We start from the raw sequence: 71055 nt of genomic DNA on the forward strand, positions 1-71055 counted from the left end.
GTGTGAACTCTATGACCATATGAGTAAGATTTGTCTCACATTACATTTATTTGTTGTTCTGCATATCTCATCCGCTCACCAGACCCTGTGCCCTGTCCATGCTAACCCTGACCTCTACTTACACATCTGCTGCCTGAGTAAATCCTCTCTGCAAGTCACTTCAGTTACCCTGCCGTGCTCCAGCCCTCTGCAACACACTCACAAAATCATCTGACAAGTAAAAAGGGCTTTTATGTGGGCTGGAAACACGCTCACTTTGCAACAAGAATACAGACTGTGTACTAATTTTTTACAATATTTCCCCAAATTCTTTCTTTGTGGAAGGATTCCTATTCATTGGTAAGGGTTTTTCCTGTCAAGCCTTTCTTGGATTTCAAGAACAGTAAGGGCTGCACAGCACAGAGGCACTTCTACAGCTCCATCTTAGGCTCCCAAAGTTAATAAAGTCAGCAATATGGAGCACATTCTTTCCAAAGTAGTCCACAAATATGAAATAATTACTCATTGCAAGTCTGCTGCATGGCAGAGAAATATTGCTATTGTCTTTCAGCTCGGAAACTAGAGCAGAGGTTAAGACCTAAATCCTTCAGTATCTAAATCTCCATGAAATCAAATGTAAGGATCTGGTCTGAAGAGTTTTATCTGATGCCCCAAAAGTTGTCAGTGAGCTGGGATAAACAATTATTGTCTTTCAGCTATGATTTCAGTCTGGCAAAAACTGTCCTGTGTTTGACCAAGTCCATGAAGTCTAATGCAGGACTAACAGTCCAGCGTCAAACTCTCTTCTTTCCCTCCATGACACAAATTTACCCTTCGTCGTAGCTACCAAGCAGTGTATGAAGGAACTTAATTTGGGGTACCATGCAGTAATGTCTGCAGGTGATAGAAACAGCTACTCCTGCCGAGCAGTGAGGGCTGACAACAGCATTTTATCAGTTGCCTCAATTTGAAACAAGCACAAAACTACCTCTCTTTAGAAAAAAAAAATAATTCATTTCTATCCTCTTTTTTTGCCCAAATTCCCCAGACTTTCTGACCAATTCTATCCATGTCACAGTCTGAATGCATGCCCCAGCCACGGTGCATGCTTCCAAGAGAGGGAATTCACCCTGGCTGCCTCGGGTGACAGCACTGAGCTGTCGCCATCTGCTATCTGGAAACACTGCCATGAGAGCTGGCCATGTCATAGCAGCCTCCTCACAAATCTGATGGAGAGACACAAATGTTCACGTGGTGCAGGAGCTAATGATGGCAGCCCTTGGAACCGAGACGGAAAATATTAGTGTAACAGCATGACGGGAATGGGAAACAAAAGAGAAAAAGCAGGACAAAAGAGAGACACAAAATTGGAAAATGAACCTCACCAAACATGGAGATATTTTAGCCAGTGATGCTATTATTAGCAACATGGAGTCTTGTGATTGTCCAGGAGTTAACCCCAGCAGGTTCCCATGAAAAACGTTATTATGAACACCATGGAAAGTGGGGCAGATCAGTGGCTACAGTTCAGCTGGTCTGACATTTCCCCCATGTAAATCTGCATGTATCTTTGCCAGCCTTTACCCATTTGAGATGAAACATCCCATGATGCCTGTCTGCCTCAAGATGAATTATCTTGCTACATTTCAGAAGGGAGAAAAAAGAAAAAAGATTTACATCTTCCTTAAAACAAGGGCAAGGCCAAATATTATATTTGCCCACATTAAAAGGAATCTCACAACCATCTCATTGAGGAGATTTCACTTCCATGTGCTTTGTACTTAAAATTTGTCTGGAAGGCTTCCATTATTTTTGGGAATGAACTCTTGACTCTTGTCTGAACAAAAAAAAAAAAAAAATCAGTAGAGGTTTTAGAATTTGTCAACTACATCCTCTGAAGATCCTAGCTTCTGTGCATAACATATTGCTTCTCCTCGCAGCTCCCATCAACCATGCAAGTAGGATTCCATCACAACAAGCAAGAGAAGCTCAAACCACAGCTTGGGCACTTCAGCAGGACTTTCTAGGCTCCCTCCTGCTTCAGGCCACTTTCCCCACTGCACTTATCAGCTCTTCCCCCACAACATCCCAACAGCACAGACCAGGGAATGTAACCCTGGTGCAGCAGAGACAAGAGTCAGACCTGGCAGTAAGGAGACAAATGTAGGAAGCTGGAATAAGAGGGCTGATGTCAGGGGCTAGGACTGGAAAAGAAGGGGATTTTCTGTGGGGAAAGAGAGCTACAGCTAGAGAAGGCAGAGAGGCGCTCCAGACACTTGGAAATGAGCAGACCATTTATACATGTTCACATGGGCTTCAGAAGCAATCACACACAGTTAGTGTACTGCATCAATTGGTTGTTGTCTCTTAAGTTTTTACTTCTTTTGTTGCAGAAGCTGGAATCGTACAGTTGAAGACTCTCTCTCTGTTCGGGCATGTGACAGAGACAAATTAAAGTGACAAGAATAGCCTTAAATCAGGCTTTTTCTAACTTTGGCATGCTTGGATTGGCACCTCAGTACTTTCCTCAAGTAATTTTTGGTGCATTCATCTAGTGCTGTAAAGTGAGCTCAGTATTTCTCTGGTCTCAGAATACCACGAGTCCTCGCTAAGAGAAGCCCACGTCAAACAAGCATGGTGGGAAAGACAGGACTTAGCCAGGAGAAAGTGCCTGTTTATGGAGACATTGAAAGTCTTTGCAAAACCAGAAAGAGCATATATGAGTTTTAGTGTGAGAAAGTCACACTACAGCTCCCCATGTGCACCTTGGGTCGGTATATCAGGTATATATTCCTTGCACCCCACCCTATCTCTTAGGTTTGTCTCCAGCTAGAAATACCTGATTAGTGGTGCCGGTGTTTGCCAGCACTGAGCAAAACTTCCAACAGGATATTTGATTCTTGACTGGTTGAGCCTCAGACCTGGGAGGACGTTCACTGGTTCACACATGTGGGTACATTTGTGTCATCTACTACAGGGCTCAGAGCTGTGCCACATCTGGATGTGGCAGATGAGGAGGAGGAAGGAAGGTCCTTGCACCCTAGGGAGACCTCTCTGCCCTCTAAAGCCAGTTGTTGTGAGGGAACACATCTGGGTGCACATTACAGCCTCACAAGAAAGGTCTCTGAGTTTCCTTTTGTGATCTGGCCCAGCATAGCTTTTACAGTACTATAAGGGTGCTTTTATGAGATTCACTCCTTGCAATGTGAAGGTTTTTATTAGAAACACACCTTCCTCTCTGTCATTTATGATAAATAATGTTTATTGATGTTCACTTCCTTCAGTGAAATAAAGTGTCAAACAGCACGTTGGTATTTGCCAATTTTCTTTTCACATTTTGTGTTATGTGCTTTTTATGTTACATGCCTGATTAAAAATTTAAACATTGTCACCATCAGTGCTAAAATACGTTGCCAGAGCATCTCTAATTATGCTTCCTTGTCTGCTCTGAGCAGGGACTGACATTTCTGGGTCAAGATCTGGTTGTTGATATGCAGCACAGAAAGTATCCAATAGCCACTTGCTGAAAAATAGCTGCTTCTCTCTCGCACAATTATGGTATACAATGCAGAGCAGGTACCCAGGGGAGACTGCTCATGCCGTGGTAATTCCTGGCTCAAGAGGCATTATCCACTTTGTGCACATCATTTTGGTTTGCAATTGATTAACTCAAAACAAAAACAGTGGCGACAAAGCGCCAGGGAAGGAGCCCCTCTCATGAGGCTGTGCCGGCAGGTGAGGTGGGCAGGGGTCCCAGCTTGCTCCCAGCACCACCTTGGCTCAACTTGAGCCTTCCAGGAAGGTGATGACCCGAGCTTCACCTGAGGCCCAGATTTTGTTCATCCTCCTGGACACAACAACTACTTGTTCAAGCTTCCAGCAGCAGGAGATGCCAGGGGAACCCATTTTAAACAGGCCTTGGGAAGTATTAGCCCCTTTTACAGAAGGCCTTGCTGGTTGTACACTGTGCAGGGTTTCTTCAGCAGATCTTTCTGTTTATTTATTCAAGAAAAAGTAAAAATATTAAGTTGTCTTCAAGTTTTTCTTCCTCTGTAGGCACATCCAAACTGACAGACCTTCTTCCACTTGGTTAGCAAACATTTAGGAACAGGTGTTTCAGCAAGTGTTAAGCACATTGCATGTGCCTGATCTTATATCCTTGACAGTTTGGTTTTCAAGTACATTTTCTGTCACAAGTAGGAACCCAAGCTGGTCTGCAAAAATCCACCTGAGTATGCTAAGCTGTGGAGCAGGGCATCTAACAACACAACTGACCTCCAGGAGGAGCCTTTGTACATATAAAAATGCCAACAGTGATAAATGCTGGTGGAAATACGGCTATTAAAAAACCCCTTACGATATTTGCTGCATTTGTTTGCAGCGATAGCACGCCAAATATAGTTAAAATCAGACAGGTTTTCCAAAGGAATCGATATTCAAAAAACTCAGCTCTTGTCCTTGGGAGCTGATGGTTGATGAAGAGTTATGAAATCTAGCCATAATTTACAGCAAATGTTCAAATTAGTTCAAAGTTGGCATTACATATGGCTCAATGTTCCATCAGTACTTTAAAGGGTGTCCTTATTTGACCCATTAAATGCAAGTTACATGAAGACTGATATATTCCAAGATATTTTAAAAATCCTTGCCTGCTGTTGCCAGAATTTTCTTGCATTGTTATTTGCTCTCAGAAAGTATTGCCTTTTTCCTTTTGGAAAGAAGCAGAGAATAAGAAAAATCTGAAATGAGGCTCCAAATTTAAAAGCAGCCATTCAAATTCTAGAGACTTTACTCCTCTTCCCGTCATTTTCTGAAAGCAGAAGCGTTGTTTTCATATATCATTTTTTTTCACAGAACATCCTGAGTTTGTGACCACCAGCTGCGTGGCCCTGACAAACACAGAAGAATTAACGGCAAAAAAATATATATGGCTAAAGGGAGTTTGCAAATGATTGCAGGACTAGCTACATCTGTTGGATTTTGGTCTGTGAACCTGGCTTTCAGTGCAAAAAATAACAATACCAGCAGAGGCAAACTTATGGCCTCCGGTATCAAAAAGATCTGTTTAGGTAGCCCTTTCCCTTTAAACCTCACGATCATATGTAACACTTCTAGTGTTCATAGCACCAACTTGCCAGGGAACCTGTGGGATTTCTAGACTTAGATGATTCATCCATCTCCTAGAAAAGAACATGCACCCTGCCAGTGTGCTGCTGTAGTTGGGTGCATGTACAGTTTGTTTAAATTTGTAATCAAACGTTACATATTTTCTTGTAAGTCATCTAGTTAGCTAAAGAAATGAGCTCCTGACATTTCCAATTGCTATTAATTTGCATGATTTTGCTGCCATCAGGATTTTGTCTTTTAGTAGCAGCATCCCGTCTAATTAGTATCACGTATTAAGCCTTACTCTGGACACTGATCACTGATATATCTGAAAGTAAGGTTCAAATATAGGGTTAGGACTGTAACAAGCTGACAAGGGTAACTACTTGGGGTTTATCATTTGATTCACAGCTGATAGTATGCTCTATCAAAAGAGCAGAGCATTTTTGCCATCTCATCACTGAGCTGCAAAAGGGGCACTGGAATATGGAGTCATTAGAGAGAAGTGTCTGTGCAGGAGCACAGGTTTCAGAGCTTCTGCGGAAGATGAGGTCGGATCTCCAGAAGAGTCAGAGATTGTCTCCACGCAGAGCTTACTGTGGTACTGGTGACCTGGCAAGGCTGCAAGGTTATTGGTCTTGGGGACACTGTGAGGCAGATGGCAGAAGATGGGGAAAAGGCAGTCTCACAGCCCAGTTCTCTACCACACAACAATGCAGTGACAAACAGAAACCACAGGGCCAGCAAATACCAGTTCTAGTGGTGCAGTTCAATATAAAAAAAACAGTGTAAACATAGAAATTCAAACAAAGTGCTTCAGCAACAGCTCCTTTGAGGAGGATAACACACATCGCATCGCATGGCTGGACATAGGCATTGGCTGTCACTGCGGCATCGGGCTCGGACACGTGTGGAAATCGTGTCCAAGAACCTGAGACCCAGCTCTGAACTCAGAAACATGTTATCACTAATGAGGATGGGAGTCATTTTGCAATAGCTGCAATAAACATTTGTTCAAACAAAAAGAAAAGTGCGATTAGAAAACATGCAATATGTCCCAGCATTAATGGAAAAGCTCTTTGTGCCGTCTATTTTGGAAAAAATTACTGAAGAACAATTCATCCATGTGAAAATATTAGCACTGTAATTCTGTCAAGGTCAGTGAGACCTAGAGATTTTCTGAGAAATCACCTTCATTTCACCAGGTAAATAAAGAACTCGTTTTTCAAAGAAGCCTATTGAAGAAGGCACTCCATAGCAACAGTTAAATTATGAATACAGCACATATGTTCCATATCATATCATTTACAGCACACTTTACCATAGACATAATGCTTAGTAACAAACTACAATACCATTCACAAAATGCATTTAAATAGCATAATTTAGTTCATTAAATTCAGTCATTTACAGTAAATCAAAATTATCACAGGAATTGAGGAGAGTACACAGTTGTTTGTTTGAATAGTTAAGCTAGGGAAGTCAATTCCTTTTTGAAGGTCAAGGACACAGTTGTTTCCATTTTCTGTTGTAAAAAAGATACAGCCTGTGTCATAAGATAATTTAGTATCATCTGAATGTGAGCAAGTCCTTTCCTCCTGCTTGTTCTATATTATATAACTTGCAGGCCTAGAATCTATCTAAGTCAAGGAAACGCTTTATGTATAATGTTATCAAATTAGACTTCTTTTTCTTTTACGGACTGAATGGATGTGATTCTGGGTTTTTAAAAGGATTTAGTCTCACAAATCTGCAGCCTATTACTTGGAAGCAAAGATGTATGTTTTCCCCTAGTCCAGCCATCAATTCCTTGGCCTGTGGAAATATTATTATAAAAGAAAAGTGGATTTTTTGAAGCCTTGCTAAGAGATACATTCTGGCTTTTGCCACTGGAGGTGCAGCGTGTGTCTGTGTGTGTATGTGTGTGGTGCTGGCAAGGAGGTCTATGCAGAAATTACTTTACAGCAAAGATTGACTGCACAGGGAGCTCAATCAGCAAATCCCTCTGGGGAAATCCTGAGGTTTAAACCTCCCTGAAATTTCTTAGGCATCAAAGGGAGGAAGGCGACAGAGCAAGGCATGGTGCATCCATGCACTCTTCCTCACAGGAGAAGAGACAAGCCTTGCCACACTTTGTACCACCCAAAATCCTCCCAGGGAAAGCCAGGCCAGGCAGCTCTGATTATTTGTCAGCAATGAGAGATATAACTCCTTCCTAACAAGTCTGCTGCAGGGATGGAAGTAAGGGCAGGAACAGGAATTTGGTCTCTGCAGAATATAAACTCAGGGAGAACTGTGAGGATACATCAGTTTCTTCTCATATCACAGGCACAGATTGTCCAGCCTTCACTCATGGTTAAACTCCAGCATGACTTCCAGAGAAAGAAGCAATCCTAGTTTTAAAATGACAGCAAATCAAAACCCATGCCACCAGGCCTCTTGCTGATTTTCCCCCCACACTTCAAAAACACACACTGCTTTTCACTCTGGATTTGCCTATCATCTTCTTGCACCTCACTGTTTTCTTGCCTGATTGTTTGAAAAGACCATCATGAGGGTTCTGTGGTTCTTGTAGAAAATTCTGGGTTACCACCAGGTCTTCCTAATCAGCTCTAGATTGAGCTCAGTGGAGTCCTATCAAAGAGCATGGTGTTCTCTCCCTTTAAACAATTCCTATCATCAGAATCTCTTTCAGGAAGCGAGAGCCTGCTGCTATGTCTTCTCTCTCTTGCAAAGTTTTGGGGGCAGTGGAGATGTCTCCATTGCATCCTTGAGAGCAAAATGCCAGCTCCTTTCTGACCACCTAGAAAGGAAAATGGATGAATAAGTTGTGGTTGCCCACCAACAGGCTATCTAAGCTAAAGTGCTAATTAATTAAGCCTCATGTCATCCCGATGAAAGAGAGAAGGGTTTGAGTTGTTTATAAGGGTTTTCTTTAATGACTGTGCAGTGCAGTGTATGAGTTTAGCTTTAATTGAACTTCTTTGGGTACTGCTGTCAGCTGCAGCTTAGAAGACAGGTGCCTTTCCCCCTTCTCTGCTTCTTAGCTCAGCCCAGTCTGAGGTCCCTCTGCCACAACCAGGCTCCTGACAGGACCCAGATGGGCACTGAGCAGCAGTGCTACAGGAGGAGCAAAGATCCATATCCCTACTCCCAGTCTCCTTCTCTGCCCCAGCAGATGTGCACCAGCTGCCATCCACAGGCACGTCTGAGGATGGAGAGAACTGGTAGAAGGAAGCAATCATCTACAGATGGGTCCATTTTGGAGTCCCAGGGAGCACACACTGCCCTGCCTGCCAGCACCACACGGGCCACACAAACCAGAGCCAGGTTACATATGCTGATCATTCAGTCCTGAAACGTCTCCTTTCCTCACTGCTACACAAACATCCAATAAGCTATTTGCAAGACTTCAAATGAGACATCTCAAGCAAGAAGCTGAGAAAGAGTTTGGTTTCTTGTCCAGATGAGTAGATAGCATCAATCCCTTATGTTGTCTCAGAGCTGCCCTTTTTTAAACAAGGGTCCACGGGAGGTCTGGGAATTAGACAGTAGCAGCCTCCCAGCATAACAAATATCTCGGAGGCACTAAGATCTTAAACTGCCCCAAAGTGTTTACTTGGGGCTTTCCCCATCCCCACTTGCACCAAGCACCGTGGGACCTTTTGCAGCAGTCCCTGCTCTGAGTGGAGGACACGAGCAGCACAGCAGCCATCACTTGGCAGCCAAGGGCTGACCCTGCTTCCATTGAACGCTGCAAAACACCCCTGGGAGAGCCTGGGAATAGCTAGGCAAACAGCCAGCTACATATAGGGAGGGACAATTAGGGTCCAAACAGAAGTGAATTATGCTAGAGAGAGCAAATTGCTTGTTGACACTGGTGCACAACAAAGAGGAAGAAGGAGAAAATGTTCTTAAGACAAATAACCTTCTCTATCTAGCCGGGCACAGGGGGAGAAGCCATGAGCAGGCACAAAGGACACAGATGGCAGCTCAGATCCTTTGTAACACACACTGCCACCACAGCTGTCCTGGGACTTCGAGGGAACAGACCTGTAACAGATTACCCTGGGCACTGAGGAGGCACCAAGAGGGTTCACCAGAGTAAAAGTGCCAAAGTTTTCAAAGGACAGAGATGTGAACTGAGGGACAGTGCTGCAGAAATGTGTCTGGGCTCAGCTGGAGCCCTCTCTCTTCCAGAGTCCCGGAGCAGTGTGAGGACCAATCTTGTGGGGCTGCTTCTCAGGGAACAGGATACTGGGTGCCAGCAGCTCCAGTGAATATCCAGGAGACATGGACTGTGGAGTCACGGAGGCTCTTTCCCAACTTTTTCTCTTTTCAGGCAGCATCTGGAAAAGCAGACTGTCAGCAGCTTGTTACAGACTGGGAAACTAAACTTCAGCCCTCTGCAAACCAACTTGATGGAAACTGGGAAGGAGACTGAGCTTCTGCCAGAGTTGCTGTCATTTGTAATGACCACCACCAAGGAAGCCCACAGCAGAGCAGAGCTCACTTGGAAAGGTGCAAGATTTGCTCACATGCATGAAAACCACACATGCAACAGCAGACCCCAGATAGTACAAAAGGAGTTTCCAATATTTCCCACCTCCACCTGCAGAAGAGGACAGTAAATTTGCCCGACTTCAATCCTACGTAAGTCATTTCCCCATTGAAACAGTGTATATGATCGTATCATGTGCACAAACTAGGCCAGTGCTCACAAACCACCTCATTTTACAGCATCGATACCTTGGATTACTGGGCATATCTCATCTGAATACCAAAAACGAGTTTTAGCTATTGCCTACACTGCGGGGACCAGGGCTGAGTTATGAAGATGTGTAATGGGATGCTTGAAATGTAAACATCCCTATATCCTCTTGGGCACAGGTATCAGACACAGAAGTCGCTACAAAAGAAAGGCACATTATCTCATACTTGCCTTCTTCAGCTGAAAAGCTGGGTTGATTATAAGCCCCCTTTCCCTCTCTGAGGTATTTCCTATGCAGCACGTTCTCAGAGATAGAACCATAGAATCATTTCACACAAAAGGAGGGATCTTTACCCATTTGATAGATGTGGAAACTGAGGCATGAGGGAGAAAGCAGTTACTTGTTACTGGAGAGCTGCAGCCAAGGGCTTCCAGGCTCCCAGTCTTCTGCTAACTGGTCTGGAAATTGCACAAAATCATTAACTCATCCTTGAAAATTTTTCATGATAGATTGCAACTATTCAGTCTGTCATGTCCAGAGCCTGCCTCCCTCAGGAATTATAACTACGTACCTGAGGGCTGCCACTACAGAACAGCAGAGGGATACATCACATCTGCTGCCAGGCAATCCTGAATGTGGCCGTGTTTGATTGCTGCCGGGTGTTATTGCTGCTGGTACTTGTACTACTCTTACTTTAATGCTACAATGTTAATTTGGCACCAAATCTGCATTTAAGAATTCACAGTGGGATTGGAGAGCAATGAGCTCCAGAGGAAAATTCCAGCCTCACTTTGAGGTAATTATCAATCTTTTCTCTCCCATTCAGACACTATATTAAGGCTGCTGCATTGGCCCAGAATTTTATCTTCAGTTTCCACTTTTCTTCTTTGGATGGGCTTCATCCAGCCTTTAAGAGAGAAGGAGTCATAGCTGAGCACTGACAAAGGTCCTTATTCACAAACAAGCTGCAGCCTCATTTGCAACTTCCCCCAGCACCCCGGAAGCAACTATGTGTTGACAGGAGAAACTTGCACATCAGACAAACTCCAGATTTCCCCTGCAGCGACCATTTCCTGACTGGGGCACATCTGCACTTCCAGGCACCGTGCTGCCTCTGACAAGGACCCACACGGGCTACTGGTCAAGCTCAGAGACCTTAGACAGAAGCTATCATAAGCTGGCTGGCAGCACTGTGCTGGCCAGGGCATGTCATTTATTGAAAAGATTTTGCTTCCTTCCAAAAAAAAAGTATCCCAGGTGAAGATAAAGGTCTCTGAGCCAACCTCACCAGCATTTCTTGGTCTACATCGTTAACTCAACTTGAATGTTGAGCTCAGCCTGGGAGCTGAACACGAGAACGCATTGTGTGTGCCTGACACGCAGGAGTGCTACACCCCAGCAGCTGGGGAAGGCTTGGGAGCTAGCAACAGTGGGTGGATGCCCTTGCCCATACAGCCCTGCCCTTATAGCCTTGCCCCTACAGTCCCCACACTATCAGAGGCAGTACAAGCTCACCTTTGCTGCAAGTCCCATCTTCCCATGTGGTAAGCCCCAGGAAGGACCATCATGGCCAACTGACCCAGTGTGTGTGTTTGCAAAGCACACAACCATTTGGCATGTTGCATGGAGCCAGAGGAGTTTCAATCAGATAGCACAAGGGCAGTTTTCAACAGGCAACAAGATTCCCTAGGGCAAACTAAATCCTTCCAGGCAGAGAGGAGGCACCAGTGACAGTGAAACAAATGTTACCATCCTCATTTAGGTGCATAACACTCCCTTCTGTTCCTCTGGAGCTTCTTTCCCAGTTGACTGGGATTTGTTAGGTAGACACCAGCCTGGGGGTGTCCAACCAACCACAGCACCCCATGCAGAGATCAACAGCAGCATGAGCAAATTGAGAACTCATCTCCTGGTCAAAGACCACCCAAAATCTAGCCTGCAGCAAACATCACTGCCTTCCCAGTGGGTGCTGCAGGGTGGAGTACCCACAACTTAGACCTTACAGCAACAGCAGAAGCTCCTTAAATCCTGACTGAAGTCAGGCTCCTGCTTTTAATGTCTCTCTGGTAGTGTTTCTCCTTCTCTCCATTGAGCAGACAGAAACTCTGAGCCCTGAAAAGAGGAGCCAGGAAATGGAAAGCCAGGAACAAGAATGATGTGGGCAAAGCACATGGCCACCCACAGCAGTGTCTCCACCAAAACATAGGGACAAGGTGGCCACACATGGCACAAGCCATCTTTCAGGCCATGTGGCATGGCAGCCTTGCTTGAGCAGGGACAGGCAGGCTGGCAGCAAAGCTCCCTGCTCTCAGCCTGCGACAAATCAGCACCCAAACAAACGTTTCACTTGGCAATAAACCTGTTGAAGGAATAAATTAGCTGTACAGCAAGGTTATGCTTTGGGAATGTCTCCACCATGGCAAAAGTATCCTCTGTACCTAGTGATTAGCTTTATATTACAATGTGGCTTTTAAGGCTCGCTGTGCTGAATAAAAATTTAGGCAATTAGTGATCTTATTTCTTAGGAAGAACTGCTTGCTATCGTATATTAATACAGATTTTGCTCAATTAAAATTGTTCACAGTCAGCAAAAACAATTTCTGCACTGTAATGAAATAATGAAATAATTATATGCAAGGGAGGACTTCTGATCTTTTTAATTATTCTATTCTTCATTTTTAAAAGGGCTATTTGAAAACGCACTCTTATAATTGATTGCTATAAATCAGTCAGAAGCATTCTAAGGATCATAAATATTCTAACTTTTAAAAGACAAAGAAATGCTAAATATTCAATGAAATCCTTCAATATTCAGAAAATTTAATCTAGGGTAAAAGGATAGAGTGCTCTTTTGAAAATAAAAAGTAAATTTGTTGTCCTGTGAAAAATGAAATATCCTGAATGTCAGTAACAGAAATGGAATTAACAAGAGATCTTTTTATTGTTTTTTAAGGTCATTAGGCTGTGAATTCTATAATTATGGAAATTGTCAGTCCAGTTCTGTGGAGTGTTTGCTCCCATCCATAAGGTATTGGAATGTTCAATCAGTCTCTCTCGTGGGAAAGTTAGGTCATAACTGTAAGTGTACCAGCAAAATTGAATTAAGCAAAGAGATTTCATTAGTATTTATAGCCAGAAGGCATCTGTAAAAGTACAGGGCAAAGAAGTTATGTGGAAGTCAAAGGAGAAAAAAAAATGGGTTTCTGGTGACAAAGGCGAATCTGAAAGAGATATAAGTGTGTAATGAATAAGAGCTATTGAGCGCTGCTCCAAAGAGGGAGTTGCAAAGATGTCAAATATTGATTTTCTTGTGTATGCCTTTGGACTACATATGTAATTGTTTGGATTTGCTGTCTTCATGATACAACAATATTTGTTGTTGAAGGTTAAAAAGCAGAGTGCGAAACAACCCAAAAAGTCTGAAACGTGTTGGAGAATTATTCTAGCAGGAGGATTGCAGGAGCAGAAGCCTGTGCTTCCCAGGAAACAAATGTGTTTATGGCAATGGAGAGCACCCAGCTATCAAAAGTGTTGCTCCTGGTACTGCAGAAACACACATCGTACTCTGGGCCATTGAACCGTATTGCATTTATTGATTGAAAATATACAATTTGCTTCTAATGAGTTGCTCCAACATTTTATACTGTGAAAACAGTCTGTGATGGAGGATGCATCTTCTGGAGAGAGTGCAGCACAGGGCCACCAAGATGATCAGGGGACTGGAACATCTTTCATATGAGGAAAGGCTGCAGGAACTGGGGCTGTTTAGCCTGGAGAAGAGGAGATTGAGGGGAGATCTTATTAACGTTTACAAATATCTAAAGGGTGGGTGTCAGGAGGCTGGGACATCCCTTTTTTCTACTGTAGCTGGCAACAGGACAAGGGGTAATGGGATGAAGCTGGAACACAAAAAGTTCCATTTAAATATAAGAAAAAAACTCTTTTAGTGTGAGGTGAGGGAGCCCTGGCACAGGCTGCCCAGAGGGGTTGTGGAGACTCCTTCCTCGGAGGTCTTCAAGATCCACCTGAACATGTTCCTATGCGACCTGATCTAGGTGAACCTGCTTCTGCAGGGAGGTTGAACTGGATGATCTCTAAAGGTCCCTTCCAACCCCTACCATTCTATGATTCTATGACTCTATGCAGGTGCCAAGCACTATATATGCTTCTGGATGTCCTCTTTGCATGTGTACATTGATAGATGAATGTAATCCTCATACGTGAATGGCAGTGCCTCTCTGGGTCTTAATGCAGAATGGAGAGTGTGTTTCCTGATGCCAATGAATCTCTGAATGAAATGAACCTCCTTAAAGATATTCATTCTGTAGAAACAAACACATAAATCTCCTTAAAAATGATTCTCAATAGCTGCATGATGCTCACCTGGTAGTCCTTTATATTTCTGCACAGAAGTGGCATTTGCCACATGTGATCCTTAGGTTGAGCGTGCACAGCAGCCAGATCTTTACCAGCACTTTGTCCCTGACTCCAGCAGGATGTGGACTTCAATTAGAAAGTCTCTTGGAGACCTTAGTAGAGATAGAAGCAAAGGATAACCCTGGAAAGTTGGAGAAAACCCAACTGTCAGAGCCCACCTAGTTAGGAGGTGAGGTCTTCATTTGCAGAAGCAGTGGACTCAGCAGAACCCGACAGAGTCTGACCATCAGGTCTTAACTAAAAAGTCCCAAGGAGAAGCAGTTTGGAAAAAGCCCAAGACCCAGTTGTAAATAAGAATAAGAACGGAATGAAAGTGCCAGTGCACCCTGGCACTGCTAAAATCAATATCAGAGTTTCCATCGCTCTCTGTGGGGCTGCAAGTTCACCTGCAACCCGTATGAGCTGGGAAGGAGCAAAATCAGGGAAGGGTGCAATTCTCCTGAACTAGTCTATCTGTAAAAATCTCTCAGGGGTGAAAAGAACAGTCCTGATCTTTCACTAATCCAGCGATGCGACTTGCTTGTTACATCCTTGCTTCTGTGTTGTTAAGAGTATCGAAGCATCTCAGCTTTCATCCAAGTCACTGTTGCAGAGAAGCTTGCAGCAACAACACCACCGCATGCTGGAAGCATGGCAGAATCAGTAACTCGACTTCCAAACCTTCCTGTGCAGTGAGTATTATTATTACTCCCATTCAATAGAGAAAAATGGGAATGTTTTGCCCCAGCTCTTCTCTCATCTGGAGCAGTTTTATTCTGCCACTCACACAGTGTGACTCTATTTACTCTGTTACTCATGACCATCAGTGAGACTGGGTTACAGCACAAAGAGATGAAGTGATTACCCGGGGCCATATGATAGGAAAACCAAGCATTAGAAGTCAAAGTCTCTGCTATCCAAATCTATACAAACTTCTCTAGGCTGTGCTATAGCATTTTTTTCCTTAAGTTCAGCGAATCGTCCTTTAGAATTCATCTTTAGAACATCTATTTCCTCTCTAGGGTAAGACTAATTACAAATGAAATGGACATTTAAGTAAAAATACCTTGTAATAAGTCACGTTGAACACCAGCATCTGTGAAAATAAAAGCTGCTAAACTGGGAAACTCCTTGATTTCGCTGAGAATGCAGGGCAGGATAGTGCTGTCCCTTTCCCAGCCCCCAAGTCTCACTGCTAGATCTAGCAAGTAGTGAAGGGGCTGGAAGTTTTTGGAGCCCTGCTGTCAGAGTACAATGTTGCCTAAGCAAGCATTAAGAGATTATGGTAATAATAGGTGTGCTTACTTCAAATAAAAGGTTTCATTAATCACGCCATGTTGAGATAAACCTGTCAGTGGACAGAGGAAACCAGAAATCAAACGCTGTGAAAGTTCTGACAGATTGTTAAATAGAAACCCTTTAAAACTGAATTTAATTTACTGTGATATTACAGATATTTATGCATCAATAGGCAAGTGCAGATTGAGTTCAGAGGTCAGCTCTGGTGCTTGAAAAATAAACGCGCAGAATGAAACAAAAGGTGACAGTTACCTTTGTCAGAAATTATGCTTTATTAAACTAAATGTGGGGCTCTCATCTGACTCCCATTCAACAGAAAGGCACGAGGCTGGGGCATAATTTACTTCTGTAAGTTGCTTATTTTAAAGTCTCATCTGTAAACTTTACCAGAAGAAACCAGGAATAAATATTACACCATGGACACACAGTAAGGTACCAAGGGGCAGCAAGAACAGAGACCTTTCAGAAAGATTGCTCCCTAATTATGCCATTAAAGCACTGCTCTCCCATCAGGCAGTGTGTATTTGACTTCTACATCTAGCAGTCATTTCTTTAGTTTCTCCTCTTGAATTTGTTTTAAAGCTCTGCATTTTCAGGTTCATAGCTTCTACAGAACCAGGACATTCCTCTTCCTGCTTCTTCCCCCTCCTTAGCTTCATGAATTCAAGTAAGTAATGTGGGAGAAAGGTGCATTTAAGAAGAGATTTTTGACCTGGTAATTCTGCCAGCAAGTTGCACAAAGTTGTTTGCAAAGGGAAGTGCCATTCACCTGGGCAAGAGCTGCAGTTCAGCCTGTTTCACATCATGCCTTGGAGGAGTAAGACCCCAGAGACCAATCACTGAACTGTCATGGGCAGATGGAGAATGAAACATCGTTCTTGTTTCAAGGGATTCTCTAGTCTGGTACAGATAGACATAAATCTTTTTGCCATTGACAGAATGGGTCCATATCCAACTTAAACATAACAGTTGCTTTGCATACAGTGTTTGTCTTTCAGACAGATGGATGCAATTTGAATGGAAAATTTGGACCTAATTATGATCCATTTAAGCCAATAACAAGTCTCCTACTGACTCTACCAAGCATGGAAAGAAGTCCTTGAATACAAGCGGTCCTAGATGAAAATAAGTATGTCAGTGCTATATGATATGAACATGTTTATCTGCCAAACTTATATGAGATCATATCTAAATACATGACTCCAAAACATATAAGTATATTACATTTCACACACATAAGAGACACGTAAAACATGCAGGACATGTTAGCTAAAGCTATGCTAGACATATGTCCTTCCCAGAATGGCAGCCTGAGAAATCCTTACCAACTCAAGGATTCATGCGAATAATCACTGCAACAGAAGCAACCACATGAACAAAGTTGTTGAGGACCTGGGGCAGCTTTCTGAGAAAATGTCCTTTTTTATTTTCCATGGGGGTTGCGGGACTGGGACATTAGTTAGTGGTTCACAGAAGCCAAATCTTCAGGTTGCTACAACAAAGTCCCAGCTGTGTGCCTTCTCCGGTCATCCCCTCTCTGTGAGAAATGTGCGTTAACACAAAGTAGCCCCACGGGACCCTTCCAGCTGCCACTGAAGTTCTCAGGAGCTGTGTTGGCTGTGGCTTCAATACAGGAATGACCATTGCTCCAGGTTGAGGTTCACTAAGAATTGAATATAAAATGGAAAAAGTCTATCAGGAGAAAGCAAGGAAGGAAGATATTTCATATCTATGAAGATGAACATTTACCTTACAAATTTTAACATGACTTAGCTGGAAAATGAAACTCTAGTTCAGCTTTAGAATACAGTTAACTTGAAGCTCATATTTAAATCCCATTAATTTACACAGTTTAAATGCTTTACTGAGTTACTCTGGAAACATAGGCTGCAAGGCTGGAAGAATGTTCAGGAAGTTCATGTCTTTGCTTCCAGAAAGACCCTGACAGATCTAACAAAGCCAGACCTGTAACTGTGTGCTGCAGGGGTAGACGGAGTCAGTGGTACTTCTGAAACAAGCAAAATACTCAAAAGAGGAGCCACCTCCTCACCTGCCAAGCTCATGAAAGCTTTACCTAATCTGGGGGCCCAATGTTCTTAGGGCAAAATGTGCCATGTCCTCGTGACCTGAGAAATTACCTCCTTTGGATTTTGAAGATAAAAGCTATCTCACCACTGATTTGGAGTAGGGCTGGGGATAAGGAAGACTTGCCTGCGGATGGGTGCAATCCCATGAGGACAGACGTGAGAGTTGGGCACTAACTGGGACGGCTCCCTGTGAACATCAGTATCTCCCCTTGCAGCAGTGGGGACCAGTAACACTTTTCCATAGTCAAATGGGTTGCATGAGTTCAACATGTTCATTTCCATTCCGTGTTTTGAAGTCACTGGCTTGAAAGCTTTATGTCAGCACAAATGTCTTCTTTTTATGAATGACCATTAACTCTGCATTGGTGCTAAGAGGTGTAACAAGCAGTAATGAGGTACAATTAATAAATGGCCTATGCAGACCAGTTACAAGGAGAAGTATCTCGTAGGCAGAGGAACATTTTCCCAAGGGAAGTAGGGAAAAACCCCACAAATTGGAAAGTTTTAGATAAACCAAAGGAAATGGATGGAGTCCTCTTCCCCTGTGGGAGTCTGCAAGTTAAATCATCTCCAAGTATCGTACAGCACCGTTTTCACCAGCAAAACTTACAAGCAGCAGTGAAAAAACATGGAGTAAAACAGAGCCAGGATGGCTGTGAGAGTCTCCAGCAGGGACAAAAGTCACTCGAGAGGTTTCTGTGCATGGCCAAGGGCTGGTGCAGGGGATTGCTCCCTGCATGAGCAGCCCCTACAAATCCCCATGACCCCCCTCCCCAAGCCCTGTGAAACCTTCCTATCCCCCAGAACTGACAGCAGGCACTCACAGCTACAATAAACCCCAGCACAGCCCCGAGACAGGAGGGAGCCCAGCCCTGGGCAAGATTAGGTCTTTTATCCCCAAGCAATCCTCTCTGCCACACAGACCACGCTCTTCCTTAGCACAGAGCTGCTACAGCTCTCCACGTTTTATTTATTTAGATGAGTTTACAAAGCAATTAAGACATTTTGGCAAATGCTGAGGTGCAGATTTCCTCCCTTATGATGGATCATTCCTGGCTTTTTTTTCCCCTCTCCTTCTGGACAGATAAATGTTTCATGGTCCTACAGACATATTTTCTCTCTGCCCAGTTGCTTAGAATCCATTTAAACATGCCTGTTGAACTCCTCCATCGTGTAATATTTTAACAAGAGCCCCTAAATAAGCTTTACTTACAGACTGTAAATACTGCCTGATGAGCTCAATACACTGTTTCATCACCTCATTTGCTGGAATTCCTCTTGGAAACCTTTTTTACCCAGGCAAAAGCAGGAAATCTGACCAAAGAATAATACTGAAGTGTTTTAAGGAATAAACATTGATTCTTCATGTCCTTTGAATTGGAAATACCCCCATTTCATGATTTTTAACAAAATTGAAACCCTGGTTTTATCTTTCCTGTCCCAGACCTGATCTAAATTGCCAACGTGCACTCCCACCACAGAAGTGCTGGAAACGCTCCTCGGAGCCCTGTGTTGCCTGTGATCCCTCCAAGAAGCTTCTGAAATCAGAAGGGTTTTACAACATGCCCTGCAAGGCATTAAAATGCTTTAATAAAATGTTTAATAAAGATGCCTCTAATAAGGTGAAGGATCTAAATTGAATTCACAGAGTACCATAATGGTCAAACCGACAAAGAAGCTCTGTGGGCAATAGTAGGAAGTTTCTGTGCTGGAAATGATCTGTGTTACCCCCCCAAAAAAATGTCTTCACAAAATTATTGTGGCACAAAACATGGATTTTGGGAAAAAAAAAACACACCAGAATTTTTCCTTCCTGAAGCTATTGGTTCTGTTCCCAAGAAGTTTGCAGAGGTCACTCGCTTTCATAGAAAAGCCGTGATAACTCAATTCTGTATTTGGAAGGTGGAGGAGGAAAATATTGGGCCAGTGCACACGTGTAGCAAGTCAGAACTGGCGTTGGGCAGCTCTCTGTGCTCTGCCACCAATCCAGGGCTTGGAGGGCTTTAGCAATGCTTATTTTCTTTACAGGAAGAGATGCAGAGAGTCCTCTAAAATGCGTTACAGCACTCTCCAGATAAGGAGCTACCTGGTTTAGCAGGTGAAGAGGTGCTTGGGGAGTTTTTGATAGAGAGATTATGGACCTGATTACATTAATACCTAGCATGGGTTTTAACCTGCATTTTGGGTAAAATTCACCATTCTGCAGAAGGCCCATAAAAGGCCTGTGCACCACTTACGCTCCACCAAGGCCCCATTTGGCTGGTGTACGTGGAGCTGCGGTGATGCATTGGCCCTGCGCTGGCCGCCGGCGTCAGGAGGGGCTTCAGCCGTTATCTATCAATAATATTCAAGGTATTGGGGAAAAATATTAGCAGAGTAATTTTATTAACAACAGCGATAACTCACCCCTTGTTTTTGTGTGCTTAATAAAGGGAATCGAGGGTGTTGTAGGGGAGCCAGAGGAACGGCTTACAAAACTATCCTGGAAAAAACAAACAAACGAAGCCCTGGGAAGCGTGAGAGCACGTGGAGGGGGAGCTGACTCCTGCCGATGGCCTGGCTCTGCTGGGTCATAAAAGGAGCTCCTGAATCAGCTCATGGCGTTCCTTGGGCACACTCAGGGTGTGCAAAACCTCAAGAGAATGTGTCTGGGTTAAGTACCCGTTAGCTTCACGCTGGGAAGAGGACTGGGCCAGCCCACCCTAGCAATGCCCCAGCTTTCTGCAAAGGGATTTCCTCACACTCCTGGAAATCCTCTTAGCTGCTTCTCAGCCATTTGCATCTCACTGGCAAGGGGAATAACTGAGGAAAACAAAACTGCTGTGCTTTCCTCACACCTCCTGCCTACCTGCCAAGTCAGGGTAAAAACACACACAGACACAGACACACACAGCAGTTTGAAATGAGCTTCCACCACTGCCTCCCTGCAGACCCTCATTTTGAGTTGTGTCCCTTATTTTTGGGTCACCTTCTCTCTTTTTGAGGCATATCACTGGGTTTGCTGCCAAATGGGCACCATCTCTTTGGGCCACATATAGAAAAAGGAAACATATTTTACCCAAAATTCTGATTTGCTCCCCTTCCCCAGAGAAATAACTTCATATAAAATCCACCTTCCCTCCCAAGCCTATCAAGCCTGCGTGGAGAAATCTGTGGGTTTTGAAGGAGCAAGGATGGCCTGAGCACATCCCTTCACTGATGGGAGCATCAGCTGGAGGGTGACAATGTTGCACCTCAGCATTGCTGGAGCTGCCATGTGTTTCCCCCACATCACCCTAGGAGCTGGGCCAGGGTGATCCCTTCCCACCCATTCCTTCCCTCAGTAAAGTCAAATAGAGCACATATAAAGGATTTTTTGGGACTTGCTTCTGCTTCTAGGGGTTTTTTTTATATGTATTTATTATGCCTCACGGGAGTCTCCTCCAGGGACAAGGATTTTACAGGGTGTTTAGAGGATGAGTTTCAGCCCTTTGTTGAGATGGACTGAGACATGAGCAGGGCCCTTCCAGGGACCAGCACTGGTGAACACCCAGGGCTGTGAGGGCAGAACAGGCACAGGGCACTTGCATACTGCAAATCAGGAACATCTAGCTCTTTGTTTAGAGCAGGCATTCACAAAATGAAGCCTAAATGAATTCTCATTGAACAACTACCAACAGATTTTGGTGGTGTTCTTTTTTTAAACAAATCAGCTCTCAGCTAACTTTGCAGCCCCCTTGCACATCAGGCAGCAGAGTTCATCTCCTCACACAGCCCAGTTTGACCAATATTAATACTGTATTTTAACTTATTTGGTTACTTTTGCTCTCTCCTTCCCTTGTAAAGCACCCTTATCTCTAAGCTGCACTGGGCTCCACTCCTGCTATGATTCTGTGTTTAGTTTGTGGCTCCCAAGGAGATACATTACGTGAACACCTGAGCACTACTGCCTGCTTTTGCCAGATCCCCAGGATGCTCCTGGCTGTGCCCAATACAGGGATATAGAAATCACATCCCTCTGTCTGTGTGTGTGAGCAGTGTGGGACTCCCCACACCTGCCTGTGGACCCTCGCAACTGGCTGGGCAGGGAGGGGGCCAGGACCACAGGGTAACCCGATTAAGAGAGGCAGGGGGTGAGGGGAGGAGAGGGTGGGAGTTGTCTCCCCCTGGGAAAAGGCCGCAGAACATGGAAAATCCGCCCCTCCGTGAAACCCGACCTGCGCTCCTCAGCGCAAACAGCGCGGGCTGCCGCTCCGCCCCTGCGCGGGGCCCTGCCGGGGAGGGCGCAGGTTCCGCGGCTTCCTCTCCCCGGCGCAGCCCCGAGGGCGCGGGTTCCGCGGTGCCTCGCTCCTGCTCAGCCCCGAGGGAGCGGGGGTGGTCCCACAGTCGCCTTCCCCTAAGCCGCCACGCACCCGCGCAGCGGGGAGAGTCCCGCGGGTGCGGAGCGCCGGCCGCCCCCAGCTTGGGTTTCCCTAAAGGAGAACTGGAGCTAAATAATGGATCGATCTAAAATTAACCGGAGGAATGGAAATGCTCTAAAAATAAGCCAGCAGCTGCCGTGGTCGCAGCCCCTCGCTCCTGTGGGGAAGGGGGAGTAGAGCCGGCCGGAGGAGGGGGCTCGCCACGGCGCGGAGAGAGCCGGCCAGGCTGCGCGGGGCTGCGCGGGGCTGCGCGGGGCGGTCGAGTCACGGGAAGAGCCGTGAGATCAGTCCTGATTGACGCACCTCGGCGCGGACGGAGCCCCCCCCGCCTCCCCAAACTTCACCGCCCGCCCCGCTGCCGGCTGCTCTCAGACTGGGATTTTTTTCTTTTAATTATTTGTATTTTATTTTTTAAGAGACGGGCCGAAAGCGTTTGGGGAACGTCCCCGCCAACAGCAGCACCCTGGGGCTGAGGATCGTGTGCGGGAGCACCCCTTCCCTCCCCCCCGCACACTCACACTCACGCACACCTCCTCCTCTTTCCCCTTTTTTTGATCCTATACTCTCCCGACTCGTCTCCTTTCTCCTTTTGTGCTCAGGCGGGTTGTCCTGGCCAGCCGTGTGAACGGGGGCTTTGTAAAACGGGACAGATAAAAATGAGCAACATCATATTGTTTGACAGAATGATCCAAAATGATAAAGTGCCTTCTCCGGAGGGGGCGAAAATGGTGAATTCCTAAAAAACAAGAGCCTTGCTTCTCTCCTTTGCTTCCCTGAGCTGCTCGCAGTAGCCTAAAGGGATGTGCCGCCTGCAGCAGCCCGCATCACGTCCAGCCACTCTTTGCGATGGGAAATCCTCCTTTTTAAAAGCCTCCATTTATTTATTTTTAAATAAATAAAGAAGAGTAGGGGAGGCTTCGGTTCGGGACCCCCCGTTCTCCTCGCGGCGAATGAAAAGCACAATTTTCGAGAGAAAGGCTCGTTTTGATTAAATCTGACATGCTGCTGATAACTCCATGCTAATGTGAAATAATTAACATAATAGCCATAATTAAAAGCACGCTAACAATGCCATAAATTTATCACACAATTTTACTAGCTTTCTGCCCCTAACTGCTCTCTCATCGTTAATTAAACGTGTTGCCTTTTACAGAATGGATGTTTATACATTTCCAATACAAATAAATCCGAAACCGTTTTGGAAACAGCACCGATTTCGTTTTGCACTGAGGTCTGTCGGCATTACAGACCATTTATCGCAATTAAACAAAATAAAGAGAGGAAAATAAAAAAAAAAAAGAAAAAAAAGAAAGAAAAGAAAGAAAAGAAAGAAAGAAGGGGTGGGGAGAATTAAAAGGGAATTAAAAAACCCCCACAAACACGTCAAAAAGAGGCCTTTTAAAAATTAAATTAAAGCAGGTATAATTGGAAATCTGCTTCTTTAGGGCAAAGCCCGGCCGGGGGGGGGGGAATGGGGGTCAGGCCCAGGGCCCGGCAATGTGCTCGGCTCGGTCCCGCATTCCGGCTCCGCTGCTCACCCCGCTCCGGCCCCGGCCGGGGGATGTGTGTGTGCGTCCCCCCCCGGCCAGGGAATGTCTGTGTGTCGTGTGTGTGTGTGTGTGTCCTTCAGATGTGTTTATTTCACAGCGAATTCTCACCCGCAGCCCCTCTCCTGCGAGCCCCTTATCGTCGCACGTTTATAACGAACCGCTGGTTTAATCCAGGTCAGGTCAACGATTTATATAACTCATTAGTGAAAGTAATAGGCTTAAGGAGAGGAAAGGGGACACCTTTGGTTTCTCCTTCCTTTAAAACGATTACAGAAGCAGAAATTGCCCCAGCCCTGCCTTTCCTGCTCCATCCCCCCCACCCCCGAGGCTCAGCCTCCGGACTTATTTTTAACTCGCTTCGCAGACAGGACCTCGCTTTGCCATATTAGAATCAAATTGAGCTGTAATTAATTTCTCCCTCTCTATCATAACTCCTTCCATCCTCCCTTTCTCCCGTGCTTGCCGCGTCTCTATTTGACTCCGTATCGATCTGGACGATACAGTTTGTTTTTCTCCTGTTGCTAAATCCATCTGTCTATATGGGCGCCCGCTTTCTGTTTCTGGCGGTGTCATTATTGGGGGTTTCCACCTCTGCATTGAGCTGCTTTAATTATTTCCTTGCTTTGCAAGGCGCAGCCCTTGCTCCCACTCACCTTCAGCCCTTGAACTTGGGTGACTTTGGGGGCTCCTGGGACATTTGGGGGAAAGTTTCCTGATTTTTAGAAAAGCTTTTCTCCCTCCCCACCCTGCCGGGGTGAGTTCCGAAATAATCGCCTGAACTTGGCCACCTGAAGCCCTGGGAGCCACAGCAGCGGCCCTGGCCCGCGGAGGAGCGCGGAGCGGGGCCGCCCCGCTCAGCTGGCAGCCCTACTTGAACAGGGGGTTAGCACAATAGAGCCCTAATCGAGGGGAAACGTTTCTTTTCACGCTAAGCACCGTAATTAATGGTATGAATCAATTAATTTGACTTTTATTGTGTCGGAGAAAAGCGCAACAAATGAAGCAGGGGGCCGCGGAGTTGGTCTTTTCTCCCCTTTTCCTTGGGAGAGCCCTCGCCGTGCAACGAAGGGATGCAACGTGCGTGTGTGAGTGTGCGTGTAGGTATGGCAGCGTGTGTTGGCCTACGCGAGTGCGGAGATCCGCCGGGAAGCGCGTAGAAACGGAGTGTGGAGGGTGAGACGGAGACGAGAACCCGCGAGGGGCCGGGCCCGCGCCCGCGCAGCGCAGGAAAGGAGTCGGCCCCGCTGCCCCCCAGAATATGCCCCCATCCTCCCCGCAACCCGTCCCGTCGGGGCTGGGCAGAGGCATCTCGGGGAGGCCGGGGGCGCAGGCATTGCCGAGGCTCCGATGGACTCTGGGACGGCACGCACGCACACATACACAAGCACACACGCAATCTGTCTCTCCTAAACCAGCACCGCTCCTGGGAAATTGCTCGCTCCTGGGGCATTTTCCTAGCTTCATTATATTTACCGAAATCCGACAACCCGTGCGAGAACATCAACAAGGCGCTACGAATTCAAAGCAAAAGCCCCGTGAGCCACTCGCGGCCGAGGTCCCGGACGCTGGTGATTCCTTCTCCGGAGCAGGGGTGGGCGGCCGGGCCCCCTCCCGCCCCGCCGGGCGCCTCTCCCCGGGCCGGGGCTTACCTGGGGCCGCGTCAATACGGTCCTCACATTCACACACACTCCCTCATTTCCTACTTTTTCATATGCTAACGCCCGCAATGATTAAGTCGTTAACACCTCTGGAAAAAGAAAGGGAAAAAAACAAAGGAAAAAAAAGGAAAGAAAAGAAAAAGAAAAAAACAGGGGAAAAAAGTCTCAAAGCTTCTTTATTTATAGTTTCCCTCTGCTATTTTACGTCTTTTTTATTTCTCCCCTCAACTAAGCTGATAGATTAATCAATAGCCATTCTCTGATCTTCCGCTCCCAGCCGCTGCTGCTGCTGGAAAAAAAAAATCATCAAAAATAGAAAACCACGGAAAAGTTATTTCAGAGCCCAAACTTAGTGGTTTTAAGCGTTAATACGGCGACGCATCCGCTGAGCCTGCGCTCGGCCGGGGCGGCCGCTGCCGAGGGCACGGCGGCGACCTCCGGGCCCGGCGCACCGGGAGCAGCGCCGAGCCCCGGCGCGGCAACTTTTCCGCGGTGGGCGGCGCGGGGTGGGGAAGCGGCTGCCGGGGCCGGCGGGTCCCCGTGCCCGCGGGTGGCGGGTGGCGGCCGGCGGGGGCCCGGCGGGGCGGGCGGCCCGACGGGGCGGGCGGGCCGAGCGGAGCCGCCGCTGCTCTTTGTTGACAGTCCATGAAACAACTCGAGTTTTGCATGACTTCACAGCGGGGCGCCTGACGTCACGCGGTCACGTGGCGCCGCCTCCGAGTATATCTTTAACGGGAAAGTAATCTATCAGGCAGTCCGGACCGCCGCGCTTCCAAAGTGGCGAGCGAGGCCCCGCGACGCCTCGGCCTCCTGCCCCCGCCCCGCCCGGCCGCCGGGAGCTCCGTCCCCTCCCTCCGGCAAAGGGGGGTGAAAAAAACAAACCCAAACCAACAGGAGAGAGGAGAGAAAAAAAAACAAACCCCAAAGAGCCCAGGCCGAGGGCGGCGGAGCGGTGCGCGGCGGGGCCGCGGCCGCGGAGAGGAGCGGTGGAGCGGCGAGCGCCCGCGGAGCCGCGGCGGCGGCGGCCCCATGCCCGGCGCCCGCGGGCGCCCATCGCGGCGGCGGCCGGGAGCCAGCGTCGCCGCCTGACCCCCGATGCCCGGCGGCGGGAGCGGGGCGCGCAGCCGGAGGTGACCGGGCAGCCCCGCGCCGCGGGACGCCGCGGACGGGAGAGGAGCGGGCGCGGCCGCCCCATGCCCCGCGGGGACGGCGCCGCGGGGGGCAGCCGGGCCGCTCGGGTCTAGCCCCAGGCGCCGGTCGGAGGAGCGGCGGGAGGGGGGCGCGGGGGGAGCCCGCCTTGCCGCCGGGTGCGGGCGGGAGGCCCCGCCGCCGCGCCCCGTCCGCCGAGCGGGGATGACCCTGTCGGGCGGAGGCAGCGCCAGCGACATGTCCGGCCCCACCGTCCCGGCGGCCGAGGATGTGGATATCGACGTGGTGGGCGAGGGCGACGACGGGCTGTGCAAGGACAGCGACGGCGAGGCCGGCAGCCCCGTCCCCCTGCCGCGCCTGCCGCTGGACGAGGCGACGGAGCTGGCGCTGCCCTCGGAGGCGGGCGCGGGCGCGGAGAGCGGCGGCAGCAGCGGCAGCGGCAGCCCGGCCGAGGTGGTCCCCGGCGGCGCGGCCGAAGGCGGCAAGGGGGGCGGTGAGGAGGGGGCGAGCGGCGGAGGGGCGGCGGCGGCGGGGCAGAGCAAGCCCAAGAGCAGTCTGGTGAAGCCGCCCTACTCCTACATCGCCCTGATCACCATGGCCATCCTGCAGAGCCCGCAGAAGAAGCTGACGCTCAGCGGCATCTGCGAGTTCATCAGCAACCGCTTCCCCTACTACCGGGAGAAGTTCCCCGCCTGGCAGAACAGCATCCGCCACAACCTCTCCCTCAACGACTGCTTCGTCAAGATCCCCCGGGAGCCCGGCAACCCGGGCAAGGGCAACTACTGGACGCTGGACCCGCAGTCCGAGGACATGTTCGACAACGGCAGCTTCCTCCGCCGCAGGAAGCGCTTCAAGCGGCACCAGCAGGAGCACCTGCGGGACCAGACGGCGCTGATGATGCAGGGCTTCGGCGCCTACGGCCTCGCCGGCCCCTACGGCCGCCCCTACGGGCTGCATCCCGGCGCCTACACGCACCCCGCCGCCGCCGCCGCCGCGCTGCAGTACCCCTACATCCCCCCGGTGGGGCCCATGCTGCCGCCGGCCGTGCCGCTGCTGCCGTCCAGCGAGCTCAGCCGCAAAGCCTTCAACTCCCAGCTCAGCCCCAGCCTCCAACTGCAGCTCAACAGCCTGGGCGCCGCCGGCTCCATCGTCAAGTCGGAGCCCAGCAGCCGCCCATCCTTCAGCATCGAGAACATCATCGGCGTCCCGGCCGCCAGCTCGGCCGCCAGCGCCCAGACTTTCCTGCGGCCGCCCGTCACCGTGCAGTCGGCCCTGATGGCCCACCAGCCGCTGGCGCTGGCCAGGACCACCGCCGCCATAGCCCCCATCCTCAGCGTGCCTACCAACATCATCGCGGGGCAGTTCCTGCAGCCCGCCGCGCCTGCCGCCGCCGTGCAGGCCAAGTGGCCGGCGCAGTAGCCCCGGGCAGTAGCCCCCGGGGGGGGTTCCGCAGCCCTGCCGCCGCCGGCCGCCCCCTCGGTGTGGGGGATCCCGGGCTGCAGCGGGCAGCGCCGCTTGTACATATTTGTATCAAAAATCACTGACGTTGCTTTCGGGGGTTTTTATTTTTCTAAAGAGGCGAAATGACGGTCGTGATTAGGAGCTGCGAACTTTCACTTTTTTTGAAGGTTCCGGCGCTCCGAGCGGTTTTATCCGAAATAAACGAACAAATGAGGAAAAAGAAAAGAGTATTTAAAAATTCCCAAAATAAGCGGGGGGAGATTTTAAATATTAAACGAACGAACAAAAGAGAAAAAAAAAAAAAAACAAAAAAGAATTTTGGAGAAAAAAAAACAAAGGAGGAAAACGCTGTCGCTCTATTATAGAAGTCTGTTTATATATGAATGGATATATGTATTCTAAATGTTATCCCTTCGTGTTGTACACAACTTTGTAAATAAATTTTTAAAACGCTCTGCCCGTCTGTGTGTGAGCCGCGTATCTTTGCGCACCCACCCGAGGGCCGCGGAGGCTGGGAAACCGCGCGGCTGGCGGGACGTGCGGCCGGTCTCGGCGCTGTGCGGTGCAATGCAGACGCCATCCCCGCGGTCCCGCACGTCCCTTACCCGCCGCTTCGGGCTGCGCCGTCCGCGGCCGCGCAACGCCAGCCACCGGCTCTGCTCATTTAGCCGGCACGGCAGGGACGGTGTCACATGGATGCCTTAGAAATGAAAGGTTTCCCGGCAGATCCGACGCTCTCTCAACCATGCCGTGGTTTTTCCCTAAATATATTCATTTTTCTCCGCCTGATTTCGGCTCCGCATCCCGGCGCTGCCGGATCCCGCCGCTTCCCGGCCGCAGTAGGTACGCTCTGCGTTGGCTTTCGTGGCTGGGTAGAAGGCAAAGGGTTTAAAATAAAACAATTTGGGACGATCTAAGCAACGTTTACGATTTATTTTGCAGGGAGGGGGGTGGAAAAAATCACATCGATGTCAGAGAGCAAATCTCGCGTTTAGATAAGGGAAATAATCGGTGTTAAAGAAGCGGCTCTGCCTTCCCGTGGAACGTTAACGGCCTTTCCCAGCTCGTTCTAATAACTAAGTTTTAAGGGTAGATGAGAAAAAAAATAGAAAAGCGTATTTGTGTGCATTTTCGGAGATAAAATAGACACTGACAAGACGGAAAAAAATCTGTAGCGCGTTATAGTATTTCAAACACGCTTTGGGGGTTTAGTGTGGCGAAAGAGAGGAGAGATGGCGAGCACTCGGTCCCTCCGGTGCCCGTGGTTGGGGTTTAATTATTCACCCTAGCAAAAAAAAACCAAAAAACAAAACAAAACAACCCCCCCAAAAAAGCAAACAAAAAACCAATCTCGACGCCTTTGGAAATCTTTGTGGATTTTGCTTTTTCCGACCAAAGTCTCTGCTTTGTTCGGAAAAATCGGTGGCGTGAAACGCAGGAGGGAAACGGGTGCTGCATTTCGCTGCAGGAGGAGCTGCCGAAGTGCTTCTTTTCTCTCTGACACCGCCGGCAGCCGCGGATTTAAAAATCATCATTATCATCATCATAAATATCTACAGGCGTCCTTGCTTTCCGGGGAAGCTGTAAATATTATTTCTTCTTAAGTAAATATTTAGACCTCTGGATCCATAGACTAAAATAAAACAAGCAGCCCGGGGATGAGCCGTTTTGAACTTTGTAAAGAAGGGCTGGCTGCTCACCGGGCACCGGAGCCGGCGGGGCCGGGACGCGCAGGGCCCCACACCAGCACCCGCGGCCCCGCTCCTCGCCGACACCCGACGGGGCTCGATCTGTTTGTACGCGGCGGCTGTAAAAGCCACAAGTTGTTTCACAGTTGTGTCTGGCTAATCGGTTTTACACAAACAGCAAATGGCAGGGGATGCGGGCACCGCGCGCGGAGCGTTGCCCAAATATTTCTATATTTAGCGGATACCCCTGGGAAAAGAGAAAGAAGCCGCTTCTTGGATTCACTGTCGGGCTCAAGAAGCTGCTGATCCAGGGCTTCCAGAGGACACCGGATAACAGGGGCTCATTCCATTCCCCGGCCTTTGTTACTTATAAAATTACTCGCTCATATTTCCCCACATAGCAGCAATACCTCAGCTCGGCATCTGCGCGCCCGCGGCACCGGCAACTTTCCTCCCTGCCGCCTCCCTGGGACGCGCTTCTCCGTTACCTCCCTCCTCTCTTCCTCTCTCCCGTCCCGGTTTGCGGTGCCGAAGAAGCCTTTCCCGGGGAAGGGGCGGCGGCGGCTGCCGAGCCGGGCTGCACCGGGAGGGTGCGGGGCTAGGGAGGGACCGGGGAGGTGGTGGCGAACCGCGCGTCCGACGGCCGCTTCCCCGCGGGAGCCACCGCGTCCCCGCAGCCGCGGGCCCGGGCCGGGAGGGGCAGCGGGGGCCGTGCGGGCAGGTGAGGGCTCCCGGGGGCTGCAGTGGCGCACCGGGGCCTGCAGGGGGCGCGGCGGCTCCCGCTGTACCCGCGGGAGAACGGGTGCGTCCCCCGCAGAGCCGGCAGCACCCCCGGGGCAGCGGCAGCAGCCCCCGTGTCCGGGGTTGCCCGGGACGGGATAAGGCTGGACGAGCTCTCGCTGTGCGAATTCCCGGCACGGTTGCACTCGGGCGTCCCCGGGGGTTGCGAGAAGTCGGTCCCCAAACGGGAGGAGGGTTCGCAGCCGGGACGCCGAGCGCGATGCTGTCCAGTGGACAAGGGAGTGGCGGCGGCGGGCCGGGGACAGCCGGGGACAACATGTCCCGGCAAAGTTTCCCCAGCCACTTTCTTCAGGTGGACAACAAAACGTCTTTTTCTTGTTCTTTACCTTCTTTTTCCTTCCCCAAATCTGTCGGGTGCCTATGGCAAAACTTGACAGGGCCGGTGACAGATGCCTATCGGTACCAGACGTGTCATGTCGGTCCCTGGGGTGTATTGGGGTGTAACTGGATCCTAAGCACCGGGGAAATGACCATCCTCGCAGCCCGGAGAGTTTACCCACAGCCACCCCCGCCCCGACACCCGCCCCTCCCCCCCTTCCCCTCATTATTTATGACAATTGCGGACCCGCCGTTCTCTGCTCCCGAGGAAAGTGCAATAGGCTGGAGATCAGAGCTGTTCCTAATCCTCTAAACTTCCACCATGTTGCTTGAAAAACGGACAGGACAGGCTCATCGGGGCTACTTCCTCGGCTGATGCGGGTCTCCCGGGAAACTCGCTTTCGCAGCCGGTGCATCCGAGCGCTGCGCGGCCGCAGAAGTTACGCTGCTCCCTCCCCCCACCCCCCGCCTCCGCGCAACCTGCTCTCCATGCCGCCTATTTACAGCATAATTGATCTCTCCCTAGACACAGAGCGGGGCGGAAAGTTGCAGGCTAACGGGTGTTGAAAGGTTGTGGTGAGCATTTGAAAAGGCAGGGAAAGATCTTTGGCGGTTATTTAAAAACGTCTATTTATGGCGCGTGGACGTTATTTCCCAGGCAGGAGCCCCAGCGTTCGGGCCGTCCCCCCGCGCCCCTCAGCCCCCCGGCCGGCATCAGTCAGGGCTGTGTGGCGGCCACAGTCCAGCCCCGGCGACAGCAGCGGAGCCAGAGGCCCTGTCCCGGCGGGATGACGCGCGGGGAGCCCCGGGGCAGCGGGCGAGCAGCCGGGTCCGGCCAGTGGCCTCCTGCCTGGGAGAGATCGGAGCTGCAGGAGGGCAGAGCCGAGTCCAGGATCGACGGGGACACCGCCGGGAGGGTCGGGAAGGGGAGATACCCGTCAGAGAGCTTTCCTTCTCGATCTCTCCCACGGAGAGGTGGCCGGAGGAAATCATGCACTCGGGACATCAGAAACCTCTGGGACACGGGCAGCGTTGGGGATGGCTCTCTACTTCCCTAGCGAGTTACAGGCTTGGGTCCACTTCGGCAGTACCTCGGGAGAATTTTGCCCGGGTAACCGCGCAGCATTCCGCAAATCCCCAACGCTGCCTGAACCGGGCTGCCCGCAGCCGGGCCGCTCCAGTTACCCGGCTTGTCCCGGTGTCCACCGCACCGGCCCGAGCTTCGTGTCCCGGGCCAGAAATAAAGGCAGGAGGGCATGGGTTTCGCTTTGGGAAGAGCCATCCCTCGGCCTTCTTCGGGCTCTCGGGGATTTTGTGCACCGGGAAAAAAATGTCACAGAGATTTGCTTTAGGGAGGTGGGGAGTTTTTCTCTCCCTCTGCGAGTCCGGGGCAGGGGAGCAGCTCCCGAGGGACCAGGGAATTTACTGAGGTTTTTCCTCTTGGGACTCCTCGAGGAGTTTTGCAGAAGCTCAGATCCCCGGTGTTCTTGGGGGCCCGGCCTCAACAGCTTCTGAGGTGGTGAGCTTCTTCGGAGGGTCCGGGAAGGTGGAAAACCAGCCTCACCGTTTTGGGGTGTACTCGCAAGAGAATTGTAAACAGCGGCGGTCGAGGGAACATGACGAGAATCGCGCGGAAGTTACGCCGCCCAATCCCTCGAGTCCGCGGCTGCGGACGAGGCTCGGGCACGCCGCTGTCGTTTAGAGCATCCTCGGGATCGCGTTTGATACGCGCCCGCTTAAACCTCTGCGGAGCTTAAGTTCCGAACCGGGACCTGGCCAAAAACTGGCAATTCAGTTTTCTCGAGAGCAAACACTTCTCTTTCAGGGTCTTTTGTTGAATTTTACTAGTCCTAAAACATTAAGCGTTATGTACTTAAAAGATACAGAGCATAGGTATTACATCCACAGGAAGTATTTTAGTCAGTGGATGTTCAATGTAGCAGGTAGAGATGAACTTAGCTCGTCTTCCAGCCTGAACCGGGAACAGACTCTTCAGCCATAAAATGCACTTAACAGTCTATTTAATAGTGGTGAGGTCCTTGAAAATGCAATATCCATGCTAATCTTGCCTTTTTTCTAAATCAGAAATGAAAAATAGGTCAGTAAGGTAGAACCTTCCCCTTCCATTTAAAATGTGACATTTAATCTATTTAAATAACTAAGTAAACTTTATTAATTCGGGATTTGGTAAGCAAGCTGACAAAATAGGCACTTTGTAACTTTATTAAGACCAGCAAAACGTGAGAGAATCCTTGAACCCCAGACTCAGTAAAATCTCGCTTTCCTTGAGCTTCAGCAAAGCGGGAAAAGCCGGGACAGGAGAAAACCACTCAACCTCTCCTCCTCATTCAGGGCCGAAGCGCCTTGTCCTGTCCTGCGGAAAGCTCGGAGCATCCCTCGGCACGTACACAGGAACCTGCCCGACGGGGCGGCCCGGGGCAGGCGGGCGCAGCTCCGCCGTTCCAGCACCCCCACCCCCCCGCACCGCCTGTCCCGAGAACCGCAGGAATCAAATGCCAAACCCCAAACCTCAAGCTTTTCTGATGATTTGATTAACTGCTGGTATCTTCTTTTTTTTTTTTTTTTTTGGGGGGGGGGGGAAGAGGGGATTGAAAGGGGAAAAATTGGGAAAATATTTCCCTTGCTAGGGAAGTGAAGATGCAGCAGGACCGTGGGCACAGCCCTCTGTTAGGAGGGCTTTCACAGCCCGCCGGGCTCTCCGCACAGCCTCTCCCAGCCTGGCAAACGTACCCGCTAAATAATGGGCGATTTTCTAGGGTAGGGAAGATGGGAAAGGGTCCGATGGCTAATCTACCACTGAGAACGTCTCTTTCCCTCTCGCTCCTGCATCACGGCTCAGCTCACAAAGAAATTCTAGGTGAGTTGGAAAGCAACTTTTTGTAGCCGTAGCCTCTCCCAGCACTTCCCGCCCCAGGATAGTCTTTCTTATCACTCCGACTCCCTTTCACTGCAGATTTATTAGACAGCCGGGAGATATTTGCCTTCTAGCAGCCCTGCGAACAGCGGCGGAGAAGAGCCGGCAGACCCCCTGAAACCTCCCGAGAACTTCAAGGGTTAAGAAAAGCCGTTTATCTGCTCATTATCGGTTTCTCTTTGCCACTGAGCACCAAGCCCAAGCCCCGCCATCCTCTCCCCCGCCGCATTCCCTGTGTCCTCGATGCCTTTTCCAGTCATTGAGCTGGTCAAAGTCACCGCAGAAACACTAGTGACAGGGACTCGATTCCAGGCGACGTGACCGATGCAAGTATTTAGAAAGCATTCAATAAAAAAGCTTTCCCGGGGAGTGAATGATTTCGCCTTGCAACAAAGAGCTCTCAGCTAATTGAAATCACGCACTCGAATGTGCAGCCGGGCGCTCCTGTTCGCCCAGCACCGGCTCCAGGACCAAATTATCAATAACTCGCAAGGTAAACTCCTAAAAACTCTTTTTTTTTTTTGGCTGTAGGAGCGCATAGGCAGAGCTCACAGGCTTGGGGGTGGCTTAATTTTGCTGTGCTGCTTTCCCCGGATCGGCGGCTCGGGATGTAGGGAACTCCGGGCATGGGAAATCCCGGTGGAAAGGGGAGAAGGAGAGGCTGGGAAGGGAGACGTGGAAACAGGGACGTGCCCTGGCCATCCTCCTCCTGACTGAGGCTGGAGATTCGCTTTGCACCGCTCGTTTTCTGTGTCCTGTACCACCCCAAAGCCGCGGCGGAGCTCAGGAGGCGGAACTCTTCCCGGCTTCTCATTTACTTTGTCAACTACAAGTTGACAGAGTTTTTTTTAGGCTTATGCTTATTTTACAGGCTTCTCATCTCAGATATCCCCTGTGATGTTATTAATATCCTAAACTGGAAGCGTTGTACTTAGCAGCAACAGGAATGATTGAGTGTTACAAATTTCGGTCAAATATGTACATTTGTACAAATATGAACATTTTGTGCTCATAATCCACCATTTTCAAGAGGGTCGTGGCTCCAAACACCTTGACAGGCCAGTAGAGGAGTGGGATTCTTATGTCTCCCTAAGACCAACAACTTCCACTCTCCTCACACTACCACACCTGAGGTAATACTCGAAATTGCTGAGAAAGCTGAAATTATGGGGTATGTAAGGAGGATCAGCATGCCCAAATAATTGCCCCTCAAATGAAAAACGGTTGGGATAGTGGGAATTAGTATTCTGTGTGTTATTGCACTGGAAGAAGTTCAAGGAAGAAGTGGTGTGCAACACTGTGTGTTGCCTGACGTTTATACACCTAAAACAGCCCCTGCACACATTAAACAAAAATTATGGAGAGTTTTGTTTTCCTTTCATCTCCATTTATATCATAAGTGATCAGGTGCTTCTTGACTATAATTCCACTTCATGGCAGCTGGGTTTAAATCCCTTACAGCTTTCAGCCCTGGGATGCCAGTCCCAGGAGCTCACCTGGAAGGCCTGGCCATGAAAGCCTCGATTTGTGGTGTTATTTTCAAAATAATCTGTTTTGTCCTAGATTTTGGATGCCTACCTCAGTTAAGCCACACAACCAGAAGACAAGCACAGCAATCTAAAGGAAAGCAGAGACAAGGCAAGATATCGGCAGGGATTGTATAAAGACGATCTCAGATCATTTCTGTTACGCTGTGTGTTTTGTCAAGGCCTTAAATCAAAGAGGGCAAACTGGAAAGGCTGTAAAAGCGAGGCCTGTGGAGCTCAAGGTCTTTCCTCTTCCAGCGGGTTCCTAGGTGCTGCCTCCCAGGCACGCAGGCCGAGGGGTCGCTTCCCAGCTCTGTGGCGTGCTTAAAGAACAAGTCTTGCAGCTGCTCCCTTCCAAGCACAAGCTCAGATTTAACGCCTGAATGAAAAGCCAGCCTTCCCGGGTATCAAAACCGCGCTTTCCCCCAGTGACACCCACTATTACACCTTCCCACTTCCCTTAACGGCAACGGGGCGCCAGCGCTACCAGCGCCGTGAGGGGACGTGCGTGAGGAGGGAACACAAAAACGAACCAGTCCGGAATTTAGACAGCCGCCACTGTTCCCCGAGGCGATGCGGGGCCCCGGTTCCCCGGGCACAGCCGCGGGCAGCCGCCGCCACCGGGGGGCAGCCGCGGCCGCTCTGCAGCCGGAGCTGCGCAGGCGCCGGCGCCGTCCCGCCGCACAGCGCATGCGCCGTGGCCGCCGTCCCTGCCCGTGCCCGGTCGCGTCCGCGCTGGCGGCGGGGCGTGCGCGGCAGCCGGAAGCCGCTGCTGCGGCGGAAGCGCGCGCGCCGGCGGGGTGCAGTAAGGCAGCGCGGGCGCGCGGCGGGAACGGCCGGGCCCAGCTGAGGCGGCGGCCGCAGCGCTGCCAGCTCCGCTCCTCTGCGTGCCCCTCCGTCGGGGCTCGCCGCGCTCCCGCTGCCGTGTGCCTCCGGCGTCAGTGCGCGGAGCGGGCTCGCCGCTGCGGGCTGAGGGGAACGGGTCGCGCGGGGCGAGCTGAGAGGAGACGCGGTGGCCGTTGGAGGCGAGTGAGGGCGGCCCCGGGGGATGGTTAACGGTGAGGCCCGAGCGCAGGTGCCTCAGCAGCAGCTCAGCCCCGTGCTCTTGAGGAGGCGGAGGACAGAGGGTGGCTGGGGCGGGGGGAAGCTGGGGAAGCAAGTACATCTTCTGAGCAGGGGAACAGTGGGCTTACAGAGCGGGTATGGCCGCAACACACGGAATCCTTCACTTAGCGTTCGCGTTTCTCGAGGAAGGAAAAGATGCTATCGAGCTGTGTGCTGACATCTCTTTAAAAACAAGTTATATTTCCAGTCGTGCATCAGTGAGTTCTATAAGCTCCCCTTCAGCACGGAGTGGGTGGCTTGTATCGATGCTACTTATCTGAATCTTCACCGCAGGCAGCATGGAAGGGTAGTGGTTTTTTGGAGCTGTGGTTTTCACCTTATGCTTGTAGTTAGCATCTCGCTTGAGACACTCTCTGGTGTTGCTCATCCAGAGGCAGGAGGTAAAAATTTTGAGGCTGACCAAGCCAGCTTGATTATCTCCTGGAATGTCTTAATTTTTTAATGTTGTTGCCCGTGGGATAGCAAAAATTAGGGGTCCATGCTTTAGAATCTAAAAAAATATGGCTTTTGTTTCAGGAGGTGTGGAGTAGTTATTGAAGATGAATAAAAAAGTAGGAAAGGCATATTTTAAGAACCACTTTTGAGAGGAAATGGAAAATTCAGTATCCCAGAAAATGAGTTATTCCAAATGTAAGGAGTAGCAGAAGAGAGGAACAGAGCTGAGAGAGTCTCTAGGTGAGAGTGGCATTTTTTCTAACCAGCAATAGAAAGGAAGGGCAGACAGGAGTGTTTTATAGAAGGGAAAGGCCAGATGTATGACACTTGATTTTAAAAGTCACATAGGACTCTGATGGGATTGGACTCTGGTTTAGGAAGCGTGAGATGAGCTCAGCATCTTTTAATTGGATAAATGCATATCCTGTGGTTTAGGCACAGGTGTAACATTGAAAGCTTGCAAATACCAGTCTTTATGTTTCTACCTATAGATGGTGATCTACTGCTGTCCCAGATTGACATTCTTAAAGTAGCTTTTCCTTTCCCCTTGGTGGTGGTGGTGTTGGGTCGTACGTTTTTGTGAGTAGTAGATAAATACGGATTTAGTTTGAGCAGAATTATCTGAACAAATACGGGGTGTTTGCTCTGCTCTGTGGGATTTTTTGGTGATTTTATTTTGTTTTGGCAGTGGCAAATAGATTGAACTAACTTAAATCAGGTAATGCCTCTTCTGCAAGGACGGGCTTTGGCAGTTGTACCCGGGCTCGTTCAGTCTTCTGTAAGGTCTCTGGTGCTGGCAGTGGAGGGAATGGTGCTACTGCTGCTGACCTGGATTTACTCCTGTCTCTTACTGTTAAGATTGGATGAGTTTCATCTTCCTTTTTTTTTAAACTCAGACTAAAATATTGTTGATCCTCTTGGTGAAAGTTTGCATACTCTGTAGTTAGACATATCCTGTTTCTTGGTTTCTCAGTTTCAGGACCACACCTTTTAATTTGACAGATCTACCAATATATCTTATTGTTACTGGGTCCTTAGTGAGGTCAAGCAGGTTTGGTGGGAGATGAGTCCTGCAGGCTTTTGAGCCTAGTAGGTTTCATCTAGTGTGTCCTCCAGGGAGAGGTTGCTGATGGATAGCGTGCTGATGTTTGAATTTCCGTCCCAGTTTTGAATATCAGGGAGACTGAAGTAAGATTCAGACCAGGGAAGGTTGATCATCAGTGTCAGATGTTTGCATTCCTAGGTTGACAGCATGTACTTAGCTTTTTAGCTGTCCAGGCTCACGGCTTTCTGTGGAATTGGTTAGAACACGTGAAAGGAGTTTACGATGGGCTCTGTCCAGCATAAGACCTGCCAGTTCATACTTAACTTGAAAATAATTTTTGAGTGTGTTTAAACCAACAGAGAGGCCTAGAGCAGATATGCACTTTGCTTAATGTGGCCATGGTGGTCTTAACTGAGAAAATAGGTGACATTAACTTAATACCGAAACAGCTCACTTTTCCAAACTGTGTAGCCATTAATATTTTTCTTCCCAAGTGAGGTACTAATCTAGGACTTTTTATAGGCTTCTTAGAGGTTTTTCTTGTTCAGTGGCCAATATTAGTTTGTGAGCTAACATACATGGCTGACATGAGTATTTTGACTATCACTACAGTCTTATCTACTCGTCTCTTGTTGAATCTTCTCTTGTCTCTTACATTTGAAACATGTTTACACAACAAATTGTGCGATGTTTAAGTATGTACCTGTATGCACAGCGTAGTGTTGGTCTGGTATCCAAATTATGTGAAGTGCTTTGAAATCTTTTACCCCTTGTCTTGCTGTTTTAATGGGTTTTGTCAGATTTGTAGCTCAGAAGTGTGAGAAATTGTTTCTGGGCAGCATTTGGCTTCATGGGTAGAAATTCTGCAGTGGCAAAAGCCCTTTGTGATCACAGTCTGCAGAATGCTGCTGGGTGGGGAGAAAACTGAGGTGTTAAATGCCTAAGGAACAAAACCATGGACAGCATTGTAGCAACATTTATGGTGTTTTTCCAGGTACCTTTGGGCTTGTTACAACGACCAGCTATGGAGAAGTGGAGCTTAATGACAATTACTGTTTTACTGGCACTTACTGTACGCTGGACTGTATCGCTTGGTTCTTATTCAGGTAATATGTGTTCACGGTCTGTAAAACAACCACATGAAGGTGAATTATGGAGCTTATGATAAATTAAAAGAAACTTGATGTAAAATCATAACTAGGAAGCAATGTGTTGTCCCAAGTATTATCGTATTTTAGTGCCTGTCTCATTCCCTAAGGTTTGTGTAATACCTTGTTTTTCTGATGTGTGCAATGATGGAACATCACAGCTGGAACAAAATGAAAGTAGAAGAATGTCAATTTGTGCTTTCTTTTTTAGCATGGTCCTTGAAGTTCTATAACAGATTTAGCTTTAATTTATATTTAGATAAGACCATGCTGGTGGTAATGAAGACAGTGTAAAGGTGACATGGAGTGAGTGATTACACTCTGCCTTGTAGCTGTACTTCCTTAAGATTGTTTACAGCATGAACTAAAGCTATATTCTTTTAATAGATGAGTTTTTCTCCTCACTATATTGTAATGCTTGCAAAGAACTCTCAGGTTGTTTCCACACCTCTGGATACCATTCCTACATGTAGTGTGAGCTTGCACAAAGCTTGCTCTCTGCAAATGATTTCCTTTTTTATTAAACAGCCATTACTTTTAATCCCCTTCAGCCAAAGGAATCACTGGTTTTCTGGTTTTCTGCAAAGGCAATTGGGAGCCTCATCCCATGAGTAGCTGGGGCTGTTCAGTAGAATTCTAGTGATTTTAAACTGGTAACTCCTGGGTTTCATTTACTTGATGGAATTTGCTCAAAGAGAAGTTGTGTGCATAGCTTCTCGCACAAGTGTGTTGAGTTTCCTTTCTGAAAATGCCATTATGAGTGGTGTGTTCTGTAGGTAACTGAGGCTCTTTTACCCTCCTATAGGCAGGAAAACACCCCCCCTGTCTTTTGCCACACAATAATGAATTGCTGTGCACTGCAAGTGTTTACAATTACATTGATAACGAGATTTTTCAAGTTGATTTAATTTCAAACCAATCAAGATTCTGAAAGAGCCTTAAAATAATGCCTGAACTAAATAACAAATTTTTCATCTTGTTTCCTACACAATGATTGTACATCAGGAAAAGCTGAGTCTGATCCAATCCAGCAAATTAAAGCACGTGTTTAACTTTGAGCATTGGCTGGCTGAAAAAAAGAGACAAACCTGAATGTTAGAAAGCGATAAAATAAATACTCAGGATTTTTTCTTTTCTCTTTGGCTTCCTTCAGATGTAATAAGCTTTCAATGATGGAGGAAAAAAAATGGGCAGGGTAGTGTTTAATTTGATGTGTTCCTGTTTTGCTTTCACTGCTGCTCATAACAATGAAGTTGAGCAAAGGATCAGAAGTAGTCTTTGTTCTCTGAGGCAGACTCTGTAGCAATGCTAGTTGGGCATACTCTGGAGCCATGTGTGTCCTGGGTGGCTAGAAGCAAGGAGGTTAACTTTACTGTGTAGTCTTGGATCCCCTGATCATTTCCATCCTGTTGTTGCTTGCTATCTAGCGTGCTTTTGGATCTACCTCTGGAATTAGGGTGATGGTGGTGAGAAAGCAGATAATGAATACTTAGTATTGAAAGGTTACTGTTAGGACGACTTCAGTTGATCTTGGAGAACTATTGAGGTGAAATTTGGTTTTGCAGATAGATGCATAATGTTTTTAAAATGTATTGCTCAACTCCTGCTAGATGATAATAAGCTAAATACCCTTGTTGAAAGGCAGCTTTGGAGCCTTAAAGGCGTCTGTTTGAGGGTAACAACAAAACTGAATAAGACCACCCTAAATTTTAAGTGTTTGTAACTTTTTAAAGTGATGATACTCCATTTTTTCGTTAATTGTCAATTCTGTTTGGCAGTATACTTGATACTTACTGTGGTTGGGAGGTAAATATGTGTTCTCAAACAAAATTGAACCTTCGGATGATTCTGTGATCTCTTTTGATTGTGCTGAAGCCAATTCGTTCCTTGTCCTTTTTTTGTTTCTTTAAAGGGGAGAAGCTGAAATAAAATATGTGTTTGTATTTAAACACACACACTCTCTAAAATTTGGATAACACTTTTTGTATTTTGGTGATCCTGTGACAGGTTCTAAATCTACTGGACTTAATGCTACAGAGTGGGCACTGGTCACTCCTTCAGTGACCTCACTTGGGAAACTTTAAGTTCGGTCTGTCAAATAGTGGAGATAATTTACTCCCTCTGCTACTCAGGAATAAATTAGCAGAGATAATCTGTTATTTCCACCACCCAGGAATAAATAGTATATATCTGAGCTTGTGTTACTGCCACAAACATAGATCATGAGAAAAAGATATAGATGGCTTTCCTATATTTTAAAGAAACTCCTAAATCTCTGTCTGGCTAGTGTCAATATTTTACTGGAAGTACTATCAGTCCAGTTTCTGTTCTCAATAAGCACAGGTTAATAGAAGTAAATAAACTTGGTGATAAAGATGCTTAACATACTGCTCTTATCAGAGTTAGGCTCACATTGAGGGAAGTGTTTATGAGTAGACATCTGAAGTATTTGCATTGATAAAACTTTTTTTCCTGTGAAAGACTTTCCTGAGAGACTTATGTATGCACATATGAGAAGTGGTTTTTAACATAATTCACTTTGCAGAACTGCTACATAACAATCATTCAGTTGAAAAATGTGTGAGAGAGAATGCCTGTAAACCCAAATGGGGCAGTTATTATTTAGAAAGCTTTGCAGATTATAAGAAAAAAAGAATCCTCTAGGCCTTTTATGTGTACTGAACAGCCTGATTTAGTAAATGGCCCATCTGAACTCTTTATTAAGAATCCTGGGGAAAGGGACAGATGCGATATTCTTGCTGGTGTTGCAAAGTAAGCAACAGAGGAAATGAAAAGGAACGGGGTGGGGGAGGAACTTGCAGCAGGTCTAGCTCCAAGTAAATTTAAAAATAAGGCTAGTTGTTACTTGTAATGGCAAGGTAGCAGGACATGGCTGAAACCCAAGTGAGAACATTGTCAGTTATTACGTACTGAGAAAGTGTAGTTTTTCATACAAAAGCAGTATATAAGGTGTTCATTATGTACATTTTCTTATTTCAGAGAAAGTGCCACATTTTTCATCTGCACTCGCTAGTGACTTTTTTTTTTTTGTCAGATGAGGAAGTAATTCTTCACAGTGGAATAGCTTGATAAATGCTTATTGCAGAAATAGCCAGAAAGCCAAGAGAACGTGTAAACTTTTTTTCCTCCCTGTTAGGCTGCACAGCAGATGAAGTCTCTGTTTTGTTCTCAAATATCATAGAGGAATGGGGAATAAAGTTAGTAGTATATTAATACACAAATAGCAAGCTGCATGAACTGAATAAATACCTAAATACTCTGTCATCTCTTTTTAGGTGCAGGAAAACCACCTATGTATGGAGATTATGAAGCTCAGAGACACTGGCAAGAAGTGACTTTCAATTTACCCATCAGGCAGTGGTATGTAGTGCTGTTGTGGTCCTGGTTACAAAGGGGTAAATGTAATGAAACTTTGGTTCACGTCTTGCTTCAACATACCTTAAATTTAAGACCTCTGCAACATTTTCTATGCTTTGAACTATTCTGAAACCTCTTTATAGTAATGCGACATCATCCTGCTCTTAGACTGAGGTACCATTTCCTTCACAAAACAAGAAGCTGAGATGTTGAGCTTTGACCTATTAGCTAAGAGCATATATAACAAAATATTCTGACTGGTCGGTCTCTTTGTTATGAAGCTCCAGGTTTGTTGTGAGTTGACTGTGAAAATCAGGAAGCAATTTTTTAGCAGGCTTATGTAAGAGATCATAGAGAAGCTTGTTCTCCTGCTTCAGAAAAAAAAATCAGTTCTGCTTCCCGAGTTCCAGTGCTCTAATGCACAAACATTTTCATTGTTGTCAGCACTGACAAAACCAAACCAAAACTCCGCTCATCTGCCCTGTGTGAAGAGGCAGAGGCATGCCAGTAAATGCAAGGACTTGAACTCTTGTGCTGGAGGCACTGGGGGTTTTTTACACCTGTGACTTCACTGCTTGCACCTGTATTCTCAACATAGATTTGAAAACGTGGGTGGAATCTGGATGTGAGGATAGTGAACTCTATTTGTACAAATCACACCAAACACTAGGGAAGTGATTCTGAGTATTTATTGATGTTTACATTATTCCAAATATTCCCAGATCTTGCATGGAACAGTAAGAGTCATTTAGTCCATATAATATGCTACAGCAGAAATTGGAACACATTGCAATTCCAGGTCCTCTTCCAACAGGGCTACTGACATTCTGTTTGGCTGATGTGTGGTTTTTTCCTCATCTGTCTGTGGGGAAACACACCAATTTGATGGAATAGAATATTAATTCCATTGTATTTCTGTAGATATATGTGGGGTCAATTCTGAAAGTGTGGCAGTCTGTGGAACTCTGCAGCTGACTGTATTGTGCCTTCAGATCATTCTGTTCTATCTATATTGTCATTTCTGTTTAACAGTTTTCTGGTGTGTCCAAACCCTTCATTGCACCAATGCTGGAATAGTGGAGAGCTCAATAATAGAGTTGGCATATAGCTATGCAGAGCTATATGTACCTAAAATTAGGAGTTATAGCAGTCATTATTTCCAGGCATTCCCAGGGGCCAGATGAAACTATTGCAGGCTGAGTTTAGCCCATGGGCTGCCAGTTGGGCATCTCAGTCTTATCAGATTTACTCTTCATTTTGTTTATAGCAGAAGCTTTTGGGTTGGTTTATTTATTGGACTGGATCTGCTTTGAGAATTGAATATGTAATATAGCAAAGTCATATGCAGTCTTGGGTGTTTGGAAAGGAACATGCCAGCTGACATGGAAGGGATTACACTCCTAGAATACTGAGCTGGATTTCCCCTCTGATGTTATAGATAGAAAAACACAGTGTGAAAAGATTTTTGTGCTATAGTGCCTAAAAGCAGTTTTTAAATTTGAAGCAGGGATTCGAGTCACTTAGCTGTCTAGGTACATACAGAGAGCAGCTCTCTTGTTGAAGGCATCATCCTATAAAACCTCTTGATCTTTTCAGAGTTAATTGTCACATTTACTGTTAAACAGGCATATACAGTGATGTAGCTGCATGTTCTGTGCTTTGATCCAAAACAAAGGGTTATTGAAAATATAACGCTGCAGTAAACTACCATATGGCTTGTATTGAGCTTCCTTGTGTGAGAATTCACTGAGCCACAGGCCAGAATTGAAATAGTTCTCTCTTTATCATATTCTTTAAAGTATTGACATTATTTATTAAAGGCCACTTTAAGAACATCCTTTCCTATTTTGCTGCCAATTAAAACCGTGAATGCTTTCTTGCTAAATATTATTGGACATTATAGAGATTGTTTCTTCTGTTGAAACCATGAGTATATGGAAGGCAAAACCAAAGCAATAAGTAAAAATACAGCCCTGGAAAGTTTGCTACTAAGTTTGTAGACCCTTACACTCTGCATGAAGAATCTGGTCTGCCTTAGCATGACCAATCTTGAATTGCAGGGTGAGAAGCAGAGGTGCAACTCAAAGAAATACCATTTATCAGTTCGTAAGGCGCTTCAGGCAGCTCATAAAGAATTCAAGAAATATCATTTACTATCATAAATGTCAAAACTTGACTGCATTTGAAGAGAGCAACTGGAAAAGCCAAGAGGTTGCCCCTTGGCAATGAGACTAGTCAGTCTGTCTCACTGTGAGATATAACGGGTCTGGTGCATTGTTTTTGTAACTTGTGTTTTCCTGGGACGGACCCTGCTGTTCCTCACTTGGCAGAGGTGACAATTTATGGTACTGCCAGCCTTCCAGAGAAGTGCTGACATGATGCTGTTACCAGTGAGGAAATCCTTCACCTTTCTCTCAAGGGGTCCACCTGGGTTTTGAAGTGGAAGCAGGTCAGGTGGCTGAGGCTGACATACCTGATGGAGATGGATGACCTTGTGTTAGTTATTCAAGAGGTGTCCCTGGTAACTCAACATTGTCTTCCTAGGAAGTCTTTAGCCCCCGGTTTCCTTTATTCATGCTGGCACTAGGTGCACCTGCTGTGGTATAGCTTTCTTCCTGGCCTCTGCTGCTTTCTGTTTGTGTAATATCTTTATGCCACCCTTTTCCACTTGTATTCAGTTGCTTTCTGGCAGTAGAACTTCAACAGATGGTTTTTCAGAATGTCATATTAGGGTCTGTTGACCAGAAGCAGTTCACAACTTGGTATATTTCTGTCTAAAAGAGCACCAGGTAAAGTGTAACTATTATGAAGTTGTTAAATGAGCTGTCCAAGTCCAGGAAAAAAGGAATCTAGGGTTACTGTAAGGAAAATCACTAGGCAGTTCCGTTCCTTTGGAAATTTCAGTTTAACTGTATTGGGTTTATTTCCGTTTTGGCAAATTGACTGCTGTCTTCTGGAGTAATTGCCATGCATGAAAAATGTGCATTGAGTTTGTAGATAGAGGTGCAAAGCCCCTTCCAACCATTGGGTGGTTCTGTGGCATGTAAACCCTACCACATAAACAAACCCTGAGCTATATAGTAGGTGTGTACAACTGCTTTTGTGCAAGCTTTGCCTTAGTCTCTGGATTTTTGTCAAACTGTTAACTTCCCTTTTCCTTTCACCTTTACTTTTGTTACTTCAGGGGTTTTTTGTGTGAAGTAGAATAAAGCAGGTATAGAAATTGATGGCTTCTCTACTGGATTTTGAAGATGTCGCTGAAAGTATTTGGTTTAACACTCAACTTTTTCCTTGGGCTGAAACAAAGCTGGAAATGTAGATACTTTCCTCGGTATTTCTTTTCTAGGTACTTCAATACAAGTGATAACAACCTGCAGTACTGGGGCCTCGATTATCCACCTCTTACTGCTTATCACAGTTTTGTGTGTGCTTACATGTAAGTTCATTATTTTAAATACTTTGTGGAGAGTACAAAACATCAGTTTCCATTCCTTTCCTTTCTTTTTTTACTGTTTTGTTTTGTTTCTCTCCTGAAGAGAGAAACTTGTAGCTAAAAACTACCCACATGGGCAGCTGATGAAACGGAAACTATTGGTTGCTACTTCAAAGCCAGGGAAATGGATGTTATATGCATCCTTGTTGATTAAAACCAATGCTGCTGTTTTTCTGTCTTGTAATTATTGCAAGGGAGACTGAAGGGTTATGCTCTTCGCTTTGCCAGGTCTGTAAATTGTAGCAGCTTTAGATGTGACTTAGATAAGCCATTGTGGGATCAGTGAGCCACAGAGAAAAGTGCTGTAGGAATCGGGTGCGTCACATGGGAAAGCTCTTGTGTACTGAGAGCCCAAGTGATATCTGATGACTGGATATCATGTAAATAGAATTCTGTTACTGGAATACTTTTTCCACAAGGGCCTTACTACTGTTGGAATGAGACTTATGGAATAAGAATGTAGGCTAAAGTGCACAGGCACAGTTATGTGGGGCATCTATGTGAACTGTAAATGGTTTATATTTAATACTTAGGTATGAAAGATATTTACAATTGTTTTTTTAAAAGGCAGTGGAAGTAGACTGAAAGTGGTTATCTTGTCCTAATAAATACTATACTCTATTTTTCCTAAGATTTTTTAAGCTGTGAAATAGCAGCCAAAGTCTAGAGTGTAAAGTGGTCCGGTGGGGAGGAAAGCCTTCCATTGATCACTATTGCTCTTTGAAATATTTCTTCTCATTCATCTTAATTCTTGGAATCTGTGCCTGTGCATGTCATCTTTATTGCTGAAAGGAGTGTAAAGGGAAATGAGAACTGTCTACATTTTGATGTGTCTGTACTTTGTTTTACAGTGCAAAGTTAATAAATCCTGATTGGATTGCTCTGCACACATCTCGGGGGTATGAGAGTCAGCCACATAAGTTATTTATGCGTACAACAGGTAGGAAAATTAGATTTCCTTGGCACGATGTACAGATTTGTCTCGCTTACTAATTTAGCTTGTTTGCTATCGTGCAACTTCTGTCTTCACCAGTGTATTCTCAGTTCTTTGGCTTGGATGGCTTTGCAGGTCCATTTATGAACCGAACGCCGAGTTCTTTCCCACCATCATTTGTGGATCTGATTATAAAATATACAAATGTTTTCAACCCAGTTGATTCGGTAAAAACTCTTTTGTAGCATAGGCCCAAATGTTGACAATGGTATTGTTTTCCCTTCCATTGTGATAAATACACTTTTCACTTTCAGCTCAGCTTGGTTTTTATTGTAAAATTATTTCGCACATAGACTGGCTTTCACTGACTTAACCTCTTGAGGCCTTGGGGATCTTTATTATGAGCTGTATACTTTTATCTGAAAGGGAAAGAATTTTGATGTTTTTAAAGATGACACTTTTCTTTCAAAGGGTCACTGCTTTCTGGAGAAATGTCTGTTAACCAAAACAGTTCAAATGAATTTTACTGCTTTTTTCCTAAATTCCATTATCCTCTGACCATTTGCTTATTTTGAAGTATCTCTATGAAGAAGAGGATAAAACCAGTGCAAAAAAAAATCCTGCAGATAACTTGTTTGCTGTCCTACTGATACAGAATTAATATGGCTAGTGAGGTCTTGTTCTCTAAGCAGTGGCAGATGCCTTATTATCCTGTTTCTGTTTTCTTTTGTTGGTAAACCCAATGTGTCTTTTGCTTTGCATAACACTAGAGATCCACAAAATGCTTTCTGATCGCAACAGCAGAATTTGTTGTTCATCAATAGCTTTCCTGTACTTCACCAACCTCTTAGTCTGGCCTCTAGCAATTGACTGAATTGGGGGAAAAAAAAGGAAATCACTAGAACTTAATTACCCTTGAAATGGTCTTTATTAATTTTGAGATCAACTCACTTGACAAACCACTGATGGATCCAGGAGAACTGATAAACACTTTTTAGCAATAGGCATTAGAAGAAAGTAATTCAGAGTGGTCAATTGGTGGTGATACGAAGGTGGTATCACACCTTTATTTTTTTTTTTAACTGTACTTAATTTGCTAATGCCTTGGGTGCAGTTGTTTCATTGTGGCTTAAGCCTGCGAAGCATTTCATCACTGAGTAACCCATATCTTCAAACATTTTTCTTCCTAAAGCCTGTGACTAAAAAGAGGCAAAGTATACTTTCCTTCTTGGAATAATGGCATGTCTTCTGAAAGCAGTTGATAGCAATAATCGGAGTTTTTTCTCAAACTCTTGAGACAACTCTCAAGAAGAACTCACCTGGTGGTTGAAGGATGAGTAAGGAGTTGGCATCTTTCTAGTCAGGTGAATCTGCTGGTTCAAATAACTGATTTTATCCATGTGACTAGTGAATCACACAGATACATTGGAGACTTGTTACTATCTAGAGCTTCTGAATTGTATCTCCAGACTATCTGTTCCATCAAACCACTTGCCTGGATGTAGCTGTAGATGATTTCTGTGAGAATTAAGAATGCCTTCTCTCATTCTGGCATGTGAGGAACTAGAGTCTGCTCCCTTCTTGACTGAGGCTGTGCCAGAAGCCAAAACAGCTGAACACGTGGAAGCAGCAGCTTTTGGACATCAGAAATGATAGCGTTAGAAACATTAACAAGATCAAATTCTGTAGACTTGGGTTTTTGTGCCCTTTGAAGTGGGACTACCCAGTTGACTCCAAAGAGGAACTTTGTGGTATTTTCATGCTTCTTTGCCTGTATTTTGTCTTTCACAAAAGAATTGAACAAAAAAGAGTCTTGGAGTAACTTCCAAGCCTGAGCTGTCTTGAAAGCAATGAAACATGCTTTAAAATGTTGAATATGCTGAAAAGCATGTTCAACTGAAACTAGTCACATGACTTTTAAACGTCAGTTGAATTGAATGGCTAAAGTGAAGTTTTCACTGAGGGTACAGATGCAAACACCACATTCAAAAGGTAGGCAACTAATCTCACTCCAACACTGTGCAGTTATTTTTATCTGATTTTTTTTTTTTTACACCAAATACAACCAAAATGTGGAACATTAAGAAGTTAAAGTTGTAAACAGAGGCAAAGATTCACAGTCCAGAAGAAAACAGATGATCTGAATAGCATTAAAATGAGGTATGTGGGAGGATTCTAACGTAAAGTCAATCTTTATTTTTCAGTGTTTGTTGCTGATTTGCTGGTTTATATTCCTGCAGTTATTTTATATTGTTTTTCCTTGAAAGAAACATCCACTAAAAAGAAGGCAAGTATCTGGGGGGTGTGTGTAAATTAAAAACAAAAGAAAACATGCTGTTAAAACAGGGTAGAAGTGTAACAGTATGAGAGTTAATTAATGTATAGGACACCTTGATGGCTTCGACTGACATAAAATTGATGACAATCAGTACATCTTGTATGAAAGGCTTTTCACTTAAAACAAAAGCCATTAACTTGTCTTATTTTAATGCTTTCAATAACAAGATGCTCTGAAGTTTAGTAGCCATGAACTCCTGAATTATGTTTCATTCTGAATTTATTACTTGAGTAGTAAAACAAAGATCTGTGCTGTGCTGTGGGGGAATCTGGGGAATCCAAGAACTGCTTTGTCCCACATGCTTCTTCTAGTAGAACCAATACGTTTTGGAGTAAAAAGTCTTTGCATTTTTGGAGTGGTTGCAAGGTTTAAGATGGGTGTGGGTGATGTTTGAGCTGGTTGGCAAAACATACACTGATCTCCATTGTGGAAAGTCTTTATCAGATTTTATTCCTCAAAATGTTACTGACAGAAGATTGCTTGTGGAGAGTGAGTTTCCTACATGTAAGGTGCACCATGGAGGGGCAGACTTTTGTACTGGAAAAGTAGTACAAGTTCCTCTGTCTAATGTCTAACTTAGAATTATTTTCCCCTCTCTTTTTTTGGATCCTTCTTCCCAGGTTTCCAGTGCTCTCTGCATCCTGCTTTATCCAGGCCTCATTCTTATTGACCATGGACATTTCCAGTATCCTTGTTCTGCACTGAAATGAATTCCCCTTAACCAAGTAACACTGGTTTTTAGTATTTGTCTGTAGCTGTGCAGAAGGTTATTTTGTTATACAAAGTCATCTGAGGGGCTCCTGCCTACCCCAAAGTAGAGATAGTAAAGAAAGCTGTAAGCTTGAAACAAGTTGGAGAGAAATAGATGATACTGGGACAAATCAATCCAAATGTGACTAGCATCCTTTACATGTTCCAAGCTCATATTTCTCTCTGTCATTTTACTACAGAAAACTTCAGTGGCATTGATAGTGAAAAGAGTGATGGCTTGTGCTCCTGTGATTTGTGTTTGGAGAGAGAACCACCTTGGGTCTTCTTGAGATGGCAGAGAAGCAGTTGTGTAAAATGTTCAGTTCTATAAAATGGGCCATTCTATCTTGTCTTTACAATTCCTTGAGACTGGATTTTCTTCACTTCATGCCTTCATGAAAAAGCTAGTCCTCTAGCACCAGTTAGGCTGTCAGGGCTAACTAGTTGATACTGGTGGCATGCATCTTCACTAGTGGGTGAAGTGGTTTTACATTAGCTTTGCACATCAACAAGGAAATGCTGTTAGTTGACTCCTCCAGGCTGTGCTGCTCAGTGCCATCGAGCCAGAGGGACACAATTCTGGCGCTGTGATCAATGCAGATATTCAGGTATTCGAAGGAGATACTGAATCTCAGCATCTACTACTAAATCAAGTTTTGACAATCAAGAAGTTTGCGAATTTGTGGTTTTCTTCCAAGAGAGTATATGGTGAACTTGGAAGATAATATATTTTAGGAAGCAGATCTTGAAGCAAAAAAACCCATAATGCTATTGAATATTTGAATTACAGTTCAGCAATTCTGAAATCCTATTTTTGGCCAGACTCTTTAAAGATGTAGATCATCTGGAGACATCAGAAGAATGAGGATGGGAATGACTGCAATTTGTCTTGATTTTGGGCAAGAGAAACTGTTGGTTAGAAAATTGCAAGCCTATGCTGCCTTCCAACACATAAAAGGTAGAGAAGGAGGAAGGCAGTGATCTGTCATGTGTGTCTTACATTGGATAGGGCAAGAAGTAACAGCCCTAAGTTACCATAGCCAATATTTGGTTTTTAAAATACATGGAAAAAAGTATTTTGAACCTTTATTGAAATGAAATGCTGGGACAGATTGTCTGTGGATGCTGTCGAATCTGCAGAGTCAAAGGTTCAGCAAACCTCCCCTTAGGGGTGACATAGGTGTAGCAGATGCTGTGTGCTACAGTCTCCCTTGTGACTCCTAGGTGAATACCTTCACTAGCCATGACCAGCTCCCAAGAAGTCAATAGATTAACTGCTGTTCCATGTGTCTGCAAGATCAGAGCCTTTTGGGATAACAAGATGTTGACGTGAACTTGAGATCTCAGATATGCACAATGATTTGGAGTGAGCATCTGAATATGGTGTTGCAGCTGTTCAAGAGAAATCAGAGTACTGTGAAATTTCTGACAAGTGTCTCTTACTGATTTCTCTCATTGTGAAAAAAAAATAAACCCAATAACAGACAAAGCTAATATTTTATTGCCATTTAATAGTAAGTGTAACTTAGTCCCTTCAAATTCTGCTGAGCCTGGGAACCTGTTCTCAAAAGTCATAAGGAAGTAACGTTGTTTTTGGTAACTATTATTCATTGTTTGCACAGTGTTAGCAGCTAAGGGAGCTGGTCATGGATGAGGTTGCATTGCAGGTATAATCAGAGAATCCCCAAGAGCCCTTGAACTAAATAATAGAGAATTAAAATACTGATGTATTTGAACGTTATGCACTTATCTTTGGGGAGCTGGGAGGAGAGATAAACCTTGAAAGGTTTATCCCTAGTTGGGTAAATACCAAGAAAAAAACATTTACCCTGAGGCATCTGAAGTACGTGGCGCTGTCACCAAAAGCTTGGTTGACTCAATATACATTACAGATAAAATTAACACACACACTATTTGTCTTCATATTTTCCTGTGCAAGCTTTGAATCAAGCCTTGGAAAGACGAAAATTACACTTCATGTAGAAGTAAATTATTTCTCTCTGTGAGCGAAACAATCCTAACTGGCAAGGGGTTTTTAAAGCTAACTTGGGAAAACTTGCTTTGCACACTGTTTTACAGGATATTAATTGCTGACTGCAAGTACTAAGATGTATGTCTTGTCCTTGACATAAGAAACCATGTACAACTCAGTGAGCCTTGGCTTTGCCTTGTGGGGTGTGCTCTGTCTGTCTTACGACTGGGACCTTTTGGCATCAGCGGCCTTTTGCTTGGCATTAAATTATAAGCAAATGGAACTCTATCATTCTCTGCCCTTTTTTTGCTATTTACTTGGAAAGTGCTTAAAGAAGGGACTGAAAGGAAAAGGGTAAGTGACTTTGGACTGGTTTATGTCTCTCAAGAATGCGCCTAGGCAGCCTGGGCATCAAGAATATGATTCTTCTCTGGATTAATTTCTAGTGGAAGATACTTACTTTGTTGTAACATCTTCCTCTCCTGCAAGGGAAACGTTTCCTGTTGAGATCTGAAGTGTTTGCCCTGAACAGGTGGCAAAGTCTGTGAAAGTGTCCTTTCTTAGTGCTGTTCATCCTGTACGCTCAATGAAATAAGGGCTGCAGTGGGCAGCCACATCAGAGTGGCAGCAGTGGCTCTGTGGTTCTCATGGAGTTGTTCTCTCCAATCTGAGGATGATGAACTTTCCCTGTGGTACTGCTAGCTCTGTTTAGATTTCATAGAATCATAGAATGGTAGGGATTGGAAGGGACTTTTAGAGATCATCTAGTCCAAACCCCCTGCAGAAGCAGGGTCACCTAGATCAGGTCACACGGAACATGTCCAGGCGGGTCTTGAAGACCTCCAAGGAAGGAGCCTCCACAACCCCTCTGGGCTACCAGTGCCAGGGTTCCCTCACCTCACACTGAAATAGTTTTTCCTTATATTTAAATGGAACTTTGTGTTCCAGCTTCTTCCCATCACCCCTTGTCCTGTTGCTAGCTCCAGTTCCATGTCTCTCTTTAAAAAAGATTTGGGCTATAAGTGAAGAACTGATTTTTGTTACCAGCAGCTGAATCTGTCTTTTTCTGATGCAAGCTTTTTCTTTTGATTTCAGACTAGTATTGTTAGCTAAAATAGCTGGGACAGTGGTGGTTTCCTTTGCTGTCTGCTGGCTCCCGTTCTGTACCGACATGGAACAAATCATGCAAGTACTCAGAAGACTCTTTCCCATTGACCGAGGCTTGTTTGAGGCATGCATGCATGTTTTCTTCTCCCCCACCCCACTCTAAATGTTCTGTATTCTTAGATCCCTTGAGAAACCTTCATCGTGACCTTTAGGGATTTCATGTGGGAGACACGCCACACAACTAGTAATTTGAGCTGGCTTCTTCAGCAGTCATTTCTTGCCAGTTATTTAATCCAGTATTTAACCCCAGCTCAGCTGGCATCTTCCAGGATATTATACGAGTAGACAACACTTATCCCATCATCAAACCCATCCTTCAGTCTATACATTTTTCCATTCAAATAGATTCCATAGCAATTGACAGTGTCAGAAGATGTAACCTTAAAAGTTAACAGCTCCAGCCTCTGCCTTTGGCTCAGCTCAGCTATTTGTAACAGGATTCACTATTTTACAAAGTATTTAAACCACAGTGTTTTGGGTGCAGCCTGTGACTTCCTTTTTGACTCACCTTATCTTTTCAGTGCAGGTTTCCACACTATTTTCCAGCAGGCCAGTTCTGTTTTTAGTTTTCCTCAGGCTGCAGATGTCTGCATGAGTACTGCAGCCTTAATCCAGTAAAGCAGATACTCATGTACCTACCGCTGAGGCCACAGGAGTCTCACTGATAAAAGAAATATTCCCATTTCCCAGGTAACAGTGAGGTGTTCCTGTTGTTTTGCTGAATCAGGGCATGAGTCTTAAGACTCTTCTAAGAGCAGATTCTCAGCTTCAAACTTAACCCTAAAAGGAAGCTTTGAATCCTCAGGTTTGATGTTACAGGGGTTTAAGCAAATGCTTACAGTTTCATCTCTAGATATGAATCATATCACAACTGGCACTTTTCCTCACAAGTTAATGCTGATGTGCCAAAGGCATTTTATTTAGACAGTGGTGCAGAAGTGTATTCTCACTGTTTTCTCTGCTAGCTTATTTGAAAAAAAACCCAAACCCTAAACAACCCTTCCACAAAAGACCTCGCCCCCCCAAAAAAACATCAGTGACCCTATTCCTTGGGAATTGTCTGACATTTCTCAAAATACATTCTTTTAGTCACTACACTTTTTATTCAGTACCAAGTTTAAAAATGCAGTCTTGTAAATGGCAATAACCAATGAGTCTGAAAAGATTTTAGTCTAATATTAGCTCAGATATTTTCAGAGATGATCAAGGGAGTGACCTGCTGGATGCTAATCTAGATAAAATGAGAAACTGTCCTCGTAAGCAACGTGCAGTAAATTTATCCTGGGCTGTGTGTAACAGGTTCTTTGAATCGGTTCCCACTCCCAGGAGCCGTAACAAATGCTGAGGGCTGTAAAAGCGTATTGGCTGTGAGCAGAGGCCCTGTGCTGTGCTGGTGCTGCCAAACAGTCCCTCCCTCCCCTTGTAATCCTCAGCAGATTTCAAGTGCCTGTTCTGTGTTGCCAGTGAGCACGAGAGGAAGATGGCTCAGTTGGTGGTGGTAGTAGCTTTCTCTCTGTTATGCCTACACAGCTGTGAGGCAAGCAGCTGTTTGGGGATGAGTTTCAGGAGCATGATAGCTGTAGTTACCAATTTAATTTTGAAAGTGATCCTAGCACAACTGCTAATGTCTTTAGACTTCTGGGTTTATTAGAGGTTAACTCTGTCATTGCTAGCAGGCAGAAAGCACAGCTACATACACTCGAGGATGTCGAGATGTGACAGTAAACACAATGCCTTCACGTTTGGAGGAATTCATACCTGCCAGTGTTTAGTCAGGGACAGCGAGTTTCAGAGCTGTATTTGCACAGAATGTGTCATCTCGTGAGTGAAAGCAGCAGTCTGTGGTGCTGAAGAACTAGTTCTCAGTTATTTTAGAACATGGCTTAATTGAGTCTCTTGAAACTTTTCATTGCTGAGGAGTTAAAGCCCATCCATCCATATATATATATATATATATATATATATATATATATATATATATATATATATATATATATATATATATATATATATATATATATATATATGAGATGTGTATCTGCAAGTGTCTTTTTGCAGTGTTAGGGTAAAAACCCAACAGTCCCCCCACCTCCCAAGCCTTTGTTGTCACAAACATAAGTTCAGATGAATGTAGCTATCACTAACTAATCTTTTTTAATCCCTTCCAGGATAAAGTAGCCAATATTTGGTGCAGTCTAAGTGTCCTTATAAAGATAAAGAATATAGTGTCACCTCAAACTCAACTGAAAGTCAGGTAAGACACAGCTGAAGTGCTTGAGGTCGTTTCTTTTATCAGCATTACTTTTTGCAAAATGAGTTATTTTTGTCAAGGAGCTATGAGAAGTGGTGTTTAACATCTTGGTGGTGGTGGGGAAACAAAGTAGTTTTCTTTCTGTTACTGTACTTTTCTCCCAGTTCCCCAAGTACTGTCAGGAATGTTTATGTCTGCAGAATTTCCTGCTTGTTTATGTAGCGATTGAAGATACTTGGTAGGTTAAAAGAGTTAAAATTCAGAGAATTGCCTCTCTCGGTGCTCTTAGCAGTCAGAGTTCACCCTTCTGGTGAAGGATTCAAGTGTAGAGAGTGTGAAATGGGCCCAGGCATCTTTATTCCATGTCAGTGAAGACCATGCAGTGCTCTGCTCTTGTGGTTGAGTCTCTTGGAATCCTCTTCTACTTCTGAAAGCTAAGAATGTCTCAGAAGTGACTATGTGGCGGTGTGGTTGTAGTTACTCATGTATTAAACCTGTTTTTCTTTAGTTTGGCTGTAACATTCCTGAGCCTGCTTCCTACTTGTATCAAACTAACTCTCCAGCCTTCTCTCCGGGGATTTAAGTTTGCTTTGGTAAGTGTGTTCTTAGCTGCTCAGCACAGTTCCATGTACTTTTTTTTTTTTGATTAAAAACCATTTTGCCATCATGTGTCCAGGAGGATCTGACATGTCTTTTAAATTCAAGACTTTTTATTCCTTAGCCTCAATTTTCTTTATTTAATGCTGTATTTTTATTACCCTCCTCTGAAGAGCCTTTGGAAGATTCTGTACACATTAAAGCCTCGTACAGAGCTGGAATCTCTCCTCTTGTTGTTTAGCTTCCAAAGTGCTAGTTCTTCTTAATGCATTGGCTGCAAAATTCAATACAGAAGTCCCAAGATGGACATTGTAAGCTCATTAGCAGTTTGAAAAGAAAATGATACTGTTTTCCCAAATGTTTGTCTCTTCTTAGTCACATTATGTCATTGCATTTAAGCACATTAACAGGACTTGCATGCAAAAACCAGTTTTCCTTGAAATCAAAATGACATGGAGCTGGTTTGAAGATTTCATGAGTTAGAAGATAATATCTATTTTTAATTTGATGTGAGTGCTGTTTGGGAGTTTATTGCAACATTGCCTAAAAATAACATTGATCCTGTCTAAGAATCGGTTTATGCTTAAGAGTGTGTGTTTGTTTGGTGGGAAGGGAAAAAAGAAAGAGACAGTTTGTGTACTTTGGTGTATTGACTGCTTATGATGATGAGCAAAATCTTATGCCCAAAAAGTGGATAGTTCTCACCTTGACTGAGGTTTGCCAGTGCTTACCTGGTGAGTGTTGTGTTGTGTTTCCTTGGTGGGGATACTTCTGTCAGTAAGGGAAGCAGGAGCAAAGTGCTTTCTGGATGATTCTGGATACCCTTTCAGACAGTGTAGTTTTTAGCATGTCTGGGTGGTTACGGAAGCAGCTCTGTGTACTTGTCAATTGCACTGGAGTAAATGTAGCAGTTAATTAGAAAAATCAGATCATTTAGCTCATCCATTCACGTAAACTCTGTGCCAGCAGAGAAGCTAAACCAGTGCTTTACATTCCAGTCACATATACTAATACAGCTCTGATTTCCCTTTCTTAGGTTAGTTGTGCGTTGTCATTTTTCCTGTTCTCCTTTCAAGTACATGAAAAATCCATTCTTCTAGTGTCCCTGTAAGTAAATCATATTTCTGGGCATATATTTTGATTTGCTTTTCCTTATCTGGTTGCTTGCTGCTTTCTCCCTTCCAAATGGGTCTGATATTCAGAAAAGCAAATGAGTTTGATATTCAGAAAAGCAAATGAGTTTCTAAAAACTTGTAAATGAAGGTGTCCAAATACAGCCACACTGGTCCCTCCTGCTTCACTCCAGGACAGGGTGCTGGGGACTCAGCTGCCCAGTGAGGCTGCAGCCTGGGGGAACGGGGTGAGTGATGGTGGAGTGGTCACTGGGCTTTGCTTTCCTCAGCCCCTCAAGGAGTTGAGGGCAGCAGGGAGAGTCAGCAGCTCTGCTCTTCTGTGTGAACACCTGAAGGGAAGGGCAGATAAAGGAGGGTTTGGAGAGGCAGCCTTCCTAACCCATCTTGTTTCATGCCTGTGAAGCAAGACTGGTAGTGAGAGGAGTGCTGTAACTTCCACAGGCGGTTGGCTGGGAGTTGCCATACAGGTGCCCCTCAAAGCCATCAAGGAGCCATGAGCAGAGAAGGCACTGAGCTGCCCAGCCATGTGTGCCATCCATGCTGATGCTGCTGGTGCAGAGCCCTGGGGGAGCTGGCTGAGGATTCAGCACTGTGGGCGCTGCTTGTGCCCCACAGAGCCCGTGGCAGTGGGGACAGAGCTCTGCTTGGCCTCCTGGGGGAGTGGGAGCACAGCAGGTCTCTGAAAGGCTGAGGATGGAGTGCTGCCACTTCAGGGTCTGCTTACCTGGTTTTCCTCTTGTCATTCCAGACCAGTCTGCTTAATTATAAATGAAATCCCTTTTATGGCCACATGGTTTTTACTTGTATCAACTTTCAGGTGAGTTGGACACCGTTAACATCATTTTAGAACCAAGTTCTTCCCCAGTCCCGTTACATTTGCAGTACAAATGTATTCTTTGCTCTTCTTTTTGCATTGGAAATGTAACTCGGGCTGTGCACTCCCTCCTGGGGCTGATTCTGTTTGACAGCATGTTGCCCCTTCTGCTGAAGGATGGCCTGCTGCTGGCCTACACGGTGACATCACTGGCCTTCCTCTGCACCTGCCTGGCTTCCTTCTCCATATTTGACAAGACTTCAGCAGAGGACCTGCAGCTGAAGCCCTTCTCCCTTTCCCTGAAGGGATACATTTCTTGGTTTAAGTCATTTGCCAAGATTGTCAGGAGCCTGGTAAGCAGTTTTAATCCCTAGAACTAACTTGCAGCTCTTCGTGGTACTGAATTACTTGCATAAACTACAAGTCTTCTGTCCATAAGCGTGCACGAAGCCCCAAGCAGGGCACACCATACTAGGTCACTATGGAGCTGTGCTGTAACCTTTTCTGCAGTGCCAGCCACATATAGTCTGAAGAGCACAGAGCACCCCAGTAATGAAAGTAACACTTTACTTGTTTGAGATGTGAAATCACCATTAGCTAATATTTCATTCCTTATCTTACAGTTTCTTCTGTCTGTAGCCCTGATGGGTGTCCTGTCTGTGATGAGCGCTGCCGTGCCTCCACCACAGAGGTTCCCTGATTTATTCCCTGTAGCCGTGTCTGTTATTTCTTGCTTACACTTTTTACTGTTTTTGCTGTATTTTAATGTTGTTATACTCTGGGACTCAAAGAATAGTAGAAGTCAGAAGAAAATCAGTTAATCAGCCTGTGAAGATCAAGGACTGAACTGTGAAAGGACAGAGTATTTGCCATGAGCAGTGCCTAGCATTGCAGTTAAAGCTGTTAGTGATGTAATGCAGTTCCTGTGAGGGGATGGAAGTCAGGAAACACACCAGACACAAAGACTAGTTTAAAGGGAAAGTATTTTGAAGTTCAATTGGCAATGTGATCTGGTGTGTTTCCTTCAGAAGTGTAATACTTTTGTTACCATTTGTAAACTTAAAATGCCTAATAAAGGACCAAGTTTGGAGTTAATGTTGAGAAATCCCATTGGTGTTACTGAACCAGCCCCTCGGGGCAGCAGTAGCTGTTGACTTTTGCTTTTCTTCTATTATGTCTTATCTTCCACACTACCAGTACTTTTATGATGCTGGAGAATAGAGGGAGCCTCAGAGATGCACCAAAGTTATTGCTGGGCACAGCAATCAAGGCTGTGGCCTTGGGGAAGGGGCAGGTTGTTGGGTGTGCAGTGGGTTGGGGTACATGTCCTCTGCTACAGCACAGCAGCTCTGGGGTTTAACACCAGTGGGGTCTTGTGACTCTCTCAACAACTGTTTCTATTGGGACTAAAAAGCCAAAAGATCTTGATTCTACTGAAAAAAGCTAAAAAAGTTCAGTTTGAATGCAGGTTTTAGGCTCTTCAGGAAAAAACACCCAACAAAAACAAAACCCACAAAAGAAACCCTTATGGCATAGCACCGTGTAAAGGGAACCAAACCCTGTGCTTCCCTCTCTGCACAGTTACAGCCCCTGTGGCCAAGAGTTTGGAGAATACAGAGTGATCAAATAATTGTATACATAACAAAGCATGGAAGAAGGAAATAAACCCTACTGCCATGCATTGCTTTATGATTTAACGAGGAGTCAGTCTATCCTTGGTTCTGCTCTGACACTATATATATATAAAAACTGGTTTTTAAAGCTCCCCCTTGTTTAAAGGCTGCACTGTCACATACCACCCTGTCACTGCCATTAGCACATTCTGGGGCCAGCTCTGCAGCGTGGCTCTGAGTGTGTGAATCAGCTGTTCTGAGCCCTGGGAGGGAAGTGTCTCCGAGCTGAGGGCTTTTATTCATTGTTTTCCAGCTATATTTGTTGTGGAAAAAGTCACCACAGCCAACACTACCCGAGGTGTGTGAGTAGCAGTTGTAACAGTATCAGGGGGAGCACAGCTCAGCAATTTGCCTGCAGGGTAACAGCTCAGTGTAAAGCAACAAAACTTAAACATTGTCCCAAGTAGTTAGAATTTTTCAGAGGACTCTGTGGCAGCAGGAGCTCTGCCTGCTTTGCCCTGCTGCTTACTGGCGTGGATGGTGCCAGGACCCATAAATGGACATCCCTGTCTCCAGGGGCAGGAACCTCCCCCAGCAGCAGGAAACTCTGTGTGGGGCTGGGTGAGAGGCTGCCAAAGGTTGTTTCCCATCAAATAACCTGTGAAACAGCAAATGAAGATGGAAGGAAGCAGAAGGTCAGGTTCTAATTAGCCTGGTCTCCCTTGTTCCTTGGAGCTCACAGTGCCATCCTTCCCCTCATACAAAAACATTAGTCTTGTCTGTATCTGTCTGCTTTGTCCTTGAGGTGGCCTCCAGGGGTGACAAAGTGCGAGTCACTTGATCCACCTGCTCCAGGACTGGAAATGGTTCTTAACAGCCCAGCTGCTGCTGGAAGGCAAAAGCCTGGCACAGCAAGAGGTCAGTGAAACACTAACTGCTTGACTTGCCAAGGCAGGGAGGAGGAGCAGTTGCAGCACAGGCATAGTATGTAACTGCAGTTCCTTAAAAAGTTATTAAATACCAAATTTCATGTCATTTGGTTTGGTAATTGCCATAGTGTGAGCCACTGCTGGGACTCAGCTTTGTCCATCATCACCTTTACAGTTACTTTCTTTAAAGGTTTTATTATGTTCTGAGACTCCTCAGAACAGCTTCATGTACTGACTGTCTTCAGATCAATGATTAGTTGATTCCCAGCTATCATCAGGTTACCATCAGGCTCTATCAGCTACTGCTGGGATGGGCAAACCCTCTGTCATACCCAGGGAGCAGCTGGAGGACTTTGCTGAGGACCTTGGGTTAGCGATGGGCTTGGCAGTGTGAGGTGAGTGGCTGGACTTGATGATGTTAAAGGCCTTTTACAACCACAATGGTTCTATGATCTTGAATGTGCAGCAGCAGAGACAGCCAAAATGTGCCTGGGGGAAAAGGTGAGCAGAGTAACTGACACAATTCCTTTTTTTCCAGTCAGACTGCACAGTGCAAAAGCATTTGTATTAATGAAAACCTCCCCGAGCCCGAGTGTGTGAAGGTTTAACCACCCACTGCAGCATATTCATCACCTTGCTTCTTGGAGTTTTAGTTGTAAAGCTCCTTTTCCCTGGAGTAGCTGTACTTGGCGCTGGTCAAAAGGACCAGCTGGGCTGGGCGTTAACTTCTGTTCTACCACCCTGTTTCAGCAGGAGAGAGGCTGTGCCTTACTCCGAGCCTGAGACACAGGGCGAACATGAGGGGAGAGGTGGTCTTCGGGATAATGAGAAAGAGAAGACAGGGAGTAAGCCCTTACACCTGAGAGCTGCTGCAGGTTTTCAACCCAAGTCATTAAGAAAAAGTTGCCAGTTTTTTTGCACTGTTGCAAACCCAGCTGTGCTACCTGAGCCACTGTTGTGCCAGCTTTGGGGTGCTGCCCTGCTGTCAGGAGGCAGCTGCCTGCAATGCAGTGCCCCAGAGCCAAAGGTCAGCTCTTAACACCATTTCTTCACGCTTAGGTCTTATTGAGAGGCTGGGTTGGTGCCTTTTTTCTTTTCTAACATCTTCCCCGCCCCAGGGCAGCACAACTATATATTTGCAGTAGGAACACAGAGAAAACAGTTTCTTTTCCACGCAGCAGCCATCCCAAATGAGCATGTTGTACCCACCCTTGCCTCCACCCACCCACCACGCTGTATTATTTACATTGTGCTGATCTGCTTGTGCACATTGTCAAGTTTAAATAGATGCCAGAAATTTTATCTCGCCGTGCACCTGCCTGTGCAGCGAGAGACCCCGCGCTGGTATCTGGGGGGAGAGAGGCTTATGCTCATATCTTCTCTCCTTTTAAGTACTGTCAAGCAGATGTAGAACTCGGGGTCGATGTGGAATGCATTTTTCACATAATGCCTGTGTGAAGAGAAGGAATGACTAAAATAAAAAGCAATTAGACAACAGCATCACGAGCCACGTGACCAGCTCAGAATTCCAGGCAGGTCTGTCCTTCTGGCACTGCCCTGTGTGTGAGCAGCACGGCCCGAGGCAAGGCTGGGCCTCCCTCAGCTGCAGGGACACGGAGACTTGTTTGAAGGAAAGGCTGTTGGTCTAGCTGCAGATAAAGGCAGATGTAATGGCTCTAAGAGCATGTAGCTCTCAGTCACAGCTGAGTGGGAGCAAAGGGCTTCGCCACGTTGGTCACACTCGGGACAGAAGGAATCAGAAAAAGTTAAAGTGGCTTTTTCCTTTGTTTTGCAAAACAATGTTTGCTGAGTAGGCCCATGCTGTCCATGGATGGAAATGATAGCACAAACATGAGTGCTTGCTGAGCCAACTTGGAATTGAAGCCTTGCAGTTGTCAACACAAGTTTAGTTGAAACTCCTAAGCCAATCTGAGACTGGAACTGGTTCTCACGCCCCAGAAGGGTGCCCAAGACTCAGGCTGGGAGGAGAACAGGCCCTGCCAGGCAGGAAATAACCACCCGCGGAGTAACAACCGTTTTCCCATTGAGCCATTAGTGCTGAGTGTGGGCCTACCTTCTGGGTCACTCTGCAAATGATCTACAATCAAGTATCTCAGCCCTTGGAACTCTCCTATTGTACAGCTGGAGAAGGCAGAGTGAGGGGATTCTTACCTGCGTCAAGGAGTGACTTCAGGAACGCTGAGGTGGTCTGAATGTACTCTGTGGAGCAGGAAAAGCACATTTGAAGAACAGAACAGTGACGCTATTGCAGAATTCATGAAGATCCCCACACCATATGAGTTAAGTTCCTGCAGTGGTTAACAGAACCCTTTTTACTTCACAGTTACTGTCTTTCAACATCAATGTAGGAGCTTGGCTTAACTGCTGTGAGTGTATGCATGTATGCCTCATCAGTACCTCTAAGGACAAAGTAGGAAATGTGTTACAGGCTGTAGAAACTGGTCTTTTTTCACTATTAATAATAAAGGAGTAAATAAAACCCCACAAAGACAGCATTCGTTTCCACAAATTAACATTAACCTCCCCCACCAACTATTGCTTCAAGTAAGAAACTGCCTTGTATGACAGGTAACAGAAAAATGAGAGAGAATTCCAAGTGAGTTTCTTTGTACTAAATGCAACTTTCCCTCTCAGTCTCCATGAACTCTCTGCTGGCTGCTGCAGCATTCTGACCATGCAGTACCTGAGGAGCTGCCAAAGAACTGTGCCAAGACCTGCCCTTCACTCTTGAGAGGCCTTCTTAAAAAGGTAAGCTGCCCAGATTCATATCAGACATCAACAACTCAGCTTGCTTTCCGGTATACACCATCACAGTATGTTTTGACATGCCAGCCCTATTTATAGTAATATATATACAGATGGTATTTAGACATTCAAACAATGAAACAAATGTGATTTATTACTCATATGATCAAAAATTTTCAGTCCTTGTTGTAACCCTTTAAGATTCTTTTGTGATTTGTTTTGGGGTGTGAGCTAATGAAGATAATGAGTTGCTCTTAAAAAAAAAGCCTCGACAAAGCCCAAACAATCCTTCTCTCCTGTTATTTTTATATGCAGAAGTCCCAGGTTAAACTCCCTAAAAGCAAAGAGAAGGTTAGCAAAAGTACTGGCTGAAAAGCTACTGCGAGCAGAGCAGCTCAGGAAGGATGGGATGGTTGGTGGTGACCAGGAGGAGGTGTGGGTGCAGGACCAGCCCCTGCTCTCCTCAGCAGCTCTGTGGTTTAGGTAGGGCAGGTCCTGAGGACTCCTCAGGACCCTCGGCCCTGGGCAGGGGCATTGGTGAGGCCTCGCTGCCCTCTGCCATGGTGCCTGCAAGAGCACTGCGAGGATAGGATCTTCCCAAGTTCCCTTTCCCTTCCTACTTGTACTACCATTCTTTCCCAAGTTTGACTGCTCTAAAACATTTACAGATCTAAAAAGCAGAGAGAAAAAAAATGTTCACCTGTCAGGTGATATAAAACCAATCTTCTCCTAAATGTGCCAGAATAATTTTTCTCCACCTCAACCACAGTTAAAACCTTCAGTCTATTCATTACTGTCTTTTTATAGTATTTTTATTTAATAAAACCTATTAAGACTACCATACAAATCTCTTTACTTATGCTTTTATCTTTTAACTGATCAATTTTTATATTGCTGACATCCCTTCTTCACCATTTGCTCATTTAAAAATTCATAGTATATGAGCTATGTCTCTGGAGAAAACGTCTATAAAATTTGTTACAGCTGGCAAATGTGTGTGAGTCAGTGAGAGCACATGACGAAATGCTTCACAGAAAATCAAATTTGTTTCTGTAGTAAGCAGAACTGTTTAAATGTTATTTATTTTTATGTTTCAAAGGAAATATATTGTGAAGTGCTGCATTGATTTAATACGCAACAATGTCTGTGTACACGCTGTACGGGGAAAATTTATGAAACCTTTGCACAACTCCTTTAATTGAATTTTCCAAATCTCTCACCACACACAAATAATCAATATCTTCTGCAGAGAAAACCAGTCAGAATTATTACAGTCTTTCTTTTCAATTTTGTTGTCATCAGCACATACAGAGCACCTGGATATTTGTAATATCTGGATAGCAAAGTTATTTACACCTCTTAAACATATAATTGCTACTAAGTGAGTCCAGACTAATGTTTCTTTTCTTTTTTGTTTAAAATGATGATATTCATGGGAGAAAGCAGTATTTATGCTCATGTAGGAGCTGCTACATGTAGCTGTTGAAAGAACTACAACTCTTGTTAATTTTTCATTAAGCTTAATACTCTGAAGCCTAGATCCACTGGAATTAAAAATTAATAGCTATTGCATCTGTGAAAAGGTAGAGAGGAAAACAGAGTACAAACATGAGTGTGGAATTCAAGAATAAATGTGCCTGACACCTCAATATAAAATGCAGGGTGACAGTTCTATATGTATATACGTCCGGGGCCTAGAGTCGTATCTCTCATGTGCATTTCTGTATCTGCCACAGAAGGTAATAGCTTAATATTTCATCTACATAGCAAAGGATGTTAAATCACTGGAGAGGTTTCTAATTTGCCCCCTTCCTTCCTTCCTTCCTTCCATCCAAAAAGCTTGTCATGCCTGTGACCTCAGACCCAGACACCTGTCAAATCCCAGGCTGTGCTTTAGGCACGGTTCAGGTGCGGGTACGATCCCGCAGATACAACCCATGGGGAAAGAGCCCAGTGTCTAGGGGTCAAACAGAAACCTCCCACCAGCTCCTTGATCTTTCAGGAGGCAGGATTACTTGCTCATCCACATGAAATCACTAGCAGTGCAGATTTTGAGTACCAGGCTAAGTGGGTTCTGTCACCTCTTCTGGACTGTAAGGGACTTTGCGTGGTTCCAAACACAGAATGACCTACAGTCAAACTGAGCCTGAGCAACAACCGCTTTTAATCCACACAATGCCAATTAGAACACAACAAAGTCCTCCCCAAGGTGCACTCTGGGGCAACCTCACAGGGCAGAACAATTTCTCCTTGTCTCTGCATGAGATGATGTGTGGCAAAACCCCAAACCTGGCCTTTAGCATCAAGACCTGAAGCAAGCAGATAATGTGCAAACACAAGCTCTGAGCCTCCATCTAATAATAATAATAATCTACCTGAAAAAAAAAATCCTTTGGCATCATCTTTGCTGCTTTTAGAGATGATGTACGCCACAAAAAGGCTGCTGGAGAGATCTTGTCAAACTTTGCTGGAAAGAAGCCTAGGATTTAACCGAAAGGGCCTTGGGAGAAGTAAGGGACTGCTGTTTGTGTCAGCATTAGCAGTTTTTTCCAAACTGATTAAAAACACAGAGGAGCTGAGCCTCAGAAGAGCCTCTATCACAAATTTGATAGATCAAAAAGCCTTTCCTGACAGCCAGGTCCAATCCCTGCATCCATTCTTATCACTTCCCTGGAAAGTGAGTATTTGCTTTAAGCAAAGATAATCAAATTATTCATCCCATTTGCTCCCAAGGAATGGAATCTCTGGAAAGAAGCTCAGCTTCTGAATACATTTACTTATGTATTCATTCAGTCCACTTAATAAATTTCTTCTTAGCCAATTCTTGAGACTTGTTTTTCCTACAAAAGGTATAATGACATTTCTTCTCTGCAAGTAGCTACCAAAGTTTGACTGAGAAAAATGGTGGCTTTTAGGTTAAGGGTTTTTCCAGTCAGAAAAATCCACAGACACCTCCCTGAAAACACACATCTGAAGTCTGGTGTATTCCCCTTTTCCCCAAAGAAGGAGGAGGAAGGGCAGGTAAGAGACAGATGCTCAAGTATGTCTAAAGGTCAACAAATGTTTTCTACTTTATTTGAGACTGAGGCAGAAATATATTGTAAACTTGATGTCCTCTCCCTCAGAGCAGCCCAGACCAAGCTCCTGGCTTGCTTGTACACAAACACCCAATACAAACTCCCAACTCAAACTGACCTGAATTGGGATAAATGGTGGAATATTGCCTTGTTACCATTGTCTCTGTTTTGAGAAGGAACTCTTCTTGTTAATGAGGCATCTATGCTTTACAATGTTTCTGAAATGGGATGTTATGCCATACATACATAGTTTGCCAAGGTCGAACAGGCGAGAGGGATCTCAGCGTTGCTTTGTCCCAGATCTCTCCAGCTTTCTTTCATTAGTAGTTTCAAGTTGTGTGAAATGAAAATCTACCTAGTTAACCCTCACCTAGTCTCTTGCAAAGCCACCACTGTTGCTGCAAAGACTGCAAACTCCAGTCACTTGTATTAAAAACAGTATGGAAGTTAGGAGTATTTAGAGCTAAGCTTAATGATGTGGATCATATTTGCCCATGGCTTTGGCAGGATCAACACCACCACAGAGAAGAAAGTCTTTTATATTTCATTATAAGAAACTGTCTGGAAACAGTTTTCCTCAACACTGCAAGTATTTGATCTTCTGTAACACTCTTGTTTCTGACTCGGGCAGCAGACAGAACAGGGACATGACGAGTGGTGCTGTTTTTCTTCTTGGGAACCAAAGTATTAATATAATTTGCAATAACCTTAAGCACCCTTCCTGTTTAGAATGTTTAGAATGTTATCTTTGCTCCCTCAAACTCTGAGCTTAGGAAATTTGCCTTTAAAATATGCGTATCCCAACCTACATGTTTATTCTCCACGCACATAAAGCATGTTTTAGACTGCAGCATACCAACTAGATTTCATGTCTTGGCAGTTGCTTTACAGTTTGCTTACATTCTATTCAAAAACATTTTGTTTACTGCAAATGCTAGTCATGGGCAAACAATGATGCCATTTTTTTAGGCTGGTCACACAAAATTATATACCCAATTCCACATAATGCTGCCCATTGAGCAAGGAATGTTTTGTAGTAAGTTGTTTTAAGTAGAGGTTGTTTATGTAAAGTAAATTAATTTCATGCCTCACCATGTGATGTTAATGTGACATTCCATCTGTGTCGAGCCACCCAACGGTCATAAGTTTTAAGTCTTGAGCATAATTAATTACAAGTAATTATGAAAAACCCACATCTAAAACTAAAAGGCAAAGTAAACCATCTGCAAATGTTTTGCTTTTATCACACACTTCTTTGCCTCTCCTACCTGCTGTATTTTCAAGACTGCAAAAATCAGATTTCATTAAAGCAAAATTGGCATCAAAATTGGTCAGATTAAACTTTGCAGATTAAACTTTCTTTTTTCCACCTTACTGTCACAAAGTAGCTCATTTCTCATCTCAGAAGACTCAATATGATGTTTAGGTTTTGGGGATACTTTGTAGGGCAAAGATGGTATATCATGGTGACCAGGCTAAAGCAGTGCAGGAAGGAAGCAGGGGCTGCTGAAACCTGCAGCCGCCCATGGCACTCCCCATTCACAGTGCTGGGGCGGGGGGGTTGTGTGCATTTGAACACAAACATATAGGGAGATTGCACAAATGAGCCAAATTCCTTAAGAAATTATGTCACTCCTTTTCATTTTGTGGTAATCTGCTGGAACTGAGAAAACTTGATCCATATTCTTGGCTTTAAGAGAGTTCCCCACAGCAGATAGATTTTAGGCCTGTGGGAGAGCAGATACACCAAAATCAAAGGGGCTGCTGGTGGTGTGAAGCAGTCCTGCTGGCTGGGACAGCTGGCAGAGAGAGCAGAAGATCTGATCTGCCATCTCTGATTCAGGTTTTGCTTTATTTTAAGGAAGAATTCATGAAGATCACAGATACCAGAATACCAGTGGTGAATGTTTGTGAATTTTACTGGTTGTAGAAGACAAAAACTAAAGCTTTTGTATATCTCACCCACCACCTTCCCAGCTAGACAGGCACTGAAGTGGTCCACGCTATATTAAATGCCACCAACATCAAATATTTTCACAACACTGTGGTGAAACCTCATAGTTAAGGTTTCCCAGTCCCCTGGAGTGTGCTAAATACCTCACAATACATGTAAGCTGAAAAAGCATTTGCTGCAAAGACTGTGTGCTACTTGTCTTATACACTGAAAATGCAGGGGAGGGAGGAAGAACAACGATGCCTGGTGTACATAAAAGGCAGGTAAACTCTCTAGGATCTGACTGCATTTATTTCTAGATCATGCCTCAGGTGCAAGGCCATTAATGATTTGTTCTCCTTGCATAGTTTCACGGAGAAATACCCAATACAAGGAAAATAGCTACAGAGATGAAATTTACATCTGAGTAGTGCAGAAGCTTTTGGGAGAAACGCATTTATTCCTCATCACTTTCACATGTGAGTGTTTACCCAACTTATTTCAAGCAGAAACAGAGGAGAAATAAAGTAAAAGAATTCACCAAAACGTCTGTTACAGGGCAGTTATAAAGAGTTTCCTACCTCAAGCAGGAAGTTTTCCAAGGTTTCTTTTCAACAGTGGCAGTTCTTCTGCTTGACTCACTTGGGAAGAAATAAATCTGAAGTTAATAATTGTTGTCCCAGAGATTTCCAAGAAAATAATACCCATGTCACCTTTTTCACTGTCAAAGCATTTGGATTTTCCTTCAAGTGATGAGTTTCTGGGGTTTTTTACCCCATTTGTCTGTGTCATTGTGCTCAAAAAGAAATTAACAAAAAGTTTTGTTCCCGTTTTTGTCTTCTAGTGCTGATGTGGTGCTTTGTTTCCAATGCAGAGATGGGAGGAAAAGATGATTCTTTCTCATTTTGAAGCCAACAAGAAGCTGACAAGAGTGGACATCACAGGAAGCATGAGCACCAAGTCTGACATCTCATTTGGGCAGCCTCACTGCCCTATCCACAGTGTAGGGTAGTAATGTAAACACAGACTATTTCCATAAAACTTGCTTTTGTACTAGCAAACATCTGGTTGTATGCATGACAGTGGCAACTACACCAGTGTATACACATGCAAAATGAAAACTGAATGAGCACTGGAATACAAGTCAGGAAAGAAATGGTAATTTACACAACAGTAGCTGCTGGAGCTGTGTGTGCATAAATTCCACTGCTGGGGCCCCAGCACCTAATGCATTAGAAGAGTCACAGCACTCTTTGGTAAGAAAAGTTCTCTGGCACCTGTGGCTTAACTGTCCACCTCTTTCTAACTGCAAACAGAGTAGCAGTCCCAGTCACCCTAGGTTTTACTTTCCTATAGTGGTTTTACACTCTGCAGAAAACAGAGCAAGCAGACAGATTGTACAATAATGTATACTGGCAAAACCAGCATCTTTGCTGCAGGTTAAGAAACTGCTTAATCATCTTTGTATGCTTGTCCAGAGACTGGACCCAGGGACTACATGTATTCATATATTGCTCTTGTTCTCGGGGCTGCTGGAAACTCGATTGTCAGAGGTGGGTATAAAAACGTCTACAAGAACAATGATACAGCTGCAAACCTTTGGGGAGAGGTAATGGTAGGTAAATGCAGTCTTAGACACACTCCTGTTCTGCAGATGTGTCATGTGGGTACAGAGAAAAGGTGTTGCTCTTGGGGAAAACAAATGAACAAACTGTTCTCAGACATAAAGTTTGGGGCCCCGAGTGCCTACAGCTACCTCTCACCACTTTTAACTCGTACAGGAATCATCTGGTCAGGGACACCTGGATTTCTCCTCTCTGAAAGCTAATAGTGCTTTTTTTCTGCAATTATCCATAATGCAAGTATTTTTGCATTTCCCCATCACATACTCCCCTTTTAGCTGCAGGGGCAGTTGGGAAGAGAAGTATGAAGGCACTTTTGACTGCTGAGGATTCACATGGCCCAAGCACTTCTGATTTGGAGTAAGGATAAAGAGTTCCCATTAAAATATTTGGCTTTCTGGGTTCCTTTGGAAATCTATTACAGATGAGACATCTGTAAAGTGCCCTTGTCCCAACACAATAAGCATCTGGTATGTCCCATCATTTAAGGACACATGAATAGCAATTTTTAAAGCCTGGAAACCTATACTCAGCTTAATCCTCCTAAACTGGCAAACAAATAAAACAACTTCCTTGCAAAAAGAGAAGAAAAGCAATGCAATCAAAGTGCAAACGTTTAGCCTAATGGCTAGCTAACTACCCACTAAGTATCTAACTATTTACATAAGAAAAGGTGTTGCTTTTCCAAGTTTTTCCTCCCCGTCCGCGACTGTGAGTTAGAAGAGTGGGCTGTTGGGGCTGCCTTGCCTTTACATCCTTGTGCCTTCAACCAGCCACATTTAAGATGCATTTGTCCTGACCTAAAGAACTCACAAGTCAGAGTCGTGGGGTACGAAGGGCCTACTTGATGGAGTGTGACTCCAGGAGACGTTTGGAGTGATCATTGTTAAATTGTTATAAAGGGCATCAATATTATCGGAAATGCTCCTTACTTAGCGCTTGGGTTTTCTGCACTTCAGCACTCAAGCTGCCAGATGGGTGTGAGGCACCAATAATATTCTCAAGCTCTCTACTGCCCTCTAAAGCCTGGAAAAAAAATAAAGACATTGTTAAATCTCATTCCTAAAGTCTCTGCCTAAGCGTCTACAACTTAAAAAAAACATCTGAAAGGAGTTTCTATCAATTCTTCATAAGCTGGAATGGTGAAAGTTCACAGAAGGTCAACGGGACTCAAAAGGTGCAGGGTGTAAGAACACCAGCCACTTTGGAAAATGGCATTCAGGTGCCTTTGAAAGCCTTACTTAAAAATCTCCTGTTATTTACGCTTCCCTCCTAAGTCTTCAGCTGTTTAAACAGATTATCACTTGATCCTCAGAAAAGTGATCTTGGCACATGTACAAGCTTGCTAGGATATGTTAGTAAAATGGAAATCTCAAAGATTTAAGATTCTATTGAACATACTCCTCAGCATTTCATGGTAGACCTAAACCCATCCACTATCAGTCTCAGG

The 71055-nt window shown here is 45.5% G+C and overlaps 2 protein-coding genes across 3 annotated transcripts; both read left to right on the forward strand.

The window, feature by feature from the left end:
- The first annotated feature begins 26481 nt into the window (after nt 1–26481).
- Nucleotides 26482–28145, forward strand: FOXD3 (forkhead box D3). Its single transcript, XM_062003835.1, has one exon. The coding sequence runs from the start codon at nt 26561–26563 to the stop codon at nt 27773–27775; it is 1215 nt and encodes a 404-aa protein (XP_061859819.1). The 5' UTR covers nt 26482–26560; the 3' UTR covers nt 27776–28145.
- A 7720-nt stretch (nt 28146–35865) lies between these two features.
- Nucleotides 35866–58751, forward strand: ALG6 (ALG6 alpha-1,3-glucosyltransferase). 2 transcript variants are annotated; one of them, XM_062003771.1, is made up of 15 exons: nt 35866–36143; nt 38685–38796; nt 42135–42219; nt 45563–45652; nt 46561–46649; nt 48848–48930; nt 49602–49666; nt 51872–52057; nt 52799–52934; nt 55039–55124; nt 55630–55714; nt 56755–56825; nt 57600–57668; nt 57820–58018; nt 58289–58751. In XM_062003771.1, exons 2-15 carry the CDS (start codon nt 38715–38717, stop codon nt 58484–58486), a joined length of 1524 nt encoding a protein of 507 aa, XP_061859755.1. In that variant the 5' UTR covers nt 35866–36143; nt 38685–38714; the 3' UTR covers nt 58487–58751. The 2 variants fall into 2 exon arrangements, with proteins under 2 accessions (XP_061859755.1, XP_061859756.1); XM_062003772.1 differs by having other exon boundaries at nt 35866–36110.
- Nucleotides 58752–71055: the final 12304 nt, after the last annotated feature.

The sequence above is a fragment of the Colius striatus genome, chromosome 10 (assembly GCF_028858725.1).
Source record: "Colius striatus isolate bColStr4 chromosome 10, bColStr4.1.hap1, whole genome shotgun sequence".
NCBI lineage: Eukaryota > Metazoa > Chordata > Aves > Coliiformes > Coliidae > Colius > Colius striatus.

Excerpts from the sequence above, each read along its gene's own strand:
- FOXD3 (XM_062003835.1), top strand. The coding sequence starts at position 26,561 with ATGACCCTGTCGGGCGGAGGCAGCGCCAGCGACATGTCCGGCCCCACC.
- ALG6 (XM_062003771.1), top strand. The coding sequence starts at position 38,715 with ATGGAGAAGTGGAGCTTAATGACAATTACTGTTTTACTGGCACTTACT. Across the intron at positions 42,220-45,562 it reads AATTTACCCATCAGGCAGTG|GTACTTCAATACAAGTGATA; the intron begins GTATGTAGTGCT and ends TTTCTTTTCTAG. Across the intron at positions 46,650-48,847 it reads GTTATTTATGCGTACAACAG|TGTTTGTTGCTGATTTGCTG; the intron begins GTAGGAAAATTA and ends TTTATTTTTCAG.